Source organism: Grampus griseus (genome assembly GCF_964374135.1).
Source record: "Grampus griseus genome assembly, chromosome: 16".
Classification (NCBI taxonomy): domain Eukaryota; kingdom Metazoa; phylum Chordata; class Mammalia; order Artiodactyla; family Delphinidae; genus Grampus; species Grampus griseus.
The window spans coordinates 15,688,145-15,760,233 of NC_139010.1; the positions used below are offsets into that span (position 1 = coordinate 15,688,145).

The 72,089-nt window shown below is 40.5% G+C and overlaps 1 protein-coding gene and 1 pseudogene across 4 annotated transcripts; one reads left to right on the forward strand and one right to left on the reverse strand.

Moving 5' to 3' along the window:
• Nucleotides 1-15,156: 15,156 nt before the first annotated feature.
• Nucleotides 15,157-30,404, forward strand: CDK1 (cyclin dependent kinase 1; the record flags this gene model as incomplete). 3 transcript variants are annotated; one of them, XM_082673484.1, is made up of 7 exons in its annotated part: nucleotides 15,157-15,193; nucleotides 17,531-17,687; nucleotides 18,497-18,620; nucleotides 21,354-21,524; nucleotides 22,705-22,868; nucleotides 22,979-23,120; nucleotides 30,273-30,404. In XM_082673484.1, the coding sequence occupies 7 exons, from the start codon at nucleotides 15,157-15,159 to the stop codon at nucleotides 30,402-30,404; spliced, it is 927 nt and encodes a 308-aa protein (XP_082529610.1). The 3 variants fall into 3 exon arrangements, with proteins under 3 accessions (XP_082529610.1, XP_082529611.1, XP_082529612.1); XM_082673485.1 differs by lacking the exon at nucleotides 30,273-30,404 and adding an exon at nucleotides 25,873-25,971; XM_082673486.1 differs by lacking the exons at nucleotides 21,354-21,524; nucleotides 30,273-30,404 and adding an exon at nucleotides 25,873-25,971.
• Nucleotides 30,405-37,069: 6,665 nt separating this feature from the next.
• On the reverse strand, nucleotides 37,070-39,936 carry LOC309834708 (ferritin light chain-like; annotated as a pseudogene). Its single transcript has 2 exons — nucleotides 39,816-39,936; nucleotides 37,070-37,808 (listed from the first exon to the last, which is right to left on the reverse strand). The product of its transcript is annotated as a ferritin light chain-like (transcript).
• Nucleotides 39,937-72,089: the final 32,153 nt, after the last annotated feature.

Here is a 72,089-nt window from a genome sequence, read left to right on the forward strand (position 1 = left end):
TCAACAAAGTACAGATAAAGCAGATAGTCATTCCAGAGAGAGAGAATGCAATATGATGTGACTGAAGAATCAACAAGTTGCTTGAAGCTACTGGATGTAGCACAGCATGAAGCGTCAGGGCTATAAGGAGGTGTGATAGGTTAGGTAGACCGGAATTGTACTGTAAAGAAAGGAGAAAGCCATGCTAATCGGTTTAGGCTCTATTATCTCTGTGATGGAGAGCGACTGAATAATTTTAAAGAAAGTACTAACCTGGCTGTAGAGATTGAGGAGACAGTGAAGGGAGGACAACCAGGTAGGCAGTTATTGAAACCGTAACCAAGAAGTGATGATGACAAACTACAGGAGTAGCAGTTGGAATGGAAAGAAAAGAAAAGGTAGAATGGACGTATCAGATTAGGAGTGGTTGGAGAGAACAGTGGACCAGTGCAACTCCGGGAGTGCGTGAAATGGAGAGACTATATTTTGTTGGGGAAGATATTAGAGGTTAAGATGCCAGTGGGAAATCCAGGAGGAGTAACCCTGGAGCTCAAAAGAGAGGTGAGGATTGGAAATAAGCATTTCGTCATCACCGTTCTATAGATGGTAGCTATCACCTTGGGGTTCAATGAGACGGTCTATGCAAGGAAAGAGAATAGAGTGAGAAGTGAACACCCAGGGTGGAATCTTGGCAATCATGATGGAGAGAAAGGAAATCAGCCAGTGAAGGAGACTGGGAAGCAGAAACCAGTGGTAAGAGGAAAACCACAAGACAGGCTGGTGTGAGAAAGATGTGCCTTTTATTTTTTTATTTTATTTCATTTATTTCTGAAAGATGTGTCTTCTAAAACAGAGTTTCAAAAGCCACAGGTTTTTGCAAAAATACTGAACGCCTCATAGAGTTCATACAAACTTATGGACGTATAGCAAATAAATGCTTCTTGTCTGACTTTTCTATCTGTATGAATAACAAACCAAATAATTTTTACTTCTGTAAAATAACCCAATGAACTTACCCTTTTTTTCAAATTCTTTATATACCCTTACCTTTGATATTGTTAAATAGCCAATATGTGTTTGTCATCAATATGTAAATACCATTGTTGTCCCACCCTCATCTCATTTAGCACTATTTCGCTACAGAATTATTTACTGGACCATGACCATGTGCTAAACCCTGTCCAGTTCCTGTGGGGCCAGAGATAACCAGTCTCTGCCTCCAGGCCCACATAGTTTGCATTCTTGTCATCTTAAACTAAACAACTGGAAGTCACTAGGAGACTGACAGAAATTGCTGGACCAGAGGGCGGCTCGGGAAAGCTGTGCAGGTGAAGGGCAGGGAAAACAACCACAGACCAACAAGTCTTCCTTTTTTGGCATGCAGGATCCTAGTTCCCCGACCAGGGATTGAACCTGTGCCCCTGCAGTAGAAGCTCAGAGTCTTAACCACTGGACCACCAGGGAAGTCCCCAGACCAGCAAGTCTTGACTGGTGCTTCCCCACTCCTTCCCTTGACATTTCCTGGGCTCAGTTACATAGTCGAAGGATGGAGGGAGGTAGGGGTGAAGGGAGGGAGAAGACAAGATAAAACAAGTTTGGCAAAATGGTGATCATCAGTGAATCTAGGTGAAGGCATAGTGGTTTTACTGTTATTACTGTCAACTTTTTGGTCGGTTAAAAATTTTTTTAATAAAAAGTCGCGGGGAAACATATACACACACACTCTTTAAGACTGTACAGGCAAGGTAAAATTACACAAAAATACAAGCAAAGGAATGATGATTCAGGATAGCAGTTACCCGAGGCTGGGGGTGATTGTGGAATGATATGGTACAAAAAGGATCACACACATGTAAGCTATTGTTAAGGTCCCAGTTTTGATGCTGGGTTATGGTTTCGTGGGTGCTTATTATATTATTTCTATAAACTAATAATTGTATGAATAAAGGGGGTCAAAAATGCACCAATGATGAAAGTGTGTCACAAACCATTAATTCACTTCTGTGTTCTTAAGGCACCACCAGCCTACACCCACAAAAACAGTGAAAATAACCAGATATCCTGAGTGGAAAATTCTAGTACTGAGAGAAAAGCTGGACCAACAGCTATTTGAGAATGAGTTCTGAATTTTTTCATCCCTTTCGTCTGAAGCGGATCATGTGGTGTTCCAAGAATAATGAACAACTATTTTAAATACTCTACTATTAACCTATGATTCAACCTTGTTTAATCATATTCTTATTTAAAGAAAATGATACACTTCTACTGTTCTTTAAGTGACACTAGTGAGAATGAAATTGTCCTTAAGAGATGCAGTATAAGGGATAAACGTATCATTCCTATTTACCAAAATTAGTGTTAATAACATTTCCAATAATTTATCATCTTAGAGGGTCATATTTATTTGATCACACGTAAGTGGAAGATTGCATGGTAGTGGAGAAGCTGGGCTTTGGAGTCAGAAAATCCTGGGTTCAAGGCTCCATTCTACCTCTTGTCAGCTGACACTGGACAAATTATTTACCCTCTCTAGATCTTAGTTTCCTCCTTTGCAGCTGAATCTGCACCAATAGGACTGTTGCATTTTTAAAGATAGACCATGTAAAGTTCTTAGCGCAATTCATAGCGTAAGTCTAAATGTTCTAAAAGGTAGCTATTATCATTGTACCAAAACATTTAAACTGATTTATTTTATCTATTTTACTATGCACACACATACGTATATTAATACATGTTTGCATTATTTCCTGCTTACTAACAAAGATACACTGTTTATTATCTGGAACTTAAATAACAATACAAATAAGTCCGTGGAGCTCTGAAAATAGGTGAAATGTAAAAACTTATCTCCTTAACACTCTCTTCGTTCCTCATAAGATGATCTCTAAGGCTCCACAGCTTTATCTTTTTTATCTTATAAATCTTTTACATTTTAACATTTTTTTATCTTATAAATTCTATGATTATTGCCTTTGCAAGTGTTTAGAAGGCATTGAAATGAAGGTGAGTTTATTTGTAGTTTGGGAGTTTTATCATGTTTTTACCGATGGAAGAGGGTGGTCAACACAGACATTTTCATGACTGAACAAGTTTACGGAAGCATCTACTCCTACACTAGGACATGCCTATTTGATATTTAGTAACACACAGTACTGCTGCAATACCGACTCATTTCATTTGAAGTTACTGTTTGCTCTGCTGGCTTCTTTGCATTCCTTTTCTTAAGCTGCTGGGGAAGGTATTTATAAATCTTCTCAAATAGTATATTTTACTCCAGAGATATATTGATTGTAGACATATTCATTCTAGATGTCTCAATTTAGTTTCTTCCTTTCCTCCGTACCTTCCTTCCTTTTTTTTTTTTTTTAAACAAGGTGAGGTCATTGAAGAGAGTTATTGTGATGAGAAGTTTAATATATAGTGATATTTGCACCGTGCAGCCTTGAAAAATGTAAGTTAAATGACAAAATCTTGAAATTGTAAGTAAAATGTTAGTGGCAGTACATTCCCTTTTAGTGTGTGGTCATTGTAAAAACACCATAAAACTAGTTGGATGGAAATGTGTTTAAATGACCACACATCCCATCACACTAAGAGAACAATTCTGTGTCTTTTTCATTCTACAATAAATTCATACTTTTATAAACTTGCAATCATAACGTATGTGTTTGGGTGTGTGGTAATTGCTTAAAGGGGGGAATATCATAATTTGCTTATTTAACTATTTGCCTATTAGACTTCTAGGTTGGCTCTAAATTTTTGTTATTATGGAAAATGTTGTAATAAGCTTTTTCAAATATATGACTTTTATTCATTTAAAAAGTTTTACTTATGATAAAATAATGTTGGAGGAAATACTAAGTTTACCAAAAAAAAAGAGTATGGGTATTATAGCTCTTCAGTGCTATATTAGTTTCCAAAAGGATGTGTGTATGTGTATAAAATATAGCAATATATACAACATAGCAATATATATTTTAAGACATTATCTATAAATGAGTATATTAAAAATATGCTTCTTCCAACTTCAATTATCTAAGAGAACACACCAGAATTAACTTGTACCAAGTTTTCTTTTCTTCTTCTTTTCTCCTCTTCTTTCTTCTTCCTCTTCTTCTCCTTTTCCTTCTTTTTCCTTTACTATAATCAATAAAAGACTTGGATGAAATATTTTTGGTTCCGTTTTTTTTTTTAAAAAGTTTCTTTTCAAGGTCATAATGAGATATTGGTTGTTGTGAAGAGGCTAACTAAATACCAACTGGTTTTCTGGTCTTCCTAACCCAGCTATATCACCTTCTAAAAATTGGGTACCTTGAATTTACTAACTTATCTAGAGCTACAACCTACTAAATGTACTTGTCATATATTTCTTAGCCACGGAATGACTGAATTAAGCTTACAACCATTACAAAATATAGACAAGAAGAAAAACACTTGGCTGGTAACAGGTGGAGATGGAAACAGCTTCATCTACTTTACCAATTTGTCTCTACTACCCTCTAGTGGAACCATAGTCATAATATCCTTACAGCATTGCTTCCAGATTACACACACACACACACACACACACACACACACACACAAACACACACACACAGATTTATAAATTTCAGCTTTACAGAGTTGGTCCCAGCCTTAGATATGATGAACTCCTGGAACGAGTTATAAGTTTTAACGTCAGTTTAAATGTCAGTTTAGTTTAGTTCAGTTTTTTGCGGGTTTTTTTGCGGTACGCGGGCCTCTCACTGTTGTGGCCCCTCCCGTTGCGGAGCACAGGCTCCGGACGCTCAGGCTCAGCGGCCATGGCTCACGGGCCCAGCCGCTCCGCGGCATGTGGGATCTTCCCGGACCGGGGCACGAACCCGTGTCCCCCGCATCGGCAGGCGGACTCTCAACCACTGCACCACCAGGGAAGCCCTAATGTCAGTTTTAACTGACATTCTTGCTCCTCTCTCTTCCCACACTAATCCTTTGTGAAAAATACTGCCAGATTAGTCTGTTTAAAGGGGAAATCCTATCACTCCCCTGCTCAAATGAATGAAAAAACCTTCAGTCCTTCCTTCCCTTTGAGCTGTTTGAAGTGCTGCTGGTAAACTTCCCCACAGTGACTTCCAAAAGTCTTCACAAAATGAATCCAACTCTCCTTTCCTCTCCTATCCCTTTACCTCCTGTCACACCCCACCTTCCAGCCAAATCTCACTGCTGCGTGTTCTCCACGCCTGCCCTGTGATTTTCCTTTCTGCCTCCCTTGCCACCCGTGCAGTCATCTCCACCCCACCAACCTTCCTTCTTTCATTTCTATTTGCCAGAATTGTGCTCGTATTTCAAGACTTTTTTCAAATGTGCTTTTATTCAGCATCATCAAGCTCCCTTCACCAATTTCACGTAAGCCGGTTACCTCTGACACTATGCCGTCTATTGCATATGCTGTTCCCTTTGCCTGGATGTTCTCTGCAGGCTCCTCCCCTTCAGTTCCCATGTAAACTGACATCAGCTTTCCTCCCCAACCCAATGCAAGGGTCATGTCATTTAATGAAGCCTGATCTGCCTCCCCAGTTTTGTTTTCTCCCGTCTCTCCTGTGACCCCATAGCAATTTACTCAAGTCTCTGTTCCAGTATCTACCACCAGAGCTAATTTTTTGAGAGACGGTGATCAATACAATCAAGGAAAATCCTATGTGTGAAGTCCTTACTGTGGGCGAGGCGTTGATCTAACTAGACGTTTCATGGATTACCTCATTTCACGCTCAAAACGACACAACTGGGTACTATTACTCTCATCATTTGAGTAAATGAGGCACAGAGAATTGAAGTGACTTGCCCAAAGCCACAGAGAAGTTAAGGGAAACAGTCAGGATTCAAAAGGATTTGAGCCCAGGTGACCTTTGGACCCTGAGCTTTATTTTTTAATAGAAGTATAGTTAATTTACAAAGTTGTGTTAGTTGCAGATGTACAGCAAAGTGATTCAGTTATACATATACATATCTTTTATTTTTTAGATTCTTTTCCATTATAGATTATTACAAGATATTTAGCGTAGTTCCCTATGCTATACGGTAGGTCCTTGTTGCTTACCTATTTTGTATATAGTAGTGAGTGTACGTAAAGCTCCAGCTTCCCATTTATTTCCCCACCACCACCCCTGCTATCCCTGTTGGTAACCATAAGTTTGTTTTCTAGGTCTGTGAGTCTATTTCTGTCTTGTAAATAAGTTCATTTGTATCTTTTTTTAGATTACACCAATGAGTGATATCGTATGATAGTTGTCTTTCTCTGACTTAGTTCACTTAGTATGATAATCTCTAGGTGCACCCATGTTGCTGCAAATGGCAGTATTTCATTCTCCTTTTATGACTGAGTGATGTTCCATTGTATATATATTCCACATCTTCCCCAGCCATTCATCTACCGGTGGACATTTAGGTTGCTTCCGTGTCTTGCCTATTGTGAATAGTGCTGCTACGGACATTGGGACCCTGAGCTTTTAACTGTGATGGTACAGCCATTCCAGAAGGGCTCTTGGTCAGGACAGTGTCTCTTGAATGGCTTTCCTCCTACTCTTCATTTTGGATGTTTGGTTTGGGATTGGCTGTGGAAGAAATCGAAACTGATTCCTGGGGTAGGAAAAAGGTTTTGTTCTGTCTTGTTGAATAAAAGGCTCTACTTTTCCTCTTTGAAATGTTTTCATTTTGTGTGTTTCCCCATCTGGAGTCTGAAGTTCGGGGGCTTGCATTTGATTCTTGTTTGTATATGCCCATTACTTAAGCTAGTGCTTGGGGCACAATAAGGCCTCCATAAAGTTGTCAAATGTTATTGAAACAGTGGATATCTTTCTCTTTTTGCCTTGTTCGAATGTAAATCACTTTACCTTGTATTCCCTCAGTACTCAGCCGCAAGGAAAGTATTTAATTAATTAGCATAAAAGAAGTATCATCATTTGGTGCATTTTTCTTATCTCGGCCCCTCCTGTCAAGCTCAATAAGAACAGATATCTAATCCATCTTTGTATCTTTAGTAGCCACCGAATAATTCCAGACAAACAGAAGAAACTCAAATATTTGGTGAGTGGAGCCGATAGAGTTTAATTTGCTGTCATACTTCACTCTCACATCAGGTAGAAACTGATGCACGAGCAGGAGCCAGACGACTGATGTCCTTGGGGAGGCCCTCGGGCGCTACAAGGCTCTGAAGTGCCTGTCTTGTTTTTTAAAGATAGAGTAAATTATGTTTCCGTATCATTTTAGCAGTAAGAAAGGGTAACTGTAACTTCGCTCTTTGGAATCCGTCAATGATAGTAAGCATGTCACATGAAGCAGATCACCATGGATCTCATGAAGCTTACATATCAGGATCCTGTCTTTGCACAGGACCCTTCCAGGGCTCTGAGAGAGGTGTTCACATGGTCATGTCTTTGTAAAATGTATGAAGTAAGATATCTTGAACACAGTTTGTTAAGGCTGCTGTTTCTTTCCACTTCAACTTCCAGTCAGTCACACGTCTCCACCTGTCCAGTGACACTGGCACGACCATGAACACTGTCGAGATTCAGCTCAGGAGATGTTGAATTAAGGATATATTGAGGGCTTCCCTGGTGGCGCGGTGGTTGAGAGTCCGCCTGCCGATGCAGGGGACGCGGGTTCGTGCCCCGGTCCGGGAAGATCCCACATGCCGCGGAGCGGCTGGGCCCGTGAGCCATGGCCGCTGAGTCTGCGCGTCCGGAGCCTGTGCTCCACAACGGGAGAGGTCACAACAGTGAGAGGCCCGCGTACCGCAGAAAAACAAAAACAAAAACAAACAAACAAAAAAAGGATATATTGAGTTTAGGATGAGTGGTATCTCACACTTCCAAGTTACTCCCAGCAGTCGTAATATAAGAAAAGCTTCTGGGACAACCCCTTCCATCCATTCTGCTCACCCTCCAGGCATCTCGAAATGAAGATATAGGGCAAGGGATGTTATCTGAACTGGAAATAAGTGGGTAGTGGGTAACAGGGGAAAAGCTAATCTGTGGAAAATTCTTCCAATTATCAGATGTGTAAAGTTATATCTACATATCCCATCAGTGCAAAGAGAAAACCTTACCAAAGGAAAACCTTATTATCCTCAGCTCTGTTTCACTCTTTTATTTTCTTAAAGACTTAAGAATGATGTTCAAGAGCAGAAATCTCTCTTAAGGATATAGTGGAAGCAATGAAAGAGAGAGTTTTCGATACTGTAGTATCTCGTTGCCTCCTCTAAAATGAACTTTTCTTGTATTAGGAACACGCTCGTTAACACAGCATGAACAATTATAAATGCATCAGACAGTTTTTGGGATCTGGAATATTTAGAATCCTGTAAATTAGAATCTTCCACAGTTGCTGTGTTTGTAGGGCATAAACTCAGAGTATTAGTACAAACAGCTCATATGTGAAAGAAACTTGATTTAAAAAACCCCCCAAAACAAAAAACAATGCCGTTGAAAAATGGGCAGAGGACCTGAATAGACATCTTTCCAAAGAAGACCTACAGATGGCCAACAGGCACATGAAAAGATGCTCAACATTACTAACCATCAGGGAAATGCAAATCAAAACCACAGTGAGATATCAGAATGAATATTATCAAAATGACAACAAATAACACGTCTTGGTGAGGACCTGGAGAGAAGTGAACCCTCCTGCACGGTTGGTAGGAATGTAAATTGGGGCAGTTACTAAGGAAAACATTTATGGAGGGTCCTCAAAAAATTAAAAGTAGAACTGCCATATGGTCCAGCAATTCCACCTCTGGGTAAGTTTCCAAAGAAAACAAAAACACGCATTCGAAAACATATATGCACCCCTATGTTCATGCAGCATTATTCAAAATAGGCAAGATATGGAAGTAACCTAAGTGCCCATCTTGAAATGAGTGGATAAAGAAGATGCGGTATATGTGTACAATGGGATATTAGCCATAAAAAATAAAATCTTGCCATTTGCGACAACATGGATGGACCTACAGGGTATTATGCTAAGTGAAATAAGTCAGACAGAGAAAGAAAAACACTATACAATTTCAGTTGTATGTATCTTAAAAACAAATGAACAAATATAACAAAGCAGAAAGAGTCATAAATACAGAGAACAAGCAGGTGATTGCCAGAGGGGAGGGAGGTAGGAGGATGAGTGAAATAGGTGAGGGAAATTTTTAAAAATTAAAAATTAAAAAAAATAAAGTACCAAAATGTTAGCAGTGATCCCTCTGTCTGTCTTCTGTTGAGGAAATGAGGGTGGAGGCACGGAGATTGTATGTGACACACTTTTCTTTTTTTTTTTGAATTTAATTTTTTTTTTTATACAGCAGGTTCTTACTAGTTTTCCATTTTATCCACATCAGTGTATACATGTCAATCCCAATCTCCCAATTCATCCCACCACCACCCGTCCCCCGCCACTTTCCCCCCTTGGTGTCCGTACATTTGTTCTCTGCATCTGTGTCTCAATTTCTGCCCTACAAACTGGTTCATCTGTACCGTTTTTCTAGGTTCCACATGTATGCGTTAATATACGATATTTGTTTTTATATTTCTGACTTACTTCACTCTGTATGCTATGTGACACACTTTTTTTTATGGAATTGTTTGAAACATTTATTAAAAAAACCCATTATTTTGTTATCAGAGAAATGTCTGAGGAACAGCCATGAGAGTTCAGTGTTTTCAGTTGTGATTAAAAGGTCTTGAAACTATGTGTCTTGCTTTTTTCCACTGTTTTACTTTCTGAATTAATGTAAAAGAACAGTCTTTTCCTTTTGGATATGTTTATTTTAGAAACTTCTATGAATTTTATCCAGTAGCAAAAGAAGCCTTGGCAAGATTCATTCATGCATGCGTTCCTTCATACATTCATCCATTTACTCTTTCATTCATTTTTGGACTAAGGTGACTAGCTTTTGAGTTTTGAACCATACACTCACATGGTTCAAAATTCAAAAGCTACCAAAGCCTCCCTCCCACCTCTGTGCCCCAGGCACTATTCCACTCCACACAAGCGCATTGTTATTAGTTTGTTGCATCTCCTTCCAGGGTATTTTAGGTATTTAAAAGTACCTTTCTCAAACTTTTTTATCTGAAAAAATACTTGTCTTAGCTCAGGCTGCCATAACAAAAGACCATAGGTCAGGTGGGGTAAACAGATATTTATTTCACACAGTTCTGGAGGCTGGATCGAGGTGTTGGCATGGTCAGAATCTGGTGAGAGCTCTCTTCCTGGCTTGCAGATGGTGCCTCGTTCTAGCAGTGTCCCCCCGTGGAGGAAATAGAGCGACCAAGCTCTTTGGTGTCTCTTCTTAGAAGAACACTAATCCCACAGTGAGGGCTCCACGCTCACGGTCTTATTTAATTTCTTCCCCAAGGCGCCATCTCTAAACAACATCACACTGAGCCAGAGGCTGCAAGATATGGATGGGAGGGAAGGGGTAGTGGAGAGAAACATAATTCAGTTCACAGTAACACATATCTCAAAAGAAAACAAAACTTAGGTGCAGTACCAATGGATCTTTTTTTTTTCCCCTTCTAAATGGAGGTTGCCAAAATATAAATATGGAACTTTGGGGAGCATATGCCTTTCCATCCTCTCCTCTTTAGTTTTTTTCCACGCCACTTCCAGAATTGGTCTAAGATATTGTGCCAAGGCTGTAGGTCTCCTGAGCAGCCCCTTAGAACAATATTCAGGGCTCTTCAAGATTCTGACTCCAATTTCCCTTCCCTGTTTATCACCTAAAGAGCCCTACACCCTCTGATGCAGGTACCCTGAATAACCCGGGCAGACTTCAGTGCTTTACTCATGCAACTTCCTCTGTGTGGAAGGCTCACTCCACAATTCCTTCTCCAGTGTTCCTTCAAATGTCACATCCTCTGCTTGAATTAGTCATTTCCTGGTCGGTGTTTTCATATCGGCTTATAGTAGAACGTACAACCTCAGTGCTAGAAGCAAATTATAAGTAATGGTTGTGTTCTCCCACCCCCAACACCTAGAGCAGAAGTATCTGACTTACTTTTTGTGACACTGAATAGAAGTTGGCCCAATGTACAATAAACTGTATTTGCTAAGATGATAGCCTGAACTTACGATAACCCCGAAACTTTAAAAAGAAAGACAGCCAAAACAAAAAACAAACAAAAAAAGACAAGTCACACACGCAAAAAAGAGAGATAACGGAGCTAAATTTTTTTTTTGGCTTTGCCACCGGACTTGTAGGGCCTTAGTTCCCCGACCAGGGATTGAACCCAGGTCCACCGTAGTGAAAGTGCGGAGTCCTAACCACTGGATCGGCAAGAAATTCCCCCTGAGTTAAATTTAAATAAAAATCTAGCGTCAGAGCTATGGAAGCTTGTGGTCTTCTTTATGTTGAATGCAAAATGTATATAATGAATTACTAGCTGTTTTTAGATATAAATTGAATCCCTTGCTTGGGCCTCCCAGAGAGAAAGCTATATATAAATTTATTTGTTAAAATTAGTTAAAAGTGATATCCTAGACTAGCAGAGAAGAGTCTTCTGTAGAGCACTTCTCTGGGGCAGTTTTTATTTAAAATGTGAATTTGCGATTTTAAAAATAAGCTTTAAAAGTTATTAGGTTCAGGCCAAGATTTCCCAGTCCCCTACTTCCACCCTGAATCCCAAATGCTCTGCTTCTGTTACCCAGTAGCACAAAATTGCCAAGGCTGAGTGTTTGTGCCACATATACGGCCAGATGACAGATGCTGCTCCTTGTGTAACAAGGTATTAAACACTTAAATGCATGTGATATGCTAGTTCCATTGCTTATCCTAATCTGGGTCATCTAATATGTAATTGTAGCGGTCATGGTAATCAATCTTTGTTCTAGGTCCCTTAGAGTCAGTGCAAAGACTCTTATTATCTCCAGTTCTATTTTACTTTTTTCTTTCTTTTCTTTTCTTTTTTGCGGTACGCGGGCCTCTCACTGTTGTGGCCTCTCCCGTTGCGGAGCACAGGTTGAGGACGCGCAGGCTCAGTGGCCGTGGCTCACGGGCCCAGCCGCTCTGCGGCATGTGGGATCCTGCGGACAGGGGCACGAACCCACGTCCCCTGCATCGGCAGGCGGACTCTCAACCACTGCACCACCAGGGAAGCCCTACTTTTTTATTTTCTTAAAGACTTCACAATGATGACCAAGTGCAGTAATCTCTCTTTAGGATACAGTGGAGGGCAACGAAAGAATTTGGGGATACTGGATTAAAGTGTAATTTAGATCTCTTTTTCTTCCCCCGCAGAAGTGCAAATTTTTGTGTTTTAAAGAACATTTAAAATTCTGATGTGAGAAAAATTTTTAAAAAGAAAAATTTTGTTTTTAATTTTTAAATAAAATGTTAAATAGATTAAAAATTTTAAATAAAAAAGCGAGGTAAAAACATAGCACAGCCATATATATATGTGTGTAATGTAGAAAAAAGGTATCTAAGTCCTCTATCTATATATATAGGAAAATTTTCTTTACATTATTGAGGACATCTTTCCTAGCTTTCTGTTATCTCCTCCTTAAGGTAACCGAAATGTGCTCCTTTGGCCCAGCCTGAGAATCATTAATTTAGAAAAAAATAAATATACACTAGCTTTAAGTATTAGAAGTGAAAGTAATGGGATTTGGCTTGCGTGTAGTATCGCTTTTGTGATGAGCTATTTGATTACAATAAATTTTAATTGTGCCAATATTGGGAGGGGGGGAAAAAACCAACCCACAGCGAACAGCAGGTTTCTGATGACTAGAAACAGTAAGACGACACTTTCTTGGAATGAAAGACGGCGCTTGCGCTCAGACTCAGTGGGCGCCCGCCCTCCTGCTTTTTCTCCAGCCGCCGTTTCCTCCGCCTTTCGCGCTCTAGCCACCCGGAAAGCCCATCCTAAGGGAAGCTGGGCACTGATTGGCTTCTTTGAAAGTCTACGGGATACCTGATTGGTGGATCCAGGACCCTTTAGCGCGGTGAGTTTGAAACTGCTCGCACTTCTCTTCAAAGCTGGCGCTTCGAAGTTAGGGGTGAGCGCCGCTGACGTGATAGCCGCCGCCGCTTTCGCCGGGGGATAATAAGCCGGGTAGAGTTGCCGGGGTCAGGGTCATGCCTATGGGGCGTCGACTTGGCAGGCCGGCGTCGACTCGCGGGCCTCGGAGGGGGTGTATTACGGAACCGGGTGATAATTAGGCGGCTGGGGTCTGCGTGCGGCCAGGCCGGGCCTTCACCTGGGGTCCGGGGCCTGGGCGTGGGAGCGACGCCGGCCGGCTCTAGCGGGAGGCTTGTGGGAGCCCAGCCCCAGCGGGGTTACTCCGGCAGGGCTGGGGTTGCCCTGGCCTTGGAGTTGCAGTCTGGGGTCACGCGGGTGGCTGAGGAGGCTCCCGGGTCCTGATTGAAGCCAAATCCGTGCCTTGGTTGGACGACGCCGAGCGCTTGCGGAGTGCCAGGCTCGGCCCTCGGCCCTGCAGCTCCCGCCCGTCCGCGGTGCGTCCTGCCCTCGCCTCCGGGGGTGGAAAGCAAGACCGCCCCTGGGTCAGGTACCCAAGCCCGTTCCCAATCACAGGCTGTCCCGGAAAACCGATCGGATGAACTAGCTTGTGCGCCGTCTCAGGCTTGCCTCTGTGCCCATGACCCCAGCCCTCCTAGAGCTTTTAAGAACACTTAGCCAAGGCATAGAACACTAGAGAACTTGGATTTTTTGTTGTCGTCGTCGTCGTTTTTATTTTATGCTTGGTGGTGGTTACATTCTATGGAATTGGCAAAAAGTGGAAATCTAAGAAGTGCCGAGAGTTAGAAACGTGTGTTTTTAAATCCTTTAATCAATTTTTATTTAATACTAAAGTTACCAATGTGCACGTCTTGCTTCCTCTAACGACCTGGAGGTCTCTGGGTGGATTAAGCCGCTGGTATTTTACATCCTGCCACGTACAGGGGGCTTTCAAAAGCTATGCTGAGGCCGCATCCTTTATTTAAAATAGTTACAACCAGGAAAGGGTGGAAGAGTAAGCTTTGAAATTGGGTTGGTTTTCAGTTATTTGTCTAAAGTGAGCTCAACAGTTTCATTGTGCTTTAGGCATATTACATCTGGATATTGAAGAAAAGATAATTATCCTAATCGTCCACTGTCATTTGTAAAATTAACCATTTTTAAGATGGCCAGGGTAGTGCAATTTTGTTCATTTAAAAAGATTTATCTCTACTTATTTCTGGAATGATTTTGAAGAAGAATGTGAGAAACATAACTTAAGGGTCAATATAACCTCAGGCTCAGTGACCTTTATATATGGTTTCATCGGTGATGTATTATAAAATGATGCTTTGGGCTGCTGGAGCTATTGTTTCATTGCAGACTTACCAGCCAAGACTTACCAGGAAGTCTTGAGTAACTGGTTGTCATTTCAGCTCTTTTTTTTTTTTTTTTTACCATTCTTTGTGATTCAAGTATATGGCTTTTTACTTTGTTCTTGACATCTCTGTGGGGTATAATTAGATTTTATGTGTGGAATTGCACTTTTTCTTTTAGAGTGCTTAGTGATCTTTCCTACCTTACAAAAAGTACCTTGAAACTTTTTGTCATGTTTGTGTTATGTGACTGCTGACAACAGGAGAAAGATTAAAACTGTCACTTGAGCAAGTTGAAACACGTATACTTTTCGCTGCTTTAAACCCTCTAATGGGTGAGCAGTGTGACATTTTAGCTCCCTACTCATGTCTTTCAAAAAAAATTTTTTTTAATTATCTTCATAAAAATATAAAGCTGTACAAATTCAGTCACATAACCTTGTTAAAATATTTGGGTATAAATGGCACACACTGGTGCTCCCTTAGAAGTGTTACATAAAGAGAACATCTGGGATGTGTTTGGGAAGAATAGGTAAGTCCATGTGTGAATTTGAGGGTTAATTTGGAAGAGGCTAAATGTTACACTGGTATAGGATATACAAATATTTCCAATGTTTCAGAAACTAAGAAGGGTGGGAGAGTCTTTGAGTTCTTTCCCTTCTAACTATTGTTCTAATATAATAGCTAATATTCATGGAAAATTAATACTGCACTAGGCACTGTGGGAAATGCTTTACTTATAGTATCTCATTAAGAACGTAAAAGCACGCTTTGAGTTAGTGACATGTAATCAAATCAGCTTTTCCTCTCATTTTAGGATCTACCATACCCATTGATTAACTATGGAAGACTATACCAAAATAGAGAAAATTGGAGAAGGTGAGTGGTTTTAATAATATAAAAGGATTTTTTAAAAATGATTTAATGATGCTGTAATGTCCTTGACATGAAGACATGTAAATATTCATTAAAATCTAATCTTTGGGACTTCCCTGGTGGCGCAGTGGTTAAGAATCCACCTGCCAATGCAGGGGACATGGGTTCGAGCCCTGGTCTGGGATGATCCCACATGCCGTGGAGCAACTAAGCCCGTGCGCCACTACTGAGCCTGCGCTCTAGAGCCCGCGAGCCACAACTACTGAAGCCCGTGTGCCTAGAGCCCGTGCTCTGCAACAAGAGAAGCCACTGCAATGAGAAGCCCGCGCACTGCAACGAAGAGCAGCCCCTGCTCGCCCCAACTAGAGAAAGCTTGTGCGCAGCAACGAAGACCCAATGCAGCCAAAAATAAAAAAATTAATTAACTAGTTAGTTTTTTAAAATCCAATCTTTCAGGTACGTCTAACAGTATATTAATGCATTAATACATATGTTCTCTACATAATAAAACACAAAAATGTTCACATTTCAAGAGAATTGAAATTATTCTGCCATGTCTCCCCAACAGCCCCCTTCCAGTAATCTTACATCCTTCTAATACTAAATGCTTAAAGCAATATTTGTATTTTGAAAACACTATTGATATCTTGTAGGTGTGTTGGGAAGGGTGTTAGGGCAGTGGAATTATGTGCTTTACTTCTAAATACTTCTGCATATATACTTGAAGGTCTAGTCAGGGTCATGCATTTCATTTGGTGGTTAATGTCTCCTTAATGTCTTCTGATTTAAAATTGTCCACCTGACTTTTCCCCTTTGACATTGAGTTTTTGACAGCCCAATTCATTTCTTAAATATATCCAGACTTCTTATTTCAATTATTGCAAAGTTGTTCTCTGGTTTCTTCTGAATAACAAAAATCTGAGTGTTGTTACATTAGTCTTGGAACTCCTTCCTGTCTTAAGGAAATGTCTTTTTAGATTGTAGAGAACATAGCTATATCCATGATGTGGAACCTTAGTTGGCATTTAGTAGGCACTCTGTAAACATTTGTTGATCAAAGGTTTTTCTCTTTACTGTTCAGTCTCCATAACTTGTCCATATCGAACATTTAAAAATTTTATAATGCTTACTTCATTTCAGAGCCCATACCTTGTATGTCACAAATAATTTTTGGTAATTAACCAGTGGAATCACTGTGCTCTGTTTAACTAGCGCTCTATTCCAGTAGTTCATTGAGAAGTGATATGGTTCAAAAAGAGTCAGAAGAGAGACATAGAGCACTTGTGATGTCTAAAACTCAATTCAGTACGTATCAAGGAACCTAACCGGTGGCACAGTGGTTAAGACTCTGCGCTCCCAATGTGGGGGGCCCGGGTTCGATCCCTGGTCAGGGGACTAGATCACACATGCATGCCTCAACTGAGAGTTTGCAAGCCATAACTAAGGAGCCCGCGTGCCGCAACTAAGGAACCAGCAAGCTAAAACTAAGACCCAGCGCAACCAAATAAATAAATATATATTTTAAAATGCATATCTAGTGTTTGCTATAAGTTTATCAGTGGTTGTTATGAGTAAATTTTAGGACCAGGTGAATGTTGTACACTTGAGGGAGAGGTAAGCATACTTAAAAAAAAAAGCTCTGAATTTACCATTAACAGTTTATTTGACTATATTATGCAAATGACTGATCTTCCTGAGTGGGGTCTGCTCCAGGATCCCTGCCAATGTCAATATTGACATTGTTGCTCATTATCTGAAGCCCATATATCAGAATCAGTGTTCTCAACTTCCAAATGGATGTGAGGCTTTCTGCTATATAGTAGATAATATGAGCTTGAATAGATCAAATATTTAATAAAATATTTTATCCTCATTCTTTTCTAGATGAGGATTGTTGACTGTATATTTGAAATGTACGAAGCACTCTATATGAAGTTTTCTGAAAGTGTCACAGTGACTCCTGTTAGTAATATTTCCTGAGCCCAAATCTTTGCACTGTATTTTATGCCTACCTTGTTGCCAGGTAGGATATTTGACAGGAGATACCTTCCAATCTGCAAACGATCCTTTTTCTCTAAAATGTGCTGGAAAATTACTGGTAATTTAAATGTATGGGAAACCTGTGATGACTCTATGAATTCTCTAAACTACAGCCATGATAGGTTTTAGTTACCTTCAGTGTTGTTTTGGAAGTGATGAGGGTATAATTATGACTAAGATGCTTCCTATCTGGCCACAGCAGACATTTCTATCATGTGACACCTTATGGGATTCAATCATTTTAAAAATCTTTTTTAGTTTGTGAAGGTTGTCACATAGCAGACACTTTGTCTATTTCAGGTACCTATGGAGTTGTGTATAAGGGTAGACACAAAACTACAGGTCAAGTGGTAGCCATGAAGAAAATCAGACTAGAAAGTGAAGAGGAAGGAGTTCCTAGTACTGCAATTCGGGAAATATCTCTATTAAAAGAACTTCGTCATCCAAATATAGTCAGGTATGGTGTAATGTCTGAATTTGAATCATTTTCCGCATACTATTTCAAATGTGAATTTCATTGTGGAAACTTTTACATTTGCTTAATTTCTGGTCTAACCTTGCTGAGCTGACTAGAACCCTACTATTTTTGTTCATTGAGAATGCTGGGCATAGAAAAAAAGGCTGGTAAAGCAGGAACAGAGTTAGAGGAGCTTGGTGATGAATATTAGTAGCGGGGGCTGGAAAATCAGGGTAAACTGGTCAAGGGAGAAAAGGAAGTCTTTCACAGAGCTTTGACACTGCTCCCACTCTGAGAGCTCTGATCCTTAAAGACTCCTTAATCAGAGACCTGAGACAGGTAGATAGGTCAGATGAAGAAAAACTTTTTCTTTCCAAGTATTTGGACTGGCATCTTTCCAAATCAGGATTTAACTGCATTTTTCTGGGGCTAGAGATAGTGAGCAACTAGTAAAGTCAGATACTATTGTTTCTATTATTTACCTCAATGGAAAGACAAGCTCTGAGCAACAAGCAGTCAACCTAGAAACGTTCTTCTGGAGTAGAAGGCGCTTGCCAGTTAGCGCCTAATATAATATGACTTAATTTTCAATTGCTGCCCTGGGGTTCCTTTCTCAAATTCTAGGTTAGTGCTACAGTTTTCACAACTAGGGAAGCTACCACCTCTTCTTTCCCAAAACAGTATAGTAAAATTTCTTATGGCCCTACTTTTTGTAACAGCAACTGTGAAATGTATAGAAATAGTTTTATTTTGTGAGAGGTCAAAAATGTTAGTGTTTTAAATTTTCATATAATTATTTTATTCTTCAGTCTTCAAGATGTGCTTATGCAGGATTCCAGGTTATATCTCATCTTTGAATTCCTTTCCATGGATCTCAAGAAATACTTGGATTCTATCCCTCCTGGTCAGTTCATGGATCCTTCACTTGTTAAGGTAAGAATCTTGCCTAATTTTATTAGTATTTTTCCACTGTGAATGTAAAGTGTTTACTCTGTAGAAGTCCCTGTGTTTCATGAAAATGTGCTTGGAAAAAGTGTTAGAAAGTAGAACAAGGAAGAAAAGAATATTTTGTTTTCTCCCACACAGTTAGTCTATGGGTTAGGTTGTTAATGGTTACCCATTTTATTACTAGATAGTGATTCTAGCTGTAAAGTGAAAAGTAGTGCCTGAGATAACAAAAGTAATAAGTACCTGTTACATTGTTGGAAGCTAGGATATTCTGGTCTTTATTTGGCAGTCAGGTACATGTAAAACAAAGTAGCAAAAGCCTGGGGCAGGGTGATGGTGGCAGGCGGTTTCATTTTATTCTGGTTTTAAATATATTTTGGTTAATTTATTTTAGACATTAAATTTCATTTAAATTTTAAATGTGTAATTATCCTTACACCGTCTCTACCAAACCTTTCCTTAGAGGTAGGCATTCTTTTTTTTTTTTTAATATCTTTATTGGAGTATAATTGCTTTACATTGCTGTGTTAGTTTCTGCTGTATAACAAAGTGAATCAGCTATACGTATACATATATCCCCATATCCCCTCCCTCTTGCGTCTCCCTCCTATCCTACCCCTCTAGCTGGTCACAAAGCATGGAGCTGATCTCCCTGTGTAGCCATTGTTTTATTAGTAATCTTAGAGATACTTATATGTCAACTTTGTATGTGTATATACATATACTGTTTTTATAAAAATGGGATTATATATATTTATATATATATATATGCATTACTTTCCCTTTTCTGTGTAAAACATTATTCGACCATAGGTCTACCTGTCTTTCTAATTTTTTTTTTTTTACTCAGAAACATTATTTATTTTTGACATCCATCTATATCTTAACGTAACTGTAATGAGTATTCCTTGTAATATCACCTCGTAGGGAAATCCCCACTATGATTTTTTCTTCAATTCCATTTTGTTCAAGAGTCTTCCTAATTTTTGATACAGTTATGTAAACCAGTTCCACACTGGTGGACATTGAAATTGTTTTCCAGATTGGTGATTCATGCCCTTATGGTCAGTGCTGCAGTGAATATCTTTATATCTTCATATACATCTTCATAGGATGGATTCTCACAGGTGGAATCAATGGGTTGAAGATGTTTATTTACACTTAAAATCTTGATAGAGAGTGCCATTTGCCCTCTAAAAAATTAGAGCAATTTGCTCTTAAACATCATGGTGTGTATTTTCTTTTAATACCTCACTGTTGAAACTTGTTTTTATCAATCTTTTTGATAATAATCTATTATGTGAAAAAGACTAATATCATTTTGCGTGTCATTTAACATTTTTTCATTTCTTAGCCATTTTATAAACAGCCTATACATATTCTTCACTGATGATCCTGTTAGGATATTTTTTCCACTGGTTTCTAAGAGCCTCTTATCAGTAACATGTTGATAATAGTTCTTTTATTCCTTTTTTTTGTCTTTTGATAATGGAGTACACCGTTAGTAATTTTTATAATTTAACAATCTTATACATGAGTTTTGGACTTTGAGATTTTTTATGTCTTATTTAAGTCTTCCTCACTCAAAGATCACATGTATTAGAACAATACATGACAATGTTTTTCTAGTAGTTCTAGTAGATTACCCCCACCCCCTACTTTTGTCTTAAATTCTAGATGGATCAAAGGTTTATTTTGGTGTAAGAACGAGGGTTCTTAATTTTTTTCCAAATGGCTAGCCAGTTGTTCCAACTGATTGATTTTATGTATTTTATAATTTTGAACTTTATAAGTCAATACTATAACTATGTATATTTTCTATTTCTGTAATATCCATGTTGCTTCAAATGTCAATTACATTGTCTTGGCAACAAGTATCTTATAAAACACTTCTCTGAACTTACCAAACAGGATTTTGTGATAATTGTATCTCTTTAAATACGCAGTCATAATATTCTCTCTGTTGTTTCTTTTGGAGTCTGTGACCAATGTCTCCAAAGAGGAAATGAATATGTAAAGATAAAAGGCTGAAATGGAAAAGACTAACCTTATTCAAGGTAGAAATAGAGTTGCTATAATTATATAAAACAAAAGTTTAAGAAAATTTCTATATAGAAAACTAACTTAAGAATTAGGGGCCAAAATAAGTAAAAGAAGAATAAGTGAGTTCATAAACGTGCCCATAAGGTGAATATCTTTGTCATAGGTATACAAACATGAATACCTTATGTAAATGGGCTTCCCACCCCCAAATACTTCCTGTTAGTCTCAAATTGCCTGAGAACTTTTTTTTTTTTTTTTAATTTTTATTTACTTATTTTTGCTGTGTTGGGTCTTCGTTTCTGTGTGAGGGCTTTCTCTAGTTGTGGCAAGCGGGGGCTACTCTTCATCGCAGTGCACAGGCCTCTCACTATCGCAGCCTCTCTTGTTGTGGAGCACAGGCTCCAGACGCGCAGGCTCAGTAGTTGTGGCTCACGGGCCTAGTCGCTCCACGGCATGTGGGATCCTCCCAGACCAGGGCTCGAACCCGTGTCCCCTGCATTAGCAGGCAGACTCTCAACCACTGCGCCACCAGGGAAGCCCCTGAGAACTTTTTTTGTAAATTGTTTATTTCTCCGCATTATAATTTCTCATGTCTTTGAAAGAAAGCCACCAAGATTATTTAGAAAATTGTTAAATGGTATGGTTAAGTTTCTAACTTATGGTTCCTTCTTCCAGAGTTATTTGTACCAAATCCTACAAGGGATTGTGTTTTGTCACTCTAGAAGAGTTCTACACAGAGACTTAAAACCTCAAAATCTATTGATTGATGATAAAGGAACAATTAAACTGGCAGATTTTGGCCTTGCCAGAGCTTTTGGAATACCTATTAGAGTATATACACATGAGGTATGTTTTTTGGTGCTTTTGTTAAGTGTGATTGCTGGATTGTTTTCTATATTCTTTAAGTCAAGAAAGAAATACTCAATCAGAAAGATTTCCACTCTGTGCCAGTATCGGTTTATTGCCTCTCTGCTCCAAAGTCATCCTTCATTGCCTGCTATGTGAAAATGTATCTGGAACCTTTTGAGTATTTTTCTTTTGCCAGTTGCTGTGATGTTACGCTTTGACAGTAGAGGGTGCTGGAGAGGCATTACAGGAAGGAGTCGTTATTCTTACTAGTCAATCTAAATCTTCCAATCCTCTGTTATAGTTACTAATCTTTTACAGTAGACTTTCCCCATTCAAATTACCATGAGATTTCTGTCTGTTGATTGGATCCTCTCTTGAAACAATAAGGTTGGTTAAAAGACAGGTTTTGTTGCTTAAGTGCTACTGTTTCAGATGTATTTAGAAGCTTCTAAATATAACCAAGTTTTGTCTGTGTTATATTGATGACTTGGCATTTTGTTTGCTGTTTCTGGAGGGAAAGGGAATGTTGACTCACATAGTTAAGGATTATTGGGAAACCTTGTCTTCTGTGGAGTTGTCTACCCTTCTGCCCAAAGACTTCCTCCAGATCAAAACTTAATGACAGTGCTGATCTGGTCAGATGTCTTGGCTTCTTTTAATTATTCCTTTTTATCATTTTTCCCGTGGCTCTATAAATAAAGATTATTTGGTTTCCATTGGCGTAAACATATGCCACTGACCTCCAATGTGATAAATTAGATATGCTAAAATAGTAGATTGGTGCTAGACTACTAATAAACTGTCGTTTGACTTCGTTTTGATTTTAGCATGTAATCGCTACATGCACTTGTACAGTGTCAACCCCAAATCCATTATCATTGGGCTTTTTTTTTTTTTTGTAAGTGAAGGCTCTCTTGACTATTTTGTTCCTCGCATTTTAATGATTTGAAAAGACTTGGTATGCTTTTTTCTTTTTCCCCCTAATGAATATAACTTAGAAATACTTCATTATTTATCTAACATTTAGTATTGTGTATAGTTAATTGACTTTTAAACACTATTATCAGAGGCAATCAAGCAGCATTCTAAAGGACAGTCCTAATGAAATAGAAATGTTTACATTTAGGTAATTTAACGTGCCACATTTATTCCAAGTAAGATATTTTCTTTGTAATAGGTAGTAACACTCTGGTATAGATCTCCAGAAGTATTGCTGGGGTCAGCTCGCTACTCAACTCCAGTTGACATTTGGAGTATAGGTACCATATTTGCTGAATTAGCAACTAAGAAACCACTTTTCCATGGGGATTCAGAAATCGATCAACTCTTCAGAATTTTCAGGTATTTTTGTTTTATACTTGAGCTACTAAGAACTTTTATATTAACATGTATATAACAAGAGTTATGTTTATACTTTAACCATAAGTTTTTGTTTTGCTGTGGCTTTTTAGAGCTTTGGGTACTCCCAATAATGAAGTGTGGCCAGAAGTGGAATCTTTACAGGACTATAAGAATACATTTCCCAAATGGAAACCAGGAAGCTTAGCATCCCATGTCAAAAACTTGGATGAGAATGGCTTGGATCTGCTCTCGGTAAGGAATGCCCTTTATATTGACTTCAACACTGTGCATGATTCTGAATGTACTTAATTCTTTCTTTCACGTAGGAAATAGGAAGAAAACCACCATATACTGAGCCAGGCACATAACTATTATGTCTGTTATGTTTATTGCCGAAGTGAGCACATTATTAGCTCCATTTTAGATACAAAAACCACTAGTGGTTTTGAGAGGAGGATGTGGTATTTGTTCACTTTTTTCCATATATAGATTTATTTATTTATTTATTTATTTGGCTGCGTTGGGTCTTCGTTGCTGCACGCGGGCTTTCTTTAGTTGCGGCGAGTGGGGGCTACTCTTTGTTGCAGTGCGCGGGCTTCTCATTGTGGTGGATTCTCTTGTTGTAGAACTCGGGCTCTAGGCGCACGGGTTTCAGTAGTTGTGGCTCACGAGCTCTAGAGTGCAGGCTCAGTAGTGGTGGCACACGGGCTTAGTTGCTCCACAGCGTGTGGGATCTTCCTGGACCAGGGCTCGAACCCGTGTCCCCTAAATTGGCAGGCGGATTCTTAACCACTGCACCACCAGGGAAGCCCTTGTTCACTTGTTTTTAATCTGATAGGTAGCTGTAGATACTCTGAAGGAGAGGATGAGGTTAATAAACCTTTAAGTTGTGGACTTGGAGTGGCCTTCCTCTCCAGGTTTTTTGTCTCAGTATTTACTGCTTTTTAGTTTAGACACAGTCGTTTTAGTTTTTAAAGTCTTTACTGCATGAATTCCCATTTCTCACTTTGCCTTGTTTCCCCATCAGACAGGTTAGCAGAAGGACAAATGTAGTTCTTAAAACCTTTCCCCTCTGTTACGTTGCTGTTCCCAACTAAACAGTTGTGTTCTTTAAAAACAAGATAAAAAACAAATTTGTTAGGATAAAAATTGTCCTAGACCTGCCTCAGGAAATTTGTTTTAGAACAGTATTTAAATACTGAGATTTTCTTTTCTTTTCTTTTTAAACTTATTTTTATATTTATTTTTATTTATTATTTGGCTGCATTGGGTCTTTGTTGCTGCACGCGGGCTTTCTCTAGTTGCGGTGAGCGGGAGTTACTTTTCATTGCGGTGCGCGGGCTTCTCATTGCAGCGGCTTCTTGTTGCAGAGCACGGGCTCTAGGCGCACGGGCTTCAGTAGCTGTGGCGTGTAGGCTCAGTAGTTGTGGCTCGCGGGCTCTAGAGCACAGGCTCAGTAGTTGTGGGGCACGGTCTTAGTTGCTCTGTGGCATGTGGGATCGTCCCGGACCAGGGATCGAACCTGTGTCCCCTGCATTGGCAGGCGGATTCTTAGCCACTGCGCCACCAGGGAAGTCCAATACTGGGATTTTAGAAGGGACTAGTTTTTATGAATCTCAGTTAATGTGATTGCAAAAAAAAAAAAAAAAAAAAAGATTTTGACAGGTTACTAAACAAAGGAAAAAATCTACTGCTATATCATCATACACATGTTCTAACTGATCTTTGAGCACCTTCACAATTTATAAATCATGCCACCAAATTCAGCTTAGAGTTCCCAAATGCTTACAAGTGCAGTCCAAGATCCTTTACTGCCACTCAGATATTTTGTACATTAATATTGATGATATGATGTAAAAGGCCTTCTATATTCCTGGCCCAGTCTGTCTTTTTAACTTCCGTGATTCTTGAACATGAAGAATTTCACTTTAGTTAATGAAATGAAAATCATACTGTCAATCATGGTTCCTTAGTCTAGCCAGTATTGACATCTTGGACTGGCTCATTCTTTGCTGCTGGAGGCTGTCCTGTGCATTGTAAGATATTTAACAGCATCCCATTCCTCTGTCCTATAGATGCCATTAACACATTCCTCCCAGTTGTGACAACCCCAGATGTCTCCACACATTGCCGAATGTCCCCCGAGGGGCAAAGTCTCACCCAGTTGACAATCACTGCTGTAAATCCTAAGTCAGTCTTGGTTTCAAATTTCAGCTTTATCACTCTTAAACTCTATGAACTTGGGCAGGTTCCTTAACCTCTTTGAGCCTCAAAGTTCTTATTTGTAAAGTGGGACTAATTCCTATCTTTTTTTGTGAGGATTAAGTAACATGAAACGTACAAAGCACTTAATAGAGTGCTAGCTATATAATAAGAGCTCAAATGGTAACTAGATAGTAAAAGTATCTCTGGGTCTGCTTATTGATTTAGTTTTCTTTAAGATTAATAATATTTCTTTAAGATAAATTTTAACTTTATTCAGCCTTTTCTGTTAATGTGTAAATAAACTTTAATACTAGGTTGTCTGACCATAATTCATTTAGTGACTCATTTAAACTATGTTTATAACACATTGGTTTTGTTTTTATTTGGAACTTGCTGGAAGCTACATTAGAAACCTCTATAGTTAATTGCCACCACTTCAGCAATGCTGTAAATAACTCAGAGGGCCATTTAATTCTCAAAGTAAATATAATTAACTAGATAATCTTTCTTCAATTTATGCCTTGGTTTTAAAACTATCTGAATGCTTGTGTCTTAAACCATAATTTATAGCAAAAAGAGGTTATCAAGATATCTATGATTTAAGGAATAGATTATTTAGAGCTAGGGGGTGAAGTAAGACATTTATGTGCTTTGGTATTAAACTAACAGAAATGTTCATTTAGTAGTTTTTCATTAAAATTATTAGCTTAGGGCTTACTGGTAGAAAAGTAAGGCTTTTTGGAGATTTTTTTAAATGGTTTATTTCTTAACCTTTTAAAAAATCTTTTTCCTCCCACAGAAAATGTTAGTCTATGATCCTGCCAAACGAATTTCTGGCAAAATGGCACTGAATCATCCATACTTTAATGATTTGGACAATCAGATTAAGAAGATGTAGCTTTCTGACAGAGTTTCCATGTGTTGTGTCGAGAACAGATAGCTGTATTTTTACTGTTAACTGTTTTTGTGTTGTGTATTTTTCTTTTCTTTGTTGTAAAATTTAAGCTGTGCCTCATCTTCTGATTTCAAAAGTGTAACTTAAAAATGTAAATACTGTTCTATATGAATTTAAATATAATAATTCTGTATATGTTTGTAGATCCCACCGTAATAACTATTTGTTACTATAATAAAACTATATAAATCTAGTACTGATGTCAGGAATTGGGAAAAATTTGAGTTAGCTTAAGTCATCTAAAATCCTACAGCAGTCTGCTTTTCCTGTAGTTGGAAATACTAAACTTTACGAAAGTGTGCTAAGTTGAAAATTCATAATGCTTTGAAGTATTTTTATGCTCTGAATGTTTAAATTTTCTTGTCAGTTTCTTGCCATGTGGTAACTCTACAACCTGCCCAAAGATGAATATTTTTCTACTGGTATTTCAATTCGTGACCTAAATGTTTAGGCATTCAGATGAGAAAACTATCCAGATTTGAGAACTGATGCTTAATTTAGAGAGGTTTTTAGTAACTTATAAAACTAACATTAGCGTATGCCAAAGTTTGCTAAGTTTTACAGTCAGAGATTAAGGGCTGTCCACAGCAGGGAAGAACAGTTTAGAAAATTTATGGGCTATCCTATTTTTAGGTAGGTTATGAAAGTTATTTGTCTGAGTGAATTCTTGTGCTTGGTCAGAGGTAATAACTATACAAAGGAGTAGTGGCTTATCTTGGCTTTCAAGCCTGACTTTAAAACTCGGTTTGTAAATTTTGACATAGTTTAGTTTATTAACAGCCTTCTTCTAGTTTATTAGCAGCCTTCTTAGAAGGTTCTAATGTAAAATTATTTAGCTAAAATCACTAGCTTTGGGAATTGTTTAATTAATAATGCTGCTCGTTGTGATTTTTACCTGTAAGCAGGCTAATTTATTTGTTATAGCCTAGAGAAATGTCTCTGAAAATAGTTTTATCATTTTTAGTGTACATCTATCCATTGTCTGCCCATAGACTCTATTTTTCCTCCTGGTTACCTATGGCTAGAATGGGCATTCTTGTGTGACTGATCCAGTTGATTGAACATGTAATGGGTGATCTACCTAATCTTGTTGTCTTAGAATTTTTGCACTTGAGGAGAAAGGATGGGTCACTTTCTTTGGCAACAGGGCTTATAAGTTGAGAGTTTTGGTGACCTTGTCCTAGGTGCTTTGGTGGAAGCCCGCCTGCAGTAAGGGAATGCAGAGCTTGGAAGTCATTTGAGGTCATACTGTGGAGAGATTTCATGGCGGGAATTTGTTAAATGAGAGGTCACACCAAAGATTGAATTGAGATGGTGACGTGGTGTATCTGCAGAATTGTGTTTTCTTACCTATGAAGTGAAGTATTGAAGTGAGTCTACTTTTCAAATTGTGCATTGCAGCCCTTTAGCGGTTCAGGGTCAGCATTAATCAATGATACCCTCCCCCCACCCCGAAACTACCGGTGTATCTTATATAATTATTTCTTGGTATTTTTGTTTCAATAATATATAGATGCACTGGTGTCGCCAATGTTTGGGGCCTTGTGGACTTGGTAGAAGCAGCATGCATCCTCACTACTATTGTTCCATGCAGTCTAATTGTTTGAAAAGTCAGTAATTCATCAATTGAGAACCTACTTAGTGGACCAGGGAAATGAGACGGTAGAACACTGCCAACAGTTGCTGTAATGAGTGACCACCCTTCCGTCCTGCTCCAGCTATCTGTGTAGTCCCATGTGAAGTGTTTATGTCAGCTTCAGTGACTGGGTGAAGAGCTACTGAATTGGGTCCTCATCTCGTGCATATTTTTACATTGGCTTGTGCCATGGTGCTTCTGATTAATTTTAAAGTGGATCTTTTCTCTGAGCCAATAGTTCTTATTATTTGTTGTGTGCTAGAAACACCTGAGACTAATGCTGGTCCCACCCTGAACAATTCTGAAATTGAAAATTTGTCTCTTTTCAAAATTTCCCCAGGGTGATTCTGACGTAGCCAGTTATTACCAGTTGGTGGTGAGTTTAACAACTTTGGACCGACATTTAGTTTTAGTTGTCTCAAAACTTCATGTCACCTTGCATTATCTTTAACTTGTTCTATTTCTGTTTCAGGCTGTACTCTTTAGTGAGGGGAGGGGCTTGTATATTTCATCACCAATAGACGACTTCCATATACTATGACAATTGCTCTACCTCTCATTGTCCGTAGGCTTTAGAGAAGGGTTTTTTTTGTTGTTGCTGTTAAAGTTAAAATATATAGGCAGTAATGGTGCAAAGAAGTTAATACGTAATTTGTAGTAAAATCTTACTAATTTATGTGTGGACATGGCGTATGTGAATTAAATGTTTGAAAAAAAATGATAGTGTTTTAGAGTTAATAAAAGGTCTTTTGGGGACTTGGATTAACATACTAAAATAATTTTTAATTAGTAAAAAGTAATTTTTAAAGTACTTAAGGAGACTTGAAAGTTCTACTAGGTGGAATACACTTCCACTTTAGTGCCTTTAGCAAACTGTAGTTCATAATAGGTCAACTTCAGTTCCACGCCTTTTAAATGTTGCCATATTCAAACTGAAGTCGGTGAGGTTCCATGGGACCCTCGGATCATTTTACATTTTGCGGACAGAGTAGAGACAATTAGAGATGTTTGTGGGCTATGGAGTTAAGAGAGTAGTGGGCATTGTTTAAATAAGTCTGGGACAAGATGGATAGAGTATTGAATGATTAAAGGGAAAGCGAGGGATGGAGGGATCAAGGGTGAAAGTCCCTGAAGAGGGAGGTACTTCCGACCTAAAAATAGCATCTAGTAGAAGGCTCAGGTGGGATATTAATGGTACTGACAAGGATTGTAACTTTAGACCCTTTGGAGAAAGGAGTGAAGTTTAATGAAGTATTTGGAAGCAAGACTAGACGTTTTTAGTCCCATGCTGTCATGTAAATATCAAGTTTCTAAGATGCCTTAAAAGCTTCAGAAGAGATGCATTGAGAGTCATAGACTTGTTGAGGAGGAAAAAAGGTATCACAATACCAGCATTCCTGAGAATGCTGAATTAGGGTCTCCTGGAGAGCTTGTTAAGAGATTCCTGGACCGTCCCCAGCATGTGATTCAGTACATCCTGCGTAGCCACGAATATACTTTCTTAACAAGTTCCCAGGTGATGTTGCTGGTGGCCCAGGGACCACACTTTGAGAATCACTGCCTGGATGGTTCTCAGAACTCTAGAGAACTGAACAGAAACCTAGCTATTTGGTCAGCTTATTTGTAGAGGAAACACAGAAGTGCAGAAGGAGAAACTGGCCTAGAGCCAGGCATACATTTCGAGGTTGAACTGGAATTCGAACCTAAATCTTCCATTGTCATTGAGAATTGAGAAAAGTGAACGGTGTAATGTAAAGATTCCAGTTTTAGAGCCATATTGGAACTTGGTTCCCAGTTCTGCCAATTCTGTCTGTAGCCTTGGATAAGTCACTCAACATCTCTGAATCTATTTCCTCAATTGCACAATGGAGATAATAAATGGGATTTATTTATATAAATTCATAGGTAGGACTGTAGGATTGTTGTGAGGGATGTAGATAGGGCTGCCAGGCATCTTGCATGTGTTATATAGTACATGTCTTGTCAGAATGCCCTAAATGTTCTTTTTTCAATACATTACAGAAGTTGGGCAGTTAGAGCTATTTTTCTGCCACAGTAATTGGTGCTTAAATCTGTTAAATGGCAACACAAGGTGCCCTAGATGGGGAATATGGGTAAAGTTCCTGGCACACGGTAATTCCTTTCTCCTTTGAAGTGTCAGCACTTTTTTCTTATATTACCTCTTCTGGCACTTTTACTTTCTCCCTTACTGAATTCTAAGTCCAGTGAGGGCTGGGGCCATGTCTTGTTCTTTCATCCTCACAGGCTTTGGTCTAGAACCTCAAGCATTAGACACGATCCCAGCCCTTTAAGGTTGCTCAAAGGTTATGGCACCTCCCCTTCAATAACAACTGAACATCTATAGTGAGCAGCCACTGTGCTTTACATACATTCCCTGTCTTTCCCAGCAACCTTGTAAGGGAGTGGGCAACTGTACCTTACAGAGATGGTGAAACTAAGATTCGTTGAGCATAAATAATTTGCCAAAGGTCTCAATGCTAGTAAACGCTGGAGCGAGGATCTGGGGGCTTTCTGGCTTCACATTGTTCTCTTTCCATGGCATCATGTTGTTTCCCACAATAAACCGATAAAGTGAACATGTGTTTAGTTTCTAAAGCTTAAGAAGAAAGAACCTGAAGAAGGCAGGCAAATGCTAAAGCCAGCGCAGCCCAGAGGCCAAGGAGCACCCAGCTCAGGGTTGTGCAAACCAGCCCTCACAGGCCTGCAAGCCCCTCATTAGCGCCGAAGCTCCTGAGACCTCTACCTCAAGGCTGAAAGGACCAAGGTGAGATCGCTTCCAGTCCAGTTCATTTGCTGTCCCATTTTAGGCAGCACTGTCTCCTTTTATCACGTTGCACGTGGCCCTCTTGTGCTGCTTAATTCCGGCTCCTTGTTCATACGGATGACCCAGATTGGATCAGTGCAGTGAACCGTGACCCGACCTTTATAAACAAACAAACAAGTAAACCATAACCCAGCAGCAGTAATTGGTCCGGGGTGGGCAAACGATCTAAGCAAGGCCCATGAGGGTCCTTTTTGCTGTAGAAACCTCGAGAGAATGAAGTCTTTCTGCTGATAGTGCTAAGCTGGGATGACATGGCTGGAAGCCTGAGGCATCTCCCCCATTCTGCCGAACTGGCTGAGCCAAGAAAGTGGTGAATAGAGAAAGAGTCTCAGGAGTTTGATGTCCCTGGTTCCGGCGGTGCTGCCTTAACATTTGGAGCTACCCACTATCCCTTGTAGGGGTAGGAGTTGTGGGTTGTTTATTCTTTTTTGCTTAATCTTGTTTGAGTTGGGGTTCTGTCATTTCAACCCCCAAGAGCCACAGCTGTCAATACCAAGATAACACTTGGATGAATAATCCTAAAGGAACCCCGAATTTTAAGCACCCTCATAGTTATAAATCCTTACATAAATATCTTCCTTTAAAAGCACTTTATTTCTCATAATCATTGTTTTCATTGTTTCTAGTATTGGTTGTGTAGAATGGTACTGATATAGATGTATTCCTATTGACCTTTCAGAGAACCTACAAACTTTTGAGGAATGCTTACATACGTGTACCTACTCTTTACCAGTCAGGAGTAAAACTCTGCAGCATTTATTTCTATGGGCAGTCATGCCTTTCCTTGAGATAGGATTTCAAAACCATGCTCTACTTTTCTGCTAAGGAAATAATGCAATGACAAAAGCAGAATGTTTGGGGAGAATTTGTTTCCTAATGAGTATTAGTAGTTTTCTGTATTTGTAAAGAGCTTTGTAGTAATTAAGTGGCCTATGCTATTTCAATAGCCAGAAGCTTCCTATACTATAAAAATGCCCTTAACTATAAAACCTCAAGAATAATTATACCATAAAACATACTTTATAATATGGACAGAAAAGATACATTTCCCAACCGACCATAGCCATTTGTCTCTGGTTCTGGTATCATGACAGACATATTTATGTGCAAGAAAATACAAATCTATTCTTCATGAACTGCATTCACTGCTTCAAAGATCCAAGTGGGAAGCAGAACATTTGCTCCATCTTAAATCTTCTTGCTAGAATTTGAACATAGTTTTAGAAATGCTCTTTGGCTTCTTGTTTGAATTACTTCTCGTGCATAGGCACTAATGGAAAATGGTTCAGAACATAGAAAGATTGCAATTTCCCCCGTGGGCACAAAACATTTTAGACCAGTCAACATCGATCTGAAGCCACACGGACTGGATGACAAATGCAATGTTATTTATATGTTCAGAGCTCTTAGTTACCCATGCCAACAGAAGGTTCTAGCGGCTTGGATAACCTTAAAGAGCCAACATCTCACCTCCCTCCCCCCAGATTTTGGCACTCTGTGACCCACCCACTTGCAACAAATCTCATTTCCAAGTTAGTGAAATAAAATTTTGAATTGAATGGGATCTTGGACATTGTTCGGTTCAATCCTTATTTTCCCAAGGAGGAACCTACAGATTTCAGCAACAGAGTGAGAAACAGAACCTAGGTTTTCTTATTTCCAATTTAAAGAGACTTCTACTCTGTTTTAGATTGCCTCTGACAGTGAAGCTGGGAGTCAATAATGGCTTCAAGAAAGAAATTATGTATTTTAAGGATAAAATGTGCAGACAGGAGAGAACCCAAGTAATCAGTGAGGAGAAAATAGAAATCAGATCAGAGAACGTTGCGTAGATTTTCAGTTGCTAGAAATTAAAAGTGAAATAGCCAACAATGCAAGTAGCACGTGCAAGCCAAGCACATTGTCAGTGAGAGGTACTGAGCGTGTTCTTTGCAAGAGCAATAGCGATTTTCATTCTCTACTTCCCTTCAGAGGGTAATGGGGGGTTTAACTCAGATGTTACAGGTATTTGTAAATAGTCACATTCTAAAAAAAAAACGAAAAAAGAAACTGTCCAACTGCAATTTAAGTATGTATCATGTAATAAACATTGTGATGTTAATATTACATATTCATATGGTCTCTGGCACTGGAATAGCTGGCGTATGTATAATAAAGGAAAAGGCAAAGAACTCAGCTTTATCTCTTTTATCCCTTTTCAAGAGAAATATCTCATGTGTTTCCATGTTTGGAATATTTCCTAGCATGGCTGAAAAAGCAAGGAATAAACAGCAATCATTCAGTGTGCCTGATGGTACAAAATAAAGCAGTTATTCACAAACAGAAAACTGGACTTTTGAGCAGATGTTTATTTAAATACAAACATCAACTCCTACTTTTCCTGTTATCTCCAATTATGTGATGCAATATTTTTACCAGAAGAAGCTCTTTTTAAAAACAGCCTTCCAGGGAGTGAATAAACAATACTATATTTGGCTAACAGCTGCTTTTGGAAAATGAGATGTCAGCAAAGCTGAATGTTGTTTAAAGAAAACTAATTATCCAGCTACCTTTGACTTGGATCAGAGTAAATAAAGCACTTCCCTATTTGCACTGAAATGTTTTGTCTAGGAATTAAATATTAGGTATTAGTCAGATATTTCACTTCTTCCATCATTTGCCATGTGGAGCAAATTACATTTAAGAAGTATCCCTGTGTTTGATTTTGCTGCCCAAACCACTTCAGGTCATCTGGTGCTGCAGAGCCGCTGCTGCTGTGCTGCCTCACCCTCCACTAGTTCTTCTGTTTAGTGTAAAGCGGTGTGTTTATGGACACATTGAAACACAGGTGACCTAGTGACACACAGTATGGTGGCATTTGTGTGGATTTAATTATGCAAATGTCAGTATAAGTGTATGTGTCAGATCACGTATAGAATCTGAAATAATGGAAATACCACCAGTGTTTGAAAGTTCGTTTGAAGTTTGGCAAGCCAAGAGGACTGTAAAACTGGTGTATGCCATTGCCGACTGGCACTTTGACAGAAAACATACCTGCAGCCCTTTGTCAGCATTGTGTCAGCCAGGCTGTGGCTTCCCTGAATTAGAGCTCCTGCAGGTGCCTGTGATGATAAATCTCCTTACTTCCTTTTCTTTTTTTTTTGGCCACACCACTGGGCACGTGGGATCCCAGTTCCCCGACCAGGGATCGAACCCGCGCCCCCTGCCTTGGAAGCGCAGAGTCTTAACCACTGGACTGCCAGGAAAGTCCTGACTCTCCTTATTTTCACATCGACTGTTTTATAATTTGAAATATTTTTACCTTCTGAGGCAATCTCACCTGAGCACTCATTAAATGGGGGTGACAATGCTAGAGCTGAAAATTTGGCATTTTGGAATGAACTTCAGATTGGCTTTAATGTCATGAAGGCCAAACAAACAGTTCCTGTGGCACATTTTAGAGCGAGGACCCTGTAAAATGTTAGTGATAATCTTGAGAAAATAAAAAGCAGCATGAAAGCAAAAATGTACAATAGTTGTGGATTTTGAGGAAGCATCTCCCATTAACTTCTGTGGAAAAATCAGTATTGAGTTATGCACATTCTTCAAGGATATATCCTCTGTTTAAAATCTGGTATATGATTTTCATATAAACTATTGTTAGGAAACAATTCTGGGACAAGCACGGGTTTAATGATTCTGTAAATGTTCGTTCTTCCAATGAGTATTTATTGAAAACGTTTTATTAGCCAAATAACTAGGTCGTGAGGACAGTGCTCAACTCGTCTTGTCTTCATGGACTTTACAACCCCTTGCTAGGAACACAGATTATAAGCAAGTAAATAAATGTAATGGGATGTTCCTGCCTCTTTTGACCAGTAAGGTAGTTGTCAGAGCAGTTATCAGAATTCCATACCTGATATGCAGACTTACAAGGAAATGGCTCTAAGAACCTGTCCCACAAGTCTTGGGCCCAGGATAAAGGTACAGCCTTTCCAGGGCCCGGGGCAAAGTGAAAGTATTAAATTCCAGACGGCAACAACAGAGCGTTAAACCAGGCCCGAGGCCCTTCCAAGTGTGGAGGCCCCTGTGACTGCACAGGTCACATGCCTGTGAAGCTGGCCCTGCTTAGATCCTTTAGCCAAAAAAGCAAAACAAAACAAAGTGAAAAAGCTTAGAGTAGAGAAGAGAGATTTGGGGGATGGTGATCTTTGGAGAGCTGGGCTATGCTTGGGAATGCTACCGTCTAACTAACCCAAGTCTAGTGGCGGGGACGGTTCACAGGGACCCTTGAAGAGCTCTGACACGTGTTTCCTGCCATGGTGAGACACAGAACCAGTGCCCGCCGGAGGGGCCTGAGAAGCTAACACTGAAGACTTACTGGGAGCGTAGCTCCTACCCACGATATCTGCAGGACAGTCAGGAGGGTGCCGCGGGGATGGGACCAAACCACATGGCTAGAGCTCGCGGGGTCGAGTGTTGTTTGCCTAATTGGATTGGGTCCAAGGGGAGAGAGCTGGAAGGGGTTTCTCGGGCCAGGCTGCATTCGCCAAATGGCATCAAGCTCTGTGTCCAATCAAAGCTAATGGAGTCTCTTCCTGCCATTTAGAACAGCCACTCAGACTCACACTCCTCCAGGCCCCTTTGTAAAGTCAAGGTAACTATCAATAGCAATATACAGCGGCCCCGTGTACCCATTACCCAGTGTCATTATTATTACATGTGAAACCCACAGCATAATCTCTTTCTGTCCACATCTCCCTTTCTTTTTCAAAAAGATGTATTTCCTTACACTTTTTCAACTTTTCTTTATACTTTTACAACATATCTATCTTCATCATCATCATCATATTGCATGCTTATATGCCTTACATAAATATTAAAGATTCTGACATTTATTTATTTTGTTTGGCTTTGTGAGATACATCCATGTTGATAAATGTAGCTATAGTTCATTTGCTTTTACTACAGCATTCCATTGTATGACTCTACTATAATTTATTCATCTCTTCTATTAATAGACACTTGTTTCTCCTGTTTTGGTGTTATGAACAGCGCTGCTATAAGTTTTATTATATATGTCTCCATCTGCTAGTGTGCAAGGGCTTTTTTTGTAGGGGTTACAGACCCATTCCATGTCCTTCCCCTGCTCTGTTCTGTATCTCAGGGACCTGACCCCCATAGGTTGCATTTCCCAGATTCCCGTGTCCCCTGGCTTGCTTCTGGGCTTAGCCAATGGGAGGCGCTGGGAGAGAGAAGTCAGTGCATATCTGCCTCTTGCTCAGATGATGTCGCTTCTGCACCTCCGGCTCCCATCCCACAGGTCCACCCTGGTTCTAGCTTCTGCCCAGAGACCCCAACTAACTCCTGGTCTTCTGTAGCCTCAGTCTTTTGTCTCAATAGACTGAGATGGGAGTGAGTTCCTGAAATGGCTGGTCCCTGGTTGCCTCACTGTTTGCTGTTTGACTTCCCAGCTCTTTCAATCCACAGGTCACCAATTCCTTTTATTAAATTCCTTCTGTTTCAAGACCTGGAATGGATTTTCTTTTCCAGTTACATCCTAATATATAGGTTGTGCATATCTTCAACTCCAAATTGCTCTCCAAAGTGGGTACACCTACTAACGCTTCTAGCAACAGTGTATGTGTTCCCATTGTTTCAATAACCAATATTAAGAATTGTCATGGCTTCCCTGGTGACACAGTGGTTAAGAATCCGCCTGCCAATGCAGGGGACACGGGTTCGAGCCCTGGTCCGGGAAGATCCCACATGCTACAGAGCAACTAAGCCTGTGTGCCACAACTACTGTACTGAAGCCTGCGCTCTAGAGCCCGCGAGCCACAACTACAGAAGCCTGCGTGCCTAGAGCCCGTGCTCTGAAACCAGAGAAGCCACCGTCAATGAGAAGCCAGCGCGCCGCAACGAAGAGTAACCCCCGCTCACTGCAACTAGAGAAAGTCCGTGCGCAGCAATGAAGACCCAACACAGCCATAAATAAATAAATAAGATTGTCAGACTTTTACAATTTTGCTAATCTAATTAGTCCGAAACAATATTTCATTGAAGTTTTAGTTTTCTTTCCTTGAGACTGAGGGTCTTTCTATATATTATTGACCATCCAGGTTTTCCTTTGGTAAATTGCTTGCTTGGCTTTAGAAATAAAACTGTCTTTATTTGCATACAACATGATCATCAACATAGATAATCCTATGGAATCTACAAAAAAACCTAGAACTAATAAATGAGTTTTACAAGACTACAGAATATAATATCAGTATGAAAAATATATTGCATTTCTGCATACTAGCAACCATTTTTCAGAAAATTTTGTTGGTTCCTTAAAAGGGAAATATACCACAAAGTATGACCGAGCCATTCCACCTCTAACTACCTAAGAGGTATAAAATTGTTTGCCTTTTTTTTTTTTCCTGCAAAAAAGCTTTATTGTTTCCACTTGGTCTAGGGCTTGGGAGAGGGCTCCAGGGTAGTTAAAAAGCTGCCTACTGGCTGCAGAGAAGGGCTTCAGGCAGAAGCCCTGACACCAGAGGGCTCCTCAAAGGTCGCTGGGCTTTGGTCGGCTCCTAGTGGTACTTGAGGGTGAGCCTTTCGAAGAGATAATCGCCCAGCCCAGCCTGGCGCCAGCCAGCCTGCGGTGGTTGGTCAGGTGGTCGCCCATGTTCTTGATAAGTTTCACCTGCTCATCTAGGACGCGGGCTCTCCTGGAAGTCACACAGGTGGGAGTCTGCGTGGGCAGAAGCCAGGGCATGCAGGTCCAAACTGGCCTAGCTCAGGTTCTTCTCCATGAGCATGGCGGCTTCCATAGCGTCCTGGGTTTTACCCCGCTCATCTTGGGGCGCCTTCTGCACGTCTGGAAGAAGGCGCAGCCACTGCGCTGGTTTTGCATTTTCAAGAGACACCGGGAGCCTTCCTGCTCCTCGTTGGCTGATTTGCGGAAAACGTGGCCCACGCCCTCCAGAGCCACATCCTTACGGTGGAAATAGAAGCCCTGAGAGAGGTAGGTGTAGGAGGTCCGCAGATGCAGGTTGACCAGGCGGTGGACAATGGCCTCCACCTCGGTGGAATCATTCTGACCAATTTGGGAGCTCACGGTTGGTTCGTAATAAGGAGTTAAGCTCAAAAAAGGGTGTTGGCGGGTCCCGAGGCCAAGGATCCTGAACTGCTGATTCTGAGGGTTGCGACTGGAAGAAACGTTGGAGGGTAGTCGGAGGCTGGAGCGAGGGGCGTCCCTGGGTCTGTGGCCTCCAAACGCCGTTGCAGCAAGAGAGATCCGTGGGACCACGGAGTGTACTGCTTGTTTGCCTATTTTTTGATTGTTTGGTTCTTACTGATTTATAGGAGTTACTTATGTTCTACATACTATTCTTTGTTGGCTATACGTGTGGTAAATACCTTCTCCCATTCCTTGTCTCGTCTTGCCGTTTTTTTCACTAGTATGTTCTCGTGGACAGACGTTTCTAATTGTAATGTAGTTTTCATGTTTCCCTGAGTCTCACAGAACATTGCTGATCAGATGAGGGCCACCAGATGTGACCAGCCTACCTGTATTGGCAAAATTCTGCAACCCACATCCCCTCGACAGAGCATGTGCAGAAGGCAGCTTGCAGTTGGCTAGTCAGGAACCCTATGTCAGCATTTCCCATTAGAGTAAATGGACTCCCGAGAGGAAGTCTGAGGCTCTATTTGCTGCAGATCCTTCCTACGTGGGAGCATGGAGGGGGCCTGGCCGCACTGGGGGCACCTCCCAGGCTTTTCTAGCCCAACTGTATCTCAGACTCAGCTGAACGCAAGCCTATAAAGGGAACGTGTTTTTTTGTTTGTTTGTTTTTTAATTTGTACTGAGCCTGGCTTGGAAAGTGTATTGAACAGGGTGGGTCCCTGAAACATAGCCAGCTACGTTCAATGTGACCAGCTGGCGACCAAGAGCCATGCTGGGTTGGAGCAGAGAACAGAGGCAGTGTGCGGCTGGGGCCTCGCGCTGCCACAGGAAGCAGATAAATCTTAAGCACGACTACACAGCAGGCTGAGGAGGGCCAGCCCAGGACCAGCCTGGCGCCTGCACGCCGCCCAGGCCTGCACATCCATCTCTCCACTGGGGACGGCAGCCTGTAGCACAGACGCACTGTGAGGCCTGACTCCCCAGAACAAAGGTCAGGAGCTCTTCTAACATGTGCATTTTAGGTTGGTTATTACTTGCACATGATATTTTAAAAATTCAAGCAGTATAACGAAAAGTACACAAAGCCCTGCTTCTTTCTTGCCCTCGTCATCTGGGTTCCCACCTCTCCTTCCCCCCTGATATTTCCTTTATGCAAGTAAATATGAATGTATATTGTTACACCTCTCTGTTTTTACCCCAAAACAGCATATACAGACAGATTAGGCGTGGTATCCTGACCACTGGACCGCCAGGGAATTCCCTCCTTATCTTATCATTTGCAAATTTTCTTACAAAAGTCTATGGTCACCCACCAGTCCAAGACAGATGTAAGTCAGGTATAAAAGGGTGATTTTTTTTTTCTTTTTAAATACTTCAGAATCAGAAAAAAAGGTTGTGTGATGTGTTTATTAAAGAAAATTTGGAAAATAGAGAAAAGCACAAAGAAGAAAATAAAATGTAAGAGTAATTCTACTAGCAGAAAGATTCCAGTGATCACCATTATGGTGTTTAGGATACAATACTTTATAATGGGTATATTGCATGTCCCAATAAAACACATATACAATTAATATATATATATATATATATATATTTTTTTTTTTTTTGCGGTGCGCGGGCCCCTCACTGTTGTGGCCTCTCCCGTTGCGGAGCACAGGCTCGGGACGCGCAGGCTTAGCAGCCATGGCTCACGGGCCCAGCCGCTCCGCGGCATGTGGGATCTTCCCGGACCAGGGCACGAACCCGTGTCCCCTGCATCGGCAGGCAGAGCCTCAACCACTGCGCCACCAGGGAAGCCCTAACATATATTTTAAACTGAAAAATGGAAAAACATTAATCAATGCTTGTTTATTTACCATAAAATCACAAGTGTTCGATATTTCCAATTCATTGGTGACAATAATGTGATGTGTTGATGTATGCATTAGTTTGCTCTCTCTATATATGTATATTTAAATTTTTTTCTATGTGTATATATATATATTCTCTATACGTGTTATTTTTAAAAGGAGTCTTAAGTAGAGGCACATATTGATTTTTTGCCTAGTGTAAAGAATTGCATCACCTCTCTACTCAGTTCAAGGCGTTTCAACACATATTTATTCTCTACTTTAATTATAGCAGTAATTCCTTACATTTGTATACAGTACCACAGTTTGCAAAAGTCTTCTTTGCTCTTTTGAACAGCCCGTTGAGTGAGGTAGTACTATTTTCATTGGCCGGATAAGGAAACTGAGGATCACAGAGGTTAAGTGTCTTGTCTAAGGCCATCTAGCTACTTGGGTAGGAGACTTGTAGGTTTGGATTCCAAGTCTAGTTCTCATTCCACCAGACCCTGGAGGGGACAGAAGAAAGAAGAAACACCCTATGTTCCCAGACCTGTTTAGGTTTGCAATGTAGCTGATGAGATGAGTCACAAAACCATTAGACACCCAGAGAAGAAAACACCTGGCCTAACAGAGGCAAACATGATCACCCTCATCAGGCCCTATGCATCATCCTTCATTTAGCCAGTTTCCATCGCTTCTCCCTGTTGCCTTACTTGCTCTTCTTCTGGCCTCTGTGGCACCCACCTAGACCTCAAAGGCCTTCGAAGAAAAGCTCCTGATGAGAAATTGGAAAGAACTTTAGCTGATTTCTGGTCCTGGGAATTCCAGACTGTAGGCCAGCAGATGTGCACTCCTCCAGCAATGGAAATTTTTCATTGACAAGTGAGAATTACGCCTTAAATATTGTGTTTCTCCTGTAGCTTAAAAATGTTTGTCATGCATTCGTTCGATTGTTCAGTCATTTACTCGATCATGTTTGAATTCAACAAGCATCACTGAGGACCCAGCATGTCCTTGGTGTCCTAGGGCGCCCTGCTAGCCCTAGCAATGAAACCTGAGTTAGCCCCTTAAGGAGTTCCATTTCCACGTGACTCTTTTAGTTACTTGGGCAACAGACTTGAGTGCGGCATTATTCTCTTTTTCATACCATAGTCACCCCTGTGAAGATAAGGGCTCTGTTCCAGGACCAAGATTGAAGGTGGTAGAGTCCAACATGTACAAGACAGCCCACATGGGGTGCAAAAAGAAAATATTTTGATGTATCCTTGTAACATTTCTTTTATTGGGAATGTGTTTTCCATAATGTACAATATGTTAGTGTTACATGCAGTAGTGCACATATATACTTTCTGAATCCATAACTACACATATGTCATGTGCTCAATAGTGTTTTATCGATGGGGGGGCAGTCAAGAATTTGGGTTTCCCTGCTCTACAGCCACAGCTACACTGCCTCTTCTTTCTCAGCAGTATATAAAACCCTGCTGAAAGGCTCATCTGGGGAGCTTTCCAAAGTCACTGGGTTCAGATTTGGCCTGATGGCTGAGGAGAGACTTATACAAAGTTTCTAGAGCAGTAGAGTTTGAGTGAGGTCCTACAGTCTGTGCCAGACCTTCTCTCTTACACAGAGGAAGGATAGATTTCTTCTTAGCTCAGTAATCCCTTCCTTCCTGCCAGGATCTTGAATCTTAAGAGCGTACTTTTTCCCCTTATACTTGGAGAACTCGTTTTCTGTTTATTTGATGTTGGAGCTCTTCTGCAGACTGAGTCTTCACCTCTTTTCCCAAGTAAGCACCGTGCTTTATCAACCCCCTTCCCTCCTGCCCCTGATCTGGAGTTGGAAGGGAACTGGTTGGGGCCCGAGTTCCCCTCTCTTCTATTGCCAGACATTTACGTTTGGCAATGGATACCAAGCAAGCATCCTCTATCATTAGCATTCTATCTCTGGAATGGAATTCTAGAGCATTCTACCGACTTCACCAACGAGTTCTGCTCACTTATCCAGTGTCTGGGCATCGAACACTCTTTGCCTACTTTCTTGCCCAGGAATCCTTTCTGCTGTACCGTAGTGGATTTCTGGGCTGAGGACTATTTTCACTTTCATCTAAGTGTTCTATTTTCTTCTTTCTCCACTCCACCTCCGCTCTCGCTTCAGTGATATCGTGGAAATCATTACAGCTTCTGAAAAATAGAGGTTGTTTCACTAAAAGAATTACTAGTCTATGATATTTCAAAAAGTACTTAGGTGGGGAATGTGATTATTTGAATTGCAAAAAGGTCTTAAAAGATTCTTTTTTATTTTCTTGACATATGATCAGTTTGATCAAAATTTCAATTTTGATCAACTGTTCCAGAGACCCATCTGTTGTGCAATGTGAATTTTACTTGACGTATCCCTTTCTTCCAGTTCAGGCCTTTGCTAAAGTCCTTGCGTGGAGTGTCTGTGTTTTGAGATGAAATTTGGAAAAATTGCTCATCCACGTTAGAGGTAAGCCAGATGATCCCTGCAAACATCCCCATCTGGTTTCAGACAAGAATTCTGAGCTTATCAACTCCCAGGGCCACGTGGGGGCAAAGGCAGTCAGGCAGAATCATTTTGAGTAAGCCATTCTGTGGGATCTTTTCTTCCAAAGCAAATGAGGGCTTCCTGTCCTTGATGCTAAAGTGTAATGACACGTTCATGACATCTATAATTAGATAGGGAAGGCTCACTGCCTATAGTGTAAAATGGCACAAACACAAGAGAAGTTTTATTTTATTTTATTTTTTTTGGCTACGCCGCGTGGCTTGTGGGATCTTAGTTCCCCGACCAGGGATTGAACTTGTGCCCCCTGCAGTGGAGGCGTCAAGTCCTAACCACTGGACCGCCAGGGAATTCCCAAGAAGTGTATTTCTTGCTCTGATGAGAGCACTGGGTAATGAAAAGGATGACAGGATGACTCTCCTGTAGGCAGTCGTTCAGGAACCCAGACGGGCGACGCTCTAGCATCTTCATCCCATGGCTTCCAGAACTGCCCTAGCAGGCGTCTCCGTACCAGCCATCCAGAAGGCGGATGAAAACATGGAGCAATGTGCCTGGCCAGGTGTGGACACGGCATACCTCACTTGTCACATTCCATCGTCTAAGACACGGTCACATGGCCATGCCTAACTGCAAGCCAGGATGGGAAATGAGGGCTAGTTGGGCATTGAACAAGAAAAGGAGAATGTGGGTGCCCATCTCTGCCACCACATCCTTACGCTTTGGCTCACGGAAACATTTATTCCAAAGTCCCCCTTTATTAACCAGTGAGAATCAATTGTGTATTCAGAAGTAGCTCAGGGATCCCTTTCCTAGGCAGGCCAGGTACCTTATCTTTTTTTTTTTGCGCTACTTGGGCCTCTCACTGTTGTGGCCTCTCCCGTTGCGGAGCACAGGCTCCGGACGCGCAGGCTCAGCGGCCATGGCTCACGGGCCCAGCCGCTCCGCGGCATGTGGGATCTTCCCGGACCGGGGCACGAACCCATGTCCCCTGCATCGGCAGGCGGACTCTCAACCACTGCGCCACCAGGGAAGCCCACCTTATCATTTTATAGAGGATGACAAACCCGTTCTAAATGGCGCACAGTGGATTCGAGTGTCTCACCAAAGGATTCCAGATGATCAGCAAGTCTCTACGGGAACAAGCAGGGGTGACCTCTCCGGAACTGTACACACGAGTGTGGCATATCTACCTTCTCACTGGAGGCTATGATCCAGTGTTCCCAAGTGTCTGAAAAGCTGATATACACGGCCTTTTCACTTGATCAGGGGAAATTCTGGTCTTATCTTTGCAAATAAAAATAATTCTTCTGCTGAAATTGCCTACTTGTTATCTGGAAAGACAGCAGGAATTCCTTATCGAGACAGGCCCTGGCAACCGGCCTCAAACCTGGACAATGGAAATAGATGGTCTGGGCAAATGCCAGAGACTTTCATCTTTTGGAGAAACTAATACATAGGGCATCAGCTGAGTTTCCATTTCAGTGCAACTTAAGCCTGAGTGATAAAGGCAGCCTGTTCTGTGAACCTTATATTACATAACCCTCATGTGACTCAGGGCTGCTATTTATAGTTTTCCATTGTGTGGAAATGGAGCGGGTTACAGGGATGCAGCTTCCTCCTCCTCCAGCGTCCCAGAAGGAGATCAAAATGACTCTGCATTTATGACCTAGCCTAGGGCTTTCAAAACTGCTCTTGCTTTATCGTCAAAAACAATTTTGGCTCCTACCTTACCCTGAAGTTCGTTCGTTCGTTCGTTCCTTCCTTCTTTCATTCATTCATCATCTATTCATTCATTCGTTTAACAAATATTTAGTGAGTGCCTACCAGGCACTGGGGATGCAAAGTTGAATAAAACACACATGGAGTGGAGGAAGGGGTTGAAGACACTGATTCCTAGATCCCATCCCAGACCAATGAAAACAAAGTATCTGTGGGTGAGTTCTGGTGGGTATGTTTTAATATCTCTCCGAGAGAGTCCAATGTGCAGCTCGGATTGAGAACCACTAGAATTTGTAGACATTGAAGCCAGAGGAGCGTATAAGGTTTAATATGTCATAGAGGACCACTAGAAAGAGAACCAAACAAAGAAGGCATTAAGGAACAGTGCAGGGCTTCCCTCGTGGCGCAGTGGTTAAATCCGCCTGCCAATGCAGGGGACACGTGTTCAAGTCCTGTTCCGGGAAGATCCCACATGCTGCGGAGCAACTAAGCCCGTGCGCCACAACTACTGAGCCTGTGCTCTAGAGCCTGTGAGCCACAACTACTGAGCCCACGTGCCACAACTACTGAAGCCCGTGCGCCTAGAGCCCATGCTCCACAACAAGAGAAGCCATCACATTGAGAAGCCTATGCACTGCAACGAAGACCCAACACAGCCAAAAATAAATTTAAAAAAAAAAAACCCAAAAAATAACAGTGCAGAGAGAATTGAAAGTTGCTTGATACAGTTAAAGAGAAATAACTTTGTCATCCGATCCATCTGTGGTGGAACTTCAGCCTTTCTGCTTTTTAGCTTGTGTGATGCTGTGCAAGCGTTTAACCCTCTGAGTCTCAGCTTCCGCGTTTTTATTTATTTTTTTAATTTTAATTTTTTATTTTTGGCTGCGTTGGGTCTCCGCTGCTGCGCGCAGGCTTTCTCTAGTTGCGGTGAGCGGGGGCTACTCTTCGTTGCGGTGCGCGGGCTTCTCATTGCGGCGGCTTCTCTTGTGAAGCACGGGATCTAGGCGCGTGGTCTTCAGTAGTTGTGGCACGCGGGCTCAGTCGTCGTGGCTCGTGGCCTCTAGAGCACAGGCTCAGTAGTTGTGGCGCATGGGCTTAGTTGCTCTGCAGCCTGTGAGATCTTCCCGGACCAGGGCTTGAACCCGTGTCCCCTGCATTGGCAGACGGATTCTTAACCACTGCGCCACCAGGGAAGTCCAGCTTCCGTGTTTTTAAAGTGAGGATAATAATGATCTTCACATCCTAGGATTGCCGTGAGCATCTAATCAAAATGCCTGGCGTGCAAAAAATCTGTTATTTTTGTTATTATTTGGAAGTCAGGAGGAAAGATCAAGCATAAAATGTTGGGTAGTTAAAGATGTGAGCATGGATCCCAAGTGATTCTCTCTTGCTGCCAAAACTGGGTGAAGACCACCATATATCTGTGAGTATCTGAGACCTCAGCCCCATATGGTGCATCTTCCTTGGGGAAAAATAAATCGTTATTTTTATCTTAAAACGAGTGTAAATATGTTGTTGACAAGAATGTATCAATGTATCAGATTTGTATCAATTAATTAAGAAAAAAGTGTCCGCATGGTTTGAAAAGATCCCCCCATTCTGGGGAGGACACGGTAGTTGGAGTGCTCGGGCCTCCCCGAGGGTACTGTTCACGCCTCAGCTATTGGTCTCCCCTGACCTTTGGGTGGAGAGCATAGCCCTGACCATCACGAAGGTCTCACCATGTTGAGTGAGTTTGAGACATTCAGAGGTCATTCTTTCTGGCTATTTAACTAAACACAGTTAGCACTTCTTCAAGCGAGAGATTATGTAAACATCAGCAGATACGTATATTCAGTGCGTTCCTTTTTTTTTTTTTTTTTTTTTTGCGTTCCTTTTTTGATTTGTAACACAAGATGATAGCACAGTCTATGCACTTTTAAGCCCTGGATTTTACCTTAACAATATCTCATGGAGATGATCTATATCCACACATAACGAATGTCATCCTTTTCTTCTTTTATAGCTGCGTGGTAGCCTTTTAGGTGGGTGTATTATAACTTACTTAACCAATATTCGGTTGATGTTTTCAGCTTTTTGGTGTTTAAACATTGCCGCAATGAATGACCGTGTACCTAAGTCATTTTACATACGGGAGCATCTTTTGTTCTATAAATTCCTGGGAGTGGAATGGCTGTGTCAAAGGATATGGGCATTCACAGACTGCCCTTCACAGGGGCTGTTCTAATTTCCACTTCTACCAGCAGTGTAGGAGCAGGCCTCTTTCCTCACAACCTCACCAGCACAGTCTCCTACCAAAGTCTCAGGTCTGCCAACGGGCCGGGTGCAAAACGACGCTCCCTGATAGTTGTAAAGTACGTCTCTCCAATTGTGAGTGACGTTGAACCCCTTTTCAGATGTTTTAAGAAACTTCTGTCTTTTCTTTTTTCTTTTTTTTTTTTTTATAAATTTATTTATTTATTTTATTTTTGGCTGCGTTGAGTCTTTGTTGCTGCACACGGGCTTTCTCTAGTTGCAGCAAGCAGGGCTACTCTTTGTTGTGGTGCATGGGTTTCTCATTGCGGTGGCTTCTCTTGTTGCGGAGCACGGGCTCTAGGCGCGCAAGCTTCAGTAGTTGTGGCACACGGGCTCAGTAGTTGTGGCTCGTGGGCTTAGTTGCTCCACGGCATGTGGGATCTTCCCAGACCAGGGCTCGAACCCGTGTCCCCTGCATTGGCAGGCGGATTCTTAACCACTGTGCAACCAGGGAAGCCCGAAACTTCTGTCTTTTCTGTGCTGGGAAGAGTTGGTTCATATCATTTGCCTATTTTAAAATTTATTTATGTATTTACTTATATTGATGTATAGTTGATTTATAATGCTGCGTTAGTTTCTGGTGTACAGCAAATTGATCCACTTATACATATGTGTGTGTGTGTGTGTATATATGTATATATATATATATATACACATTCTTTTTCAGATTCTTTTCCATTATAGGTTATTACAAGATATTGAATATACAGTAGGTCCTTGTTGTTTATCTATTTTGTATATAGTAGTGTGTATCTGTTAATCCCCTAGGTCCTAATTTATCCCTCTCCACTTGCCACTTTGGTAACTTTAAGTTTGTTTTCTATGTCTGTGAGTCGATTTCTGTTTTGTAGATCAGTTCATTTGTATCATTTTTTTAGATTTCACATATAAGTGATATATTTGTCTTTCTCTTTCTGACTTACATCACTTAGTATGATAATCTCTAGATCCATCCATGTTGCTGCAAATCATTTGTCTAGTTTTTAATTGGGCCATTGGTTTGTTCCTTGTTGATTTTTAGGAATTCTTTATATATTTAGAAAAATTAGCATGGTGTCTATTACAAATATTTTTTCCTTCCAGTTTTGTCATTTGTCTTTGATTTTTTCTGCGGAATGTTGTGACTTCTATGTTTCGTGTGTGTCATAAATGCAAAGATATTCTGCCCTCTGAGATTATTAAATAATTCTCCCATGGTTTCTTATGTCACTTGTCATATGCTATTCTTTTTTACATTTAAATTTTTGTACCACTCGGAATTTTTCCTGGTGAAGTTGTGAGGTATGGGATCCAACTTTATTTTAGATAGCCATCTAGTTGTCCTAAAGCCTTTAATTGAAAAACGTATCTTTTCTCCATGGATTTGAGATACTGTTCTTTAAGCTATATTAAATTTATAACATACTAAACTTTCACATGCTCTTAGGTCTATTTATGGACTTTTTATTCTCTTTCATTGATCTCTTGGTCTATTCATGTATCAGCACTATACATTTTTAATCACTATAGCTTTATAATATGCTTTGATTTCTGGTTTGGAAAAAATCTGGTAATTATTCTTTTTCAGAATTTTCTCGACTACTTTTGCCTGTTTATTTTTCCAACTAAACTTTAGAATTAACTTATTTAATGTGAAAAGTTAATATTTTATTGGCTTTGTATAACACATTGGTTAACAAAGAGGGGGCTGTTGGCTGTATGTGTTACCTTTACAGTCAGGGGTCCTGCCCCTTGGTTCATGTGATCCAAAGGATGTTAGACTCTCAAAAGTATCACCACTGAAATATCACACTCCTCTCCCTAGGGGGTCGAGTGAGTGATGGGGAAGAGAGGCAACCAGAAGGATTTACCACTCTTTTCTGGGGGGAGTGGAGAAGAAAACCTCTTCTCCTATGGAAACATGAGGAGCACGTGGATAAAGGTGTTCACCGTAACAGTGGAATTTGAGGCACCTGCCAGGGGTTCTTCTCAGGATATATTTCAATGGCTTCTAAAGGAATTTGCTTTTATGATTCTGGAGATCTGAGACACTAAAGGTGTGTGTAAAGTATTTCATCTGCTGAAAAGGGCGGTGAGAGCCAGGTGTAGTGTATAGAGGAGGGGCTTTAGAGCCCACTGAGACTGAATTCAAATCCCAGTCCGACCAGTTGTGTGATTTGGGGCACTTAATTTCTCCAACGCTCACTTTTCTCACTTTTATAGATACCTTGGAGAATTGTCAATCTTAGTACTAACATATGTCAAGATTCTAGCAAAGCACCTGGTATACATTAGGTACGAAAAAAGAGATGCACATTTTGCACCAAAGACAAACTTGAACTGTTTCACAGTTTCTCTGGAGGCCTTGGCAAACCTCTCCTGCAGAGAGTGGCCCCCTACACCAGAGAGACCCCGTATCCTCAGCTCCACAGGGAAGGCACCTAAGAGACAGGACAGACCTTTAGGTTTCTGGAATGCCAAGTATTTTAGCTCTCCCTGAGTGACTTTGATCTTGGTCTATGATTCACTCCGGTTCCCTCATCTCAGTGCATTGCTATGTGTCTCACTTGGCAGGAATTTTTTTCATGTTTCTGTGTCATCCTGAAATGGAGATATTTTACATATAAACAAACAGAACATTGATCCTTAAAAAAAAAGTGCCAAGTATTTTTCCTGATTATGATTTTAATATATGTTCAGTCAAGAAAACATAGATAATCGAGAACAGCATAAGAAAGTAAATATTAGTTATAATACTATGAAACAGAAAATGTTTGTTAGTATATATGTTATTTTCTGGGCTTGTTTCTGCATCTATGCCCTCCTCCACATGGACCTTGACATTGACATTTACATCCACGCTTGTGTAGACTTCTACACCCACGCTGATCTTCACACTGATATGTATATAGGACCTCAACTGATATATAACTTGGTGTTTTGCTCTTTTAACATTACATCATATCTTCTACGTTTTACAAAATTTCTGGTAAACATAATTTTTTAAATTTCTGCATAATATTTGCTACATTTTTCTTTTAAAAGCCAAGAATTATGCAAGCAGATTTTTGTCTCCATTGACACTAGTTAGGGAGAGGAAATAAAGATTGGAGGGTTATTATTTATACGTTTTCATCTAAATACTAAACAAGTGAAGTAAACACACCGCCTGTTAGTTTCTGAAAGCTGAGAATTAGAATAAAGAATGAGAGCTTATTTAGAATCACTCTTTCCTGTCCCCTTTTAGGGAAAAGATTTGGGTATTTTTCAGAGTTATTATTGAATAACTTGTGCAACATTGTTTTCATGAGGGCGTCCAACAAAAAGCCAAAAGTAAGCGTTATGTCCTTCTTTCCCCTTCCAGAACACAGCATGTTTATCCTTCCTATGGGGGTAAAGTTCAATACTTTCCATAAAGCAAAACAACCTGGAAATCTAGGGTGATTTGAGCCAACTGGTAAATAAAAAGCAAATAAAATAAATCAAGAAATACTTGTGGGAGAATGAACAGATCACTTCTGTCATCCCACCATGACCACTGTTTGCTGTGTCTCTGGCAGCTGACCACAAGATGTCACTATGGCATCTTTAATCCTAATAATCATGTAGCTGGCTGGGGGTGGGGAAAGCACAAGGAAAGAAAATCTTACAGTTTTATGCAAAATGGAACAGTTTCCCCACCTACCCCTGGCAGGCAGCCAGGCTAATAAAATAAATTTTTTTTTTTTTAACCAACACTATGAATTGAAAAGGCTTTCAAGAAACATCTGCACAGTGAAACTGTTAACTCCAAAAAAGTCCAACATCATATTTATACTGTATAAATTAAAATGAAAAATAAAACCCCATTTGGGCCAATGTGCAAAGTCTCCAAAGCAAGAGAAAAATACTTCTGAAGTCAATCCATTTTCAAAACGACGACATTAAATATGGAGGATGTAATAGCAGAAAACAACTGAAATCTTGCCCAGTGAAGCTTTAAACAACCAGTTTCCCAAAACAAATATTGTTTTAATTAACCAAATTTCCCTCCATGGACTCAAATTTTAGGGGAAAGAAACAAATCATTCTTTAAAAAATGCAAGCTCCTCTCATGTTACTTGGGTGAAATGATTTTCAGAAATGGCTAGCACAGTCTGCAGCGTCCCTTCCACAGGAGACATCTACAGGTCAGGGGAGGAGAGCCACTGTTCTGCATCATGATTCTGAAGAACTGAAAGTTCCCAAGTCATCAAAAAAAAAAAAAAATCGTATTTCTTTATGTACATAGAAGGTGAGAAAGTGCTTTTACAAAGCAGCTGTACACAGGATGGATCCTTGTTCCAAAAGATGGGTGATCTTTCGGGTGATCTGCCCAGCTCCCCACCTGGATGTGGGCATCCATACTGCACCCCTCCCCCAACACGGTCACGGTGTGACTGTGGCATGCGCTGTGACCCACCCAGTGTTCTCACCAGTGGCTAGCAGCCTGACCAATATCCCTTTTTCAGGAATTTGAGATTAAGTCAGCTGAGTCTCACTCCTCATGACTGGACAGTGACACATAAACTCTGGAACTGCTGGTAACTGTATTTTCCATCTTGCCAGCCAAGAAGCAAAAACATAGGTCTCCTGAGAGACTGAAGGATGAAGGGGGCACTTAGGACAGAGAGGGAGCCTTGGTGGCATCCAGGTGTCCAGTTCCAACTTGTCCTTGAGTCCCAGAGTCCACTCTTTGGCTGTGGGAGAAAGCCCTGCATCCTCATAGTAAATAATCATTTTGTTCAACCAGACCACTCTTACGACTTTTCAGGATAATCTGGAACTCAAGTCATTGTAATTTTTTCTACTTGCACTCTAACCTTCCCCTGCTCCCCAGTTGTCCTCTGTGCCCCCCCAGCCCCATCATTTATCCAGACATTTAGGTTATGGGATATTTTATTTAGTCATTTGAACCAGCTCTTATGGCTTGTCGAGGGACAGTGAGAGTAACCTAGAAAGGCCTCAGGGAATGCTTTGAAAGATGACTTTTGGTCTCCATTATTTTTGGATGAATTGGATCTATAAATTAGGATTCTACAATAGCACTTCCCAAAATTTGTTCCTTAGAACATTAATCCTGAAAATGTTAAGAAAACAAATAAAGTATTCCATAGTAAAATAAGTTTGGGGAAAAAAATACAAAATATATCTCCCTTTTGGAGACTTAGAGGTCATGTTAATATATTAAAGGCTCTGACAAGTCCTGCAGCAAAGAAAGGGATCAAAATTTGTTTAGCCTAGGATTTTCCAAATTTATGTGACAGTAGATTTCTTTGGGGGGGGGCAGTTAATCCTTATTGGCAACATTTTAAATGTTACTTAAAATGTCTGTTTAACTCTGCTTTACAGCCAAACTTGAGTCTGAGGTGGGCTGACCTTGGGAATTTTGATAGGAAAGTCCCTGGAAAGTTCCACTCCCTCACTTCCTACTTCACAGCCCTTTATTAGTCAGGCAGTTAGTCAGAAAGCTAGACATCCAGTGCTGTGGGAGAGACTGCCTTATGGCCTCTCTCGAAGCCCCTGCATTTCCCAGAATCCTGCCTTTATGCCTTAATTTTATGCCTTTTTCAAAATATACACAAAGAAAAGCGCATAAATCACAAGTGTATAGTGTGAATTTTTCCAAACTGTTTCACACACTACTGTAACCAGCACTAGGTCAACAAATGACATTACAGGCTCCCAGAAGCCCGTTCACGCTCTTTTAGTCACTTTACCACACACGGGTAACCACTATCCAACTTTATGCCTTTTCTTTCCACATAAATGGCTACATCCTGGAGGATAAGGCGCGATCCTTGACCTCCTTGTATCCCTGTGGTGTCTAGAATAGGACTTAGTAAAGGATAGATAGTTGGGCTCATCTATAAAGCAAAACCCATAAATGCACAAGTGCCCATCAGACTCCTGTACAGGGTAGTGGAGGGGCCCTGGAGTCAGACTGCCTGGATTCAAACCTGTGTCTACGAGACTCCTACCTGTCTGACCATGGGCAGTCACTTAATCTTTAGGAACCTCAATTTCCTGATATGCAAAGAGACTAGCTTGGATTATCTGGGTGGGCCGTGAACACCATCACAAGTATCCTTATGAGAAAGGCAGAGAGAAATTTGAAGGTGGCCTTGAAGACTGGAGTGATACAGCCACAAGCTCAGAATTGCCAGCAGCCACCAGAAACTGCAAGAAGCAAAGAACCGATTCTCCCCTACAGGCCCTGGAGGGAGTGTGGCCTTTGCTAACACCTTGATTCTGGCTCGGTGAAACTGATTTCAGACTTCTCGCCTCCAGAAATGTAAAAGAATAATTTTCCGTTGTTTTAAGCCACCAGGTTTGTGGCGATTTGTTAGGTCAGTCATGGGAATCTAATACACGTATCAGGAGATCGGTGCTGAGGAGAGAGCAAGAAAGAAAAAGCAGCCTTCCTGGAGCTTATATTGTAGAGTGGAAGACAGACGATGAACAGATACATGGATGCACAGTCTAATGCCAGAGAGTGCTGCTGGCTACACGGTAAAAATAAAGCAGTTGGTAGAAGCCCATAGAGCTTGGGAGCAGGTTAGAAAGGAAGTTGGGCGGGGTGTGCACGGCTTGCAGGCCCTGAGTGATAAGGGGATAAGGTCTCTGTATTTTCTTCTAAGTATGGCTTTGGGGATTCTCCGTGTGTGCCAGTGGGTCCCTCTTCAAGTTTTCCTGGGACGGGTACACGGGCCTCTCACTGTTGTGGCCGCTCCCATTGCGGAGCACAAGCTCCGGACGCGCAGGCTCAGCGACCATGGCTCACGGGCCCAGCCACTCCGCGGCATGTGGCATCCTCCCAGATCGGGGCACGAACCCGTGTCCCCTGCATCGGCAGGCGGACTCTCAACCACTGCGCCACCAGGGAAGCCCGGCTCTATCTCTTAAAACAAGAAACCAATGCTCACGCCCCTTGTCCGGACAAGGAAGCCACGGTCAAAACAATGGCTCCTCCGGCTGTGACGATCCTCCTCGGGGCCGCTAGAGGGAGGCGGGCGAGGCGACCTGTGCAGAATTGAATTGTTAAGAAAAGACGGAGGGCGTGTTGTTTTTAAAAAGAAAAAAACACAAACACAAAACCTTCCCTCACTCCAGGATCTGCTTCTAATTATCCGCAGGGCTAGACTCCTAACCACACACGTTTTCAGCCAATCCTAGATGCCCCAAGCTCCTTTTTTACCCTCAAAGCAGTCAAGCCACAAGCGGTGCACTTCCAGACCAGAGGAGTGGAACGAAGATTCACGGATCCGGCGTCCCACCCACTGGCCCTGCGGTCCAGAGCCTCCTGGAACTGAGAGCCGCTGAGGTTAAGCTTCCCTGCCGGCTGTCCTAATTCCTGATGGCCAAAGCTAAGATGGGACGCAAGCGCCTTTCTAAATTCTTCCAACAGTAATTCTCTAATTACTCTTTCCTCTTCATGTTGCCTTAGAGACTGGCAAAGGATCCTCTTTCCTGCCACATCAAAGTAGGAACAAAATAATTTGCAGTGCATGTAATGAAAACCTCAATTTCTGGGGTTTAAAGGCCCTTTTAAGAAAAATGACAGGGGGAGGCACTTTTAGCACTCCCAATCCATTCCTCCCCCACCTCCCCTCCCCCTTGGCAGCCACAAGTCTGTTCTCTATGTCTGTAAGAGACTTTTCGTTTTCCTCCGTTTAATCCTTCTTACATCTAAATCCAGAAGCTGAAAAAAGTGGAGTATCTAGAAAAAGATTCACTCGTGTATTTGTTGAGTAAACTTTCTCCCTTTTAACTCCTTATTTTGACAATTTCGGACTAACAGAAAAATTGCACTAATAATGCGAGGAATTTCTGAACTTCCTTTTCCCAAATTCCAAATATTATTTTACCATGTTTGCTCTTTTCTCTCCGACCTCCTCACTCTCATATTGTTTTCTGAAACATCCGAGTCAATAATAGAAATGATACCTTTCCCCTATTCACGGTGTATTTCCTAAAAACAAGAACATTCTCTGACATAACCGCTGTACAATGATCCAGATCAAGAAATTAACAGTGACTATTATTTTCTAATCTACAGACTTTATTCAGATTTTTCCAATTGCCATTAATATTTTTTATATTTATTTTATTTATTATCATTTATTTATGGCTGCATTGAGTCTGTTGCTGCGTGCGGGCTTTCTCTAGTTGTGGCGAGGGTGGGCGGCTCTTCATTGGGGTGTGAGGGCTTCTCATTGCGGTGGCTTCTCTTGTTGCAGAGCACGGGCTCTAGGCATGCAGGCTTCAGTAGCTGTGGCACGTGGGCTCAGTAGTTGTGGCTCGCGGGCTCTAGAGCGCAGGCTCAGTAGTTGTGGTGCACGGGCTTAGTCGCTCTGTGGCATGTGGGAATCTTCCTGGACCAAGGCTCAAACCCATGTCCCCTGCATTGGCAGGCGGATTCTTAACCACTGTGCCACCAGGGAAGCCCAATATTATTTTATAGTAAAAAACCCCCAGATGATAGGTGGCATTCCAGTGTCATATCTTTTTAGGCTAGTTTAAACTGAAACCATTTCTTGGTTTTGCTTTGTTTTTATTTGTATTTTTAAAAAATAATATTGTCTAATTGCCTTCTTTTTTAGTACTTATTTTTATTTTCTTTATTTTTTGGCTGCATCGGGTCTTAGTTGCAACACTCGGGATCTTCGCTGAGGCAAGTGGGATCTTTTGTTGTGGTGCGCTGGCTCTTCATTGTGCCGCGCAGGCTTCTCTCTCGTTGTGGCGCGCAGGTTCCAGAGCGCATGGGTTCTGTAGTTTTCAGCACACGGGCTCTCTCATTGAGGCGCGCGAGCTCAGTAGTTGTGGCACGCAGGCTTAGTTGCCCCGCGGCATGGGGATCTTAGTTTCTTGACCAGGGAGCGAACCCTTGTCCCCTGCATTGGAAGGCGAATTCTTTACCACTGGGCCACCAGGGAAGTCCCTGTTTGTATATATTTTTAAATTTTTTTTTGAAATTTATTTACTTCTATTTATTTCTGGCTGTGTTGGGTCTTCGTTGCTGCACGCGGGCTTTCTCTAGTTGCAGCGAGTGGGGGCTACTCTTCGTTGCAGTGTGCCAGGCGGATTCTTAACCACTGCGCCGCCAGGGAAGTCCTGTATTTTTTTCATATATTGACATTTTTTAAAAGTACAAGTAAAATATTTGGTAGATGTCAGTGTTTGGGTTTATCTGAAGTTACTTTACGATTAGATTCAGGATGTACATTTTTGTTAAGAATACCATAGAAAAGATGTTGTGTCTATCTCAGTACATTATATGGGACGCACATGATGTTGATTTGTCCCATCACCGGTGATGTTGACTTTGATCACTTTTTAAGATAATAGTAAAATATTATGAAAGCTATAAAATATATTCTATATTAACACATATAATATGTAAGCAAAATATAATATACAAGTAAAATATAATATGTAAGCACAATACAATGTGTAAGCAAAATAGAATAGAATAGAATAGAATAGAATAGAATAGAATAGGAAATGTGGTAGACTGGTGGTTCTTAAACTTCTGGTCTCATCTCAGAAATACGTTACACTCTTAAAAATTATTGAGGGTCTCAGAGCTTTATTTTAGTTATATTTATCAATACTTACTATATTAGAAATTAAAACAGAAATTTAAAATTTTTAACTTATTAATTTATTTAAAAATAACAGGGCTTCCCTGGTGGCACAGTGCTTAAGAATCCACCTGCCAATGCAGGGGACACGGGTTTGAGCCCTGGTCTGGGAAGATCCCACATGCCGCGGAGCAACTAAGCCCGTGTGCCACAACTACCGAGCCTATACTCTAGAGTCTGCGAGCCACAACTACTGAAGCCCACATGCCTAGATCCTGTGCTCCGCAACAAGAGAAGCCACCGCAATGAGAAGCCCGCGCACTGCAACGAAGAGTAGCCCCCACTCTCCACAGCTAGAGAAAGCCCGCGCACAGTAACGAAGACCCAAGGTAGCCATAAGTAAATAAATAAATAAGTAAATAAACTTATTTAAAAAAACAATAAAATAACAATACTGAACTTGTTACATAGAAACATGAATAATATACGTTTTATGAAAAATATATTTTCCCAAACAAAAGTGAATAGAATGTCATTGTTTTACATTTTTGCAAACCTCTTTAATTTTGGCTTAATAGAGAGCAGCTGAATCCTCATATCTGCTTGCAATATGGATTCAATCTATTGCAATATGTTTTTTGCTCAAAGTATATGAAGGAAAAGAAAGAAAACACGTACGCATTTGGGAAAGGGAGGGACATCTTGGTAGCGTTTTCAAATGATTGTGGATAATCTTTGATACTATAGCAAAATTCAGTAAGTATAACTTCCTAAAAGTTAGTTACAGCATAACATTTGAAACCACATCAGTGAACACTTTGTTCTCTCTTACATTAAAATCCACTGTTTCCTCCTGCACTTTGAGTGGATCTTTTATCCGTGAGTGATTTTGTTAACATTATACACTGGCCATTTGGGAAATACTGGCTCCCTGAGCTATACGTATCTTCCAAATGTTGTCACTTCTTTACATAACAACCAAAACATTTTTCACATTTGTTAATATCACCACCAACTTCTCCGGAAAATTGTTTAGATATTGAGAAGCTGTGAAATTCACAGTGGTAGATACACATTTTCCAAAATTTGAGTCTTCACTTGAAAGCTCAAATTTTTATTATTGTCAATAAATATTGTGAGTTGTTTTCTTTGAAGTGACAGGTTTACTTTGTTTATTTTGAGAAAATGTCCACTAAATTCCCAACTCGGAATAATCATGGTTTGTCCGTCAGTTGTTCTTTCAAGTAAAAACAGTGTTACATGAAAAAAGCCACTGGCTCAGCTCACAGCTCTAACAATGGCACAAATGCTTTTCTGGGACAACACTTGCACATCGATGTGCAGCAGAAGTGCTTTATGTGTGTCCCCATTTATCACGCAGAATATTAAAAAGATGAGCATTCAAGGGTCAAGATTTAATAAAATTAGTACATTTTAATGCTTAATCAAGGACTTTTTTTTTTGGTACGCGGGCCGCTCACTGTTGTGGCCTCTCCCGTTGGCGGAGCACAGGCTCCGGACATGCAGGCTCAGCGGCCATGGCTTACGGGCCCAGCCGCTCCGTGGCACGTGGGATCTTCCCGAACCGGGGCACGAACCCACGTCCCCTGCAACAGCAGGCGGACTCTCAACACTGCACCACCAGGGAAGCCCAATCAAGGACTTTTTAAGTGCAACTTTCTTTTTTAAAAAAACCGGAAGTGCATGGCATTGACGATTACAGTGACTACCAGTGCTGTATGGGGCTACTACCTTGATTTGTGGTAAGGTGCCAGCGGTTTTACACACCATTGCTTTTGTGATTTGTGCAGATGTCAGCCTATGAAAAAGGCAAACGACGGCTTAATAGTATTATAAGAAACACTTTGAAATAAAAGTGTCTCAGGGACTCGCAGCATCTAGGGACCACACTTTGAGAAGATAATGAAACATAAACATCTATATAATATACATCTTCTGTCCTCCATGAACTTGACCTCTAGTTGGGCCAACAGAGCAGATGACAAGAAGCAGGATGAGGGAAGCATCTATAGGTAGACATTAAGTTATTGGTAGTATTTTAGTTCTTGTTTTTGGTCATGTGTGCATGGAGTTTGGCTATATTATAAATCTGTGCTGTCCAGTATGGTAGCCACTGGCCACATAAGACTATTGATCATCTGAAATGTGACTAGACCCAATCAATATATGCTCTAAATGTAAAATATATGACCAGATTTTCAAGGCTTCATATGGAAAAAAATGAATGTAAATATCTCATTAATAATGTTTATATTATTTATTGACATAATAATCTTTTGGCTATATTGGGTTAAATAAAATATATTGTTAAAATTAATTCCATACGATACTTTGTACTTTTTAAAATGGGTCTACTAGAAAATTTAAAGTCTTCCATTATATTTCTACTGGGCAATATGGTTACAAATAAATACAGAGATAAAATAAAACACTTAACTATAAAACAGGGCCAAGCATAGGCCAGCAATGATAATGCATTACAAACCAAGGATTATTTTTCAACCAATTCTGTGCCTATGAAGTCAAGGGCAAAAAAAGAACTTTATTTAAACAGTGTGGTAAAGATTATTTAAATCATTTGCTAAAGACTCAGGTTGCTGAAAGAGCACAGAGGAGGGGCCACTAACCCACTTTTGGGGAGAGCACAGGAAGATCTCTTCCCAGAGAAAGGGTTGTCTCGGTTGTAACTGAAAGAAAATTAGAAAATTTTCAGGCGAATTAGGTACAAGTAGGGAGGAAGGGAGAGGGTACTCCAGGGAGAAGGAACAGAATTTGCAAAGACTCAGAGCCTTTGTTCAGAGCACACTTGGAAAACTCCAAGAATTGATAGGGGCTATTGTAATACTGTTACATCACCACCTGCAGCTATTTACATAAAATTCTGTTTTCCCTGAGGCATGTGTATATAAAAGAGCAGATTTATTTTACTTTCCTGAATTTTTTCTCAAGAGGATCATGGATTTTAAATTATATATTTTAAAACCTGGGTAACATCCCAGGCTCATACTAGGAGATACTTTGGAATTACTATTTAGTTTTATAGACACACATGGGGTTTTACTTATCCACATCTTGCCAGAAATGTGGCCTTTCACATTCAGGATAGTAAAAACCTGACTCCATGACACTGACAGCTGCACATGGCTCTCAGCAAGAGGAAAAGTAAAACAATAAAGTCTGCAAAGACATAAAAATCATATTATGCAATGACATCACATAGATATTATGGTTGATGCCAAATCGAGCAGCGGATCCTGGTGTCAGGACCTGGAGAATTAGCTACCTTCCAGCCCAACTGCTACTCCATCAATTGAGAGAACAGGCCCAGGTGAATGGTGGAAACAGGATTTAAACTGCCTCCTATTTTGAAGTCTCCCCTCCTTCTCCTTAGATGAATATCATGTCTGAAGTCCTCAATCTTTCAAAAAACTGGAGACCAGGACATCTTCAATCTGAAAAAAGCATAGTCAAACCCTAAACCAACCACTGGAGCTCTCCAATTTACCTTCATAACTATCTCACTCAGGCAGCAGCCCACAAACATGATCCTAATTCTCTGTGCTCGCTTGTTTATGGTCCACAGGAGTGTAGATGCTTGGAGAGCTGGGGCCTTATCTGCCTTGTTTGCATATTGAGAATGATAACGTGTCCTCTTAACCCAGACGCTCTCTCTCCCCCAGGAGGCTAAAGAGGGCAAGACTTAGCACCCGGCCTTCAGCAGTTAAGGCACAGACAACACTGGGAGAGCGGGAGCTGGGAACAAATGCCATTCCCCATCTCTCCCAGCCCCTCCTGCCCTCCGTGTCACAGTCACTTCCACGGACACAGCGCCTCCTCTGTGCTAAGCTGTGCGTCACAAACACCATGTTTAGTTCTTACCGTCACCCTACAAGATGGAGACGCTGTCATTGTCTTCAGTTTACAAATGAGGAAACTGAGGCCACTTGCTCAAGTCCATGCAGTTGGTAATAATCCACTTAGCTGGGATTTGAACCCTGCTCTGATTTCATCCCAGAGTCTGGCCTTCCTCTCCCATCCCCAGGTAATCTGGTCTCAGGTTCTGGAATGCCAGCAGCTGGAGGAGGAGAATCAGTGTCTTTGGGGGCACCTGGAAGAAAGTGACGTGAAGAGCAAGTGGAGTCAGGGGCCTTTAACACTTCCTGAGCACGTGCCATGGGCCCGCCCTACACTGTTACTGGTGCATCTCAATTACTGGTGGATATGATTTTTATACAGAAAGAAATCTCAGCCTCGGAGAAGTCATAAATTTTGTAATTTTGTGCCAGGCTTTGGAGCTAGTGAGCGGTAGAGTCAGAGTTCAGACTCTCATGAATCTGAGGTTCATACTTCTTTTTTTTAAAAAAACTAACAATATATATATATTTTTGAAAAGGCATTAAATCCATGTGACTCAAAAAGTTGAAAGGACATTCAAAGAAATGCACTTAAAAAGTTTCTCCTATCTATGTCTGGCACTACACCCCCTCCTCCTGTAAGTATTTTTCTAATGCTGTTCTGTGCAAAGAAAAGCAAATACAAATAGGGGTGCTTATTTTCTCCCATTTCTTACACAAAACGTAGCATATTATACACCTCCAAACTTTGCTCTTTTCACTTCATGGAATATAAAAGTAACTAACATTTATATGGTTCTTCTCTGCTGTGTGCCACACCCAGTTCTAAGCATTTGATGCATATTAACTCACTTAATACTCTCATCAACCCTATGAGATAAGTGCTATTATTATCTCCATTTTATAGATGATTATATCAAGACACAGAGAGGTTAAGTGAGTTGCCCAAGATCACACAGATGGGAAGACGTGGGGTCAGGCTTCTGACTTAGGTAGTCTGGCTCCAGACTCTGTGCTCTTAACCTCTCTCCAAGCTGCCTTTCTCAGCATATATATATATATATATATATATATATATGGTACACACATATATATGGTATTATACATCATGAATATATAATATAGATCACATATTATAAAAAATCTATTCACTTTCATATAATATGAATTATGTACCTTCTGTATATAGAATTAAATATCTACTATATCAGTACATAGAGGGCTTTCAGACTTTTTTGTTTGGTTGGTTTTGGGTTTTTTTGGCTGTGCCCTGCAGCTTGCGAGATCTGAGTTCCTCGACCAGGGACTGAGCCCAGGTCATGGCAGTGAAAGCGCCATATCCCAACCACTAGACCACCAGGGAACTCCCACTTTCTCACTTTCTAAACATCTCTACAGTATTCCATTATGCTGATGTTCTGTAATATTTAACCATCCATCTTTTACTGATGGATAGTTTGGTTGTTTCTAAATCTTTTGCTAGAGTAATAATAATAATAAAGAATAGAATAATATACACTTATATACAACATACCATAATATAATATACCATTATCATGTATGATTATAACAAAGTAATATAATAATAATATGAATGCTACAATAAATATCAATAATAGTATCAATAGAATATAGAGTATAATATATACTTATATTATTATATTGTAATATACAATTATACTATTGTACTATAATATATAATTATAATAAATAACATAATAATAGTATAAATGCTACAATAAGGATGAAGCTCACATTCATTTCCTCTGTGTGCAGGTCTGTCTGTGGGATACATTCCCAGAAATGGGATTACTGAATTGAAGGCTATATGTATTTGTAATTTTGATAGCTAGTGCCAAATTACCTTCCAAGAGACCTGGATCCTTTACCATCCCCACCAGCTATGTACCAAAGTGCCTATTTCACCATTGCAGCGCTCACACAGCGTGCTGTCATAAGACTCACACTCACACTCACACAACCACTGCACCGTACTGTGTCCCAAGGACAAATGAGTTTGAAAGCTGAGTCCAAGGAAAACTAAGTTATATAAGAAAAGGTCAGAGAGATTAGGACAGACATATACACACTATTATATATAAAATAGATAGCTAATAAGGGTCTACTGTATAGCACAGGGAACTCTACTCAATACTCTGTAATGACCTATATGGGAAAAGAATCTAAAAAAGAATGGATATATGTGTATGTATAACTGATTCCCTTTGCTGTACAGCAGAAACTAACACAACATTGTAAATCAACTATATTCCAATAAAAGTGTAAAAAAAACAGAAAAAAGGAAAAGGTCAGAAACTTGACCTGGGTCAAACGTCTGACATGAAGTACTACAAACCGGAAGCAAAACAGAAGGTACTTGATAATTACACTCGTGGGAAGCAGTATAAAGACATTTATGCCAATAACTGAGTTCCCATTCTGGAGATCCTAGGTTTCTAAACTGTTCACTTCCTTTGTAGAGAGAGGAAGGCAGTTGAATTCCAGGAAATGCCACTGGATTCGAAACAGACGGGAGGCGTGGTACCCTGTAAGTGATGAGGGGGTGGAAATATAAGTCTGGGCTTCCAAAAGCCCTCTGAGCTTACACGAGATAAAACTGCTTTTTCTAGTGCCAACTCTGGTGACCTGGTTGAGTACAAATTTCTGGGAGCTGATCAAAAAGGACCAGGCAGGACCCAGATTCTCCCGTGGGCTACAGATGATATGGGAGCTCCAGCTGAGGGTACAGAGGCTTCTAAGTAAATGCCCTGAGCTGGTGATGCAATCCCGGTGATTTGGTTTCTTTCTTTCTTTCTTTTTTTTTTTTTTTGCGGTACACGGGCCTCTCACTGTTGTGGCCTCAAAAAAGAATTATTTTGGAGGAAAAAAAAAAAGAACTGTTTTCATTTCAATGACCTTTATTTATCCTGATTGTAAAAGTAATATAGGCTCCCTATTAAAAATCAGGAAAATACTAACTCCAAAAGAATTAAGAAAGAAACCAGGGCTTCCCTGGTGGAGCAGTGGTTGAGAGTCCGCCTGCCGATGCAGGGGACACGGGTTCAAGCCCTGGCCTGGGAGGATCCCACATGCCGCGGAGCAACGAGGCCTGTGAGCCACAACTACTGAGCCTGCGCGTCTGGAGCCTGTGCTCCGCAGCAAGAGAGGCCGCGATAGTGAGAGGCCCGCGCACCACGATGAGAAGTGGCCCCCGCTTGCCACAGCTAGAGAAAGCCCTCGCACAGAAACAAAGACCCAACACAGCAAAAATAAATAAATTAATTAATAAACTTCTACCCCCAACATCTTCTAAAAAAAAAAAAAGGAAAAAAGGAATAATAGAGTCGATAAAGCCCTTAATTTTTTTCTTTCCTGCTAAGTAGGTTAAACAAACTCCTACAAGTTTTGTTTATGCTGTTATTTTGCTTGGCAAAATATACCCTCAGAGAAAATTCATAGGTCAGTTTCAGACTGGACCATCCCAGTCTTCATTGGATAATCAAAATTAATAAGGTCTTAGTGTTCATATGTATGTACCTTTTTTTTTTCTTTTGGCTGTGTTGGGTCTTCATTGCAGTGCACAGGTTTCTCATTGTGGTAGCTTCTCTTGTTATGGAGCACGGGCTCTAGGTGCGCAGGCTTCAGCAGCTGCAGCACGTGGGCTCAGTAGTTGTGGCACACGGGCTTAGTTGCTCCACGACATGTGGGATCTTCCCGGAGCAGGGATCGAACCCGTGTCCCCTACATTGGCAGGCGGATTCCCAACCACTGCACCAGCAGGGAAGCCCCTGAGCATTGTTTTAATAGCGGCTATTGATAGATAATTCATATACCATATAATTCACTCATTTGAAGTACACAATTCAGTGGCTTTTAGTATGTTCATAGAGTTGTGCAATCATCACCACAATCAATTTTAGAGCATTTTCGTTACCCCCCCAAAAGTAAGTCTGTATGCATTAGCGATCACTTCCCATTTCGCCCAACCCCTCCATCCCTAGGCAGCCGCTAATATACTTTCTGTCTCTATAGATTTGCCTATTCTGGACATTTAGCGTAAATGGAATCATACAATATGTGGTCCTTTGTATCTGGCTTCTTTCATGTAGCATAATGTTTTCAAGATTCATCCATGTCATAGCATGTGTTACTACTTCATTCCTTTTTAGTACCAAATAATATTCCATTGTATGGGTACACCCTATTTCGTTTATCTATTTATCAGTTGATGGACAATTGGGTTGTTTTCACTTTTTGGCTATTATGAATAAAGCTGCAATGAACATTGATGTGTGTATACCTGGGAGTGGAATTGCATGGCTACGCACTGTTTCGAAAGATTAGGGTTTTAGGTTGAAGAGGCAGGGAGGGTCAGAGGAGGGAGGAAGAAGGAGGGTGAGAATTGGAAGGTATTTTGCATTTTGAGCAAAACCATGGAGGTATGGAATAAAAAGGCATGTGCAGGAAACTTGAAGTGGTTCTGTATGAGGAGTGGTAATAAATAAGGTTAAAGAGCAAAGAAGAATTCAGGTCTTGGAGGGCCTTGCTGGTCTACCCTTTCTTCTGAAGGTACTGGAGAGCCACTGAATGGCTAAAAGCAAGGCAGGGGCAGGAACCTTCTGGAGGTCATGTGGAGGATCGGATTTGGTTTCACAGCTGGGATCCTACCTGTCAGGCAGCTCTGGTCCACACGTTGTTACCTGCAGAGAATTTTGCTCTTCAGAACTATTCACATTAAATATTTGGACTGGCTTATTGGAATCAAAATAATGTAATATGGATTGGTGATATGCGATATATTCATAATATGGTTAAGGGAGTTTTAAGATAAGCCATTTTGTTGTCTTGAAAGACACTGCAAAATTGGGTGAGGTTTATTTCTGTTGGTAGCAAAATGTGTTTGGATTAAGTTTTCAACAGTGAGTGGGCCAATTTGCTTAGATTCTATTCCTTTTCCCCTGCAGTAAGAAATATTTATTTTAGCTAATAAAAAGTATACCAGAATTGTGACTGAGATGGAGAAGATGACTCATGACTTGAACTTGAAGCTTCGGAAATTAAAATCCCTTCTGCATTTGTCGCTCTTAAAAATAGGACATTCAGAGGGTGCTCCTTGTTTATTCCAGGTTGAAGGACAAGAAGCTGAATTGACATGTTGTCATACAGAATGAATATTTTTTGTGTCCCTGTGCTATGAGAATTATTAGACATTATTAAGAATGTTGTTATTTCCTCTTTCAAAGCTGCAGATATCAAGCTACGATTGATTCTGAGTTTTATTTATTTTCCATTCCTTTTCAGTTAAGGACCTTCAAAAATAATACATCTTTGTGTTGATTCCAAACTGAATTTGTCTGACTATTTAAACAGCCTGCCACTGCTTTTTAATTTCCTTATTCACTCAGTAAACAGCAGAAGTGGAACAATATGAAAGGATTTGGAAAAGTTGTATAAAACCTTCTAGTCTCCGTTTTCTAGCATTTAATTTATTGGATTTACTTCTTCTTTTTGAAATTAAATACAGGTTGGGAAAGTTTAAAATGCTATCAATATGTATTAAGTCCACAAATATTTATTGAATACCTACTGTGTGTCGGATACTGTGAGAGACTTGGGGGATAAAATGATTAAAATGAAGGTCCCTTTAGAGGTTTTCATGACTTACCGGAGGAGATAAGAAGGATACACAAATGTCTCTGCTAGGATGCAGAGGGGATCGGGCCCAGGAGTGGTGCAACTTAGGTGCATGGGGTGTAGCCTATTTTTATGGGTGAATTAATAAGGGTTGTGCAGAGAGGGGGCCTGTTGATTAAATTTGTTAGGAAGCCCCGCTTAAACAAAAGGAAATGAGCAGTATAGTAAAATGGCTAAGAGTGTCTGAGCTGAAAACCAGGATCTTTCTCTTATCTGTAGTGCAATTTTGGTCAAATTATTTAACCCTAGAGTGTCCTCATCAGTAAAATCAATGTATTCTGTAGAGTAAGTAGTGAGGGTTAAATAGGGTAAGACATGTACAGCAATGAGAACAGCCTGGTACAGAGTAAGCTCTCAGTAATGATTATTCTTGTAGAGCGGAACTTCTCAAGCCCCAGAGTACTCACAGGCGTATTGACAGAGGAATAAAGAAGATGTGGTATATGCATACAATGGAATATCACTCAGCCACAAAAAAGAAGAAAATAATGCCATTTGCAGCAACATGGATGGACCTGGAGATGATCATACTAAGTGAAGTAAGCCAGACAAAGACAAAATCATATGATATCACTTATATGTGGAATCTGAAAAAAATGATACAAATGAATTTATTTGTAGACTCAGGGACATAGAAAACAAACTTGGTTACCAAAGGGGATGGGGGGAGGAGAGAGAAATTAGGATTTGGGGATTAACATATACACACTACTCTATATAAAATAGATTACCAACAAGGACCTACTATACAGCACAGGGAGCTATACTCAGTACTTTGTAATAAGCTATTAGGGAAAAGAATCTGAAAAAGAATATATATATATATACATAGCTGAATCACTTTGCTGTACACCTGAAACTAACACCACATTGTAAATCAACGATACTTCAAATTTTTAGAAAAAGAAAATAATAAAATTCAATTGTGAGAAATAAAAAAAAAAGAGAGAGAGAGAGAAGTCATGCAACTTCTCCCAAATCTGTCTGACCATAGAACACTTCTGGGGTAGGGAGATCAGGGGTAAAAAAGACAGCCCTTGGGCTGGGCCTTGTAAGATGGGAATGACTAGGTCACATAAAGATGGGGTACAGGATATTCTAGGGAGAGAAAAGCAAAAGCAAAAAACAAAGTGTCATTTTAATTGAGGGCAGCAAAAAATCTTTTGTAGAAGGTATATTTATTCATGGGGAAAAAGGTGGACTTAGTGGTGGAAGGACTAAAAGCCAGCATGCTTGTAGTGGACAGCTGCTATTTTGGCCTGACAGAATCCATTCCCCCTTCTTCAGGAAATAGCTTCAGAATTTTCCTTGGGGAACCACCAGAGGTGGGTATACTGTGAAGCTACCGAAGCCTAAGTCTCCAAGCTTCTCATTGGCTTGACTCTGTCTTTCCACCCTGACCTTCCTCATTCACATTTCCCCTTGTATTTAAAGTATTAGAAGGGCTGACGGCATATTTCTGAGTCCAGTTAAGGGGAAGTTGAGTTTGTGCTTCAGCGGATGAATTTATGTGGTTCATAGTCACTCGATTATAGTTCAGTGTTTGCTGGCATCCTAATGTGACTCCTGACTTCCAGGAATACTCACTACTGCCCACTGCGGTGACTGATCTGATATGACAAGAGGACATTGACAGCAAACTGGTTAATGAGTGTCGTCAATTTGAAGAGTATTTAAGATGAGTCAAATTTTGTGAAGAAAAATTGAAATATCTTGAAATCATCCAGCACATTCATAGGAGAAATGTGAAAAAAGTCCCAAATTTGGCAATGATAATAATATAATAATAATTTGGCATAAAATACACAGAAAATTACCAATACAATATGAAGTTGAAAGTACATTTTAAAGTTATCGGTGATTTAAAAAAATGTTATTCAACCATAGTAGAATAAGGACTGGATTATCTTTCTATTCTCCTTAAAAAAATGATATTTTGGGGCTTCCCTGGTGGCACAGTGGTTGGGAGTCCGCCTGCCGATGCAACGGACGCGGATTCGTGCCCCGGTCCGGGAAGGTCCCACGTGCCGCGGAGCGGCTGGGCCCGTGAGCCATGGCCGCTGAGCCTGCGCGTCCAGAGCCTGTGCTCCGCAACGGGAGAGGCCACAACAGTGAAAGATATTTTGAAGTGATTGTTGTATGAAGAAGTGATTGAAGAGTATTCAGCCAGAAACTGTAGGAAAAAAACCAACACTAATAGAGATATTCTAGGGAGGATTTTGTGATAATGGTGACCTTCTTTTGTTTTGGGGGATTTGGGGTTTGTTTTTTCTTCTTTGAAATATTTTCTTTCAATATCTAATTTTGAAGTTTTGAGTTCGTAATTTCTGTCTTTTTCTTAGAAAGCTCCCCCTGCCCCCCAGTTGAAAAAATGTTATAACTCACAAAACTTGATCTGCCTCTGGGAACCACCCTTCCTATCACACTCACTTCATGACATTCAGGTGGAGCTGGGTCCGTTCCAGACTCCACAAGGGCAGGTGTTTGAGGGCTGGCCTAGGCTACGCTGCATTTAATTGGTTGGAGAGAATGCTTCAGGGGTTCAGGGTCACATGACCCAATCGGAGCCAAAGAGACTCAGCTGTGGCTTGTGTTGGAAGCTGGTGGGTTGGGAAGCAGAGCCTCCGCCGACAGCAGAGCCGCTGTGGCAAGGGTACAGATCAAGGTCGTGCCTTACGTCTAAAAATGATGAAGTTATAAACCAAGGTACCAAGGTGTTTAATGAGATATTCTGTCCTTCTACCATGACAAATACACCTTCATTATGACAGAATCAAAATGCGTAAAACAGTGGGTTTTATATGATGGAACACTGTCAAACACCCAATGACAAAGGAATTAAATTTTTACTGAGAATAATTGGGCGTTTTGTTAGTGGGCTGGTGATGATTAGATAAGTAATTAGTAATTAAATAAACACACACACACATACACACATACACCACAAATTATGTACTTATTCCATAGCCTTATTTTCCTTTTATTTATATCAGCAAAAATCACTATTTTATTATCAAGGTTTTCACATAACTTATATTCTGCTGACAGTAATGATTGAATAAATTAAAAAATGAAATTTGAACATATTTTCATCAAAAAATATAGAATTCAGGTAAATGTAAATTTAAAAAAATAACAATATTTGTATGTTTTCAAAGTTATTTAGCTTTTAATATTTTAACATTATCTATTAAAATAAAATAAAAATACATATAGTTAATATTAAAAATGATAAATCAAAGATATATAATATAGCTTAAGTTTTAAATTAATTTTGAAATTTTAATTTAATCTTATTAAATTTAAAAAACACTACTCACAATTCTAGCGTTCATTGTTCTTCTAGTTGCCACTGAATTAGATCAGGATCCATTTGTGTGTGTCATAATCTAGACCTATGTGTAAAAGACTTTAATATGATTCCTTTAATATTGTGAAATGTTTCTCAGCTACCATGTGCGGATATTGCAAACACCGCTCTAATTGTTGACTTGCTCTGTAACGATAAATTGGGACATGAAGAAGCAGAAGAAAAAAGAATCCTTGGCACTCCTGGGAATTAATATTTCATTTGCTAGACTTACTGCATTCATGCCAAGTGAAAGGATTTGACAAATGAATTCATTTGTCTTTTCTCTTACCTAAAGCCTTCCGTCTTTCAGATCCCCCCTACATTTCCAAGCAGTCCCCATCTCTGACATTGTCAGTGGGACGACGTGCAGAATTTCATGGCATTCAAATGCAGTTAGTTTGAGGAAACAGAACAAGAGATGGGGAGAAGTATTTCCTTGGGACCTAAAAGTTGTTATGCACAGAGCGGATTTTTAGCACGTCCTCTCATGAATATAAACATAGTTATGTGTGTGTGTGTTTGTGATTAAACGGAATCCTCTAAACCATGGGGCCCAGGACAGGGGTGCCTCTTGCCTCTGGGAAGAACTGCCCGCCATTCTATCGCTCCGCACAATTCCCGGGGCTTAGTCTCCCAGATACACGTCTCCTCTCCAGGGTTGAGAGGGGTGGATGGGAGATGGAGGTGAGGGGAGCTGTGAGTGACAGAAGGCCATCTCTCCCCTCGCTCTCACTGCTCTCAAAATCTATTTTCTCCTGTCTCTCTCAAGGACTCTGTATAATCTCTCCAATGAGTTAAGTATTTCAAAAAACCTGACTTCAGCTAACCTCAGATCTCTGGGTGGAGGTGGAGTCGGGGGGAGAGGTGACACTCCTGAGGCAAGGAGTTGTGAAGGGTCTGGATGTCTGCTTAAAATAGGAAGAGGGAAGGTCACAGGAAAACCAAACAGAAATTAGTATCTCAGTAAATTACCCTGCCAGTAACTGGCATGGCTACTTACTTCCCAGTTGATTGGTGGGAAGGTAACTTTCAATTGTTATCTTCAGCCCCTGAATTACAATGGGGGCAATTCTGGAAGCCAGGTTAGAGAAATGGAAACGGGTATTAGAGATAACACCTGCAAATCCCACCACCTGAGAGTGATGGTGTTTCAAAGGTCAACTGACAAGGGGCGTGGGTGAGGCCTCAGTCTGGAGGTCTTCAGTCGCTGGGAGAGCCTTTCCCAGAAGCTTAGAGTGACCCTTTGTCTTCAAGAACGACGGGTGTTTTTGTTTTTGTTTTTGTTTTTTTGGCGGTGGCTTGCGGGATCTTAGTTCCCGGACCGGGGATGGAAGCCGCATCCTTGGCAGTGAAGGCTCGGAGTCCTAACCACTGGACCGCCATGGAATTCCCAGGAACAGGTATGTTTAAACAGGACAGTGACCAGCTAGCCAGCTTGCATTTTATAAGCCTAGCATAAAAAGAGGGGCTGTTTTGCGTCAGATTGAGCAGGCATAATTACAATATGGGTTACAAAAATGGTAAAAGAGAAAAACCCAGAGGGAAAAAATATCAAAAGTGAATTGTAATTTTATGTTGTGAACTAATTGGAAGATTTACATGGCCATTGAAATTCTTTCTGGGCCTCGGGGAGAGGAGGCTGCCTTCTTCGGGATGTTTGAACTTAATTACCACGTGCAGCAAGAACGGACTAGATTTTGTAAAATGACTTAAAATAAATAATCATGTTGGGCACCAGAAATGGTTCTATTTATCTAAGGGCCTTCACACACCTTTCAAGTTGAAAGATAATTTGTATCGTTGAAAATTTAGTTGAATTTTAATGCGTCTACAGATGAGTGGGAGAATGTTTGAAAAATGTGCTTTGTACTGTATGAGAAATTCATTTGGGTTTAAAAATGTATATAGCAGCAAATTGCTTTTATGTTCTTAAAAATATTTTTAAAAGGTAAAATACAATAACATTACAAAGTTTTAGAAAAACAACAACAAAAAATTCGCTTATGATCTTACCAGCCTGCTACAAGAACTCATCTTTTTATAATCTTTTGTGGACATATGGTTTTCATATTGTTATGCAATTTTGTATCCTGTTCTTTTCTTCCTTATTATAAAATAAGTTTTTTCTTATGTTGCTACATCTTCCACATTTTAATTTAGAATTTCAGTGGTTACATGATATTCCTTCTAGGAGATGTGCCAAAATTCACTGTTTTCTGTAGGATGAAATATTTAGATTCTTTTTCCATTAAAAAAATGCAATGAATGTATAAAGTGCCCCTCCTTCATCTCTTGTCCTGGTTCCAGACTTTCAATTATTTCTAAGAAAAGGGATTAATGGGTAAAATGGTATAGGACATTTTCTTGGCTCTGAATAGTTATTGTTAAATTACTTTTCAAAAGGGTTGTTCCATTGAAATAAAACACTACAGTGTATCAAACCAGCACATTCATCATACTCACTAGCGTTTTGTCTTTCTCTTTTTTCTTTCTAATTTAATAATAGCCATTTTTAATGTGTGTCTTTTCATTGTGAGCTAGAGCTAAATGTTTTTGCTTGCATTTATTTATTTTTTTATGTCCATTATGTATTTAGGGCTTAAAGATGTGAACCTAAATTCAATTGATGACAAAGTTATTAAGTTTCTGAGAATTTGTTAGAAGACAGTAATTTACTCCCAAGTTAAGTGAAAAAAATTTTAGTTATATTTGAATTAAAAATGGAATGTTTCTAATGAAGTTTAATACTTTTAGATAACTGTTTTCTCTGGTTACCTCAGTCTTGGACTAATTTCTCTCAAAATGTTAATAAGGATTTACTGAAGAAAAGAGTTCCGTGATCAACAATGTTGGGAGAAAGCACTGAGGGGGATGGTAGGCAAAAAGAAGAACGCTTTTTCTGAATAGTTTAGACAAATTGAATCATATAATCCCATAGTCCCAGTTTGTAGGGTTCTCAATCTCTTCCAGGGGAACCAGGCTCCAGCCTCCTGGGGCTTTCCGAAGCATATTAGCATATTACAGCTCTGGGAGGTCCTATGCTAAATATATATATATTTTAAAGAAGATGTTGGGGGTAGGAGTTTATTAATTAATTAATTTATTTTTGCTGTGTTGGGTCTTCGTCTCTGTGCGAGGGCTTTCTCTAGTTGTGGCAAGCGAGGGCCACTCTTCATCGCGGCGCGCGGGCCTCTCACTATGGCGGCCTCTCTTGTTGCGGAGCACGGGCTCCAGACGCGCAGGCTCAGTAGTTGTGGCTTATGGGCCTCGTTGCTCCGCGGCATGTGGGATCCTCCCAGACCAGGGCTCAAACCTGTGTCCCCTGCATTAGCAGGCAGATTCTCAACCACTGCGCCACCAGGGAAGCCCTGGTGAATCTTTTTAACAAACACTTGATCGTACTATTTACGTTTTTCGTGGGTGTGGTCTGGAGAGGTACCTATGACCTTCTATTCTTCAATCAGAGGCATTTCCCTCCTTTGACTCTGCCCCTTCCTACCAAAGCCAAATGAGTAGGAAGCGGGTGTCGGAGCAGGGGTTGCTTCTCTGGGTCTG